Raw genomic sequence first — 71,728 nt, forward strand, 5'->3', positions numbered from 1 at the left:
TAGAGCATTGACTCGTTGTTGCTCATGTGCCCCTAATTAACTTCCCAACAGGTCTTGATGTGTGATGGATAAAGAGGGATAACCATCCATAGTTAGAGATCTTAGACAATTTTACCCGACTCTTGTCTAAGTGGAAATAACGACTATACAAGAGGTACCTTGAAGCAAAATATCAAAAGGTATATCTACTATATTTGATCTATGTTATTTACGGTCTTTTTTATTATCCATCAAGATAGTGTAAAAGGTCATTTTCATTGTGAAATCTTAAAGGATCGATGCATACACAATGTTTCAAAAAAGTAGGATGATTTTATTTTATTAAGTAAAGATGTTTGGAGTGGTAAACTTTTTTTAAAAGTGATGTTCCTTAGATTTTATGATATCCCGGTTAAAGAGGGTATTCAAGTATGAAAGGTTGTACATTGGGTGTGTGAGATTTGAGAGTGGATGTTTTTGTGGAGGAGTAATTTATTTGCATGGGAGGAAGATATTTTGGTGGAGCTTCTTAGACTGCTCACTCCAATCCAATTTTCATCATAGTTAGACTCCCGAGGTATGGATGAAATATATGGTGGTGTGTATTTTGCTAAGTTGGGTTATTATCCATTGTCGGGGTTGATTTCTCCTCTTTGTTATCAAGCTTTAGAGGATTATGGGGCTCTTTCCCAGGTATAGAAGATTCTTTTCCGCAAAGCAAATATATTCTTTTTTATTAAAAAATGTTGATGGAGAAATTTATATATAGGTTGAATTTGTCCATAAAGGGCGTGCTTACTATGCCAGATGACTCAATTTGTGTCCTTTATGTATGTGTTCGAGAATATGAACTTCACTTGTTTGCATTATGCAATATTACTTCTTTTGTATAGTATCAAGTGTTTAAAGGGTGTATGGTTAATATCATTGCCTTGTGGATATTTTTCTCTTTCTCTACATATTTTTCTTCCGGTATAGGGTTAGGAGGAAATAAACGGGTGTCAGTGATCTAAATTGTCTAGTGGTCAATTTTGGAGACTATGAATAATCTTAGTTTTAAGATTAAGATTCATTTTATATGATAAATCGCTTATTACATCAAAGTCATGTCCTTGAGATGGTTCCTAGCAAGGGGTTCTTTGTGTGTACTTTGAATGATATATTGATTGTTTAAGCTGCATTCATGAGTGCTATGTTATGGTTGTCGTAAGAGGGCTTGTTAGTTTTACTCTTTTAATCTCTCCATTGAGACTTTTTTATTCGCTACCTCTTTTGATTTAGATGAGTGATAAAAAGTTATTTTTAATATTTAAGGTCCCTTTCCTCAAAAATATTTAAGGTCCTTAAAATCTTAGCCCTACAACCTTAAATTTAGGCAACCTTTGTTGCCATGTTATCGATTTTCACGAGTAAAAATAAAATAAGCTTTGGATAAAATTGTAAGGGACATTTTACAGTCCCCAGAGTTAAATGAGAAATGATATTTGTACAACTACTTTTGTACAACTTTTATACAACATTCTCTCTTATACTCATATTATCTTCTTATTCTCTCTCTTCCTTTTTCTCTCTCTATTATTATTGACCAATGAAAAAGAGAATATCAAGGTTGTCCCAAATGTTGTACAAAAAGAGTTGTTCAAATAACACTACTCTAACATTAAAACTAATCAACTTCAATTTAAACGAAAGCATAACATTAAGTAGACAAAAAAAAAAAAAAAAGAAGTTATAGAAGTACCTTTCCAAATTTTTCAATAAATCCTTTGCATTTAGTTTGACGGAGCGATAACGATGAATTGGATTGTACTCGCACTCATATACCTGCATTTTTTGTTGTTTAAATACTTGTATATTTTTAGATTGAAAATCTAAATATTCGTAGCAACGTTTGCACATAAATTATTGAGAAAAAATCCAGGGTTTCTTGAATCACTATTTCAAATAAATAAATAAAAAACAGGTAATTTAACATAAAATCGCCTTACATAAATAAAATTGTAAACTTTAGATAAAATATTGATTTCTAAAAAATTATCCGATGTTTCAATCTAAAGAACTAACTCGATCGATTAGATCAAAAACAAAATATAGTTGAAACCCTTTAACCAGATCGACTTTTGATCATCTTTCAAAAAAATTACTCTTGAAACGGGCTAGTCTACAACATATTTGGATTGTGTGCCGTAAAAAAAGCACATAATTTCACACAGTCTTAGATCACAACCATTGATTTCAGATCAGACAGTCCAGATTACGTATTATCAAAAGCAACTATAAACGATCTCAAATGTCAGTTTTAGATCGGACGATTATTACAAATAACTGTGTGAAACTGTGTGCTTTTTTACAGCACACAATCCAAATCCGTCTACAACTATATTTGTATGAAACAAAGATTAACAAGACAATAAATCATAATTTAACTAATTGGGTAAAAAAATCTAAATCAAATTTATGAAAATCCATACAAACTCAAATGATTAATCGAATAAATATGAAATACATGAATACAATGTTTATACCTGTTAGTATGTGATTCTATCATGTGATCGAAAAGCCCTGATTTAAAGCATTGCTCCACGATAATCAAAATGGAGATTGAACTTAGACTATTTTTTGTTTTGCACAAATATAAAACAAACACACAAAATTTATAGGAAGATGGTATAGAAAAAAGTTGAAGGCTTTAAAAAAGTGTTTTTTAAGGAAAATTTAAAAAATGCGTTTTATATAAGACATTGTTTAATTTATTATACTCTTATATTCAACAAAATGCGGTAATACTCTTATATTTTCATTCATTATACCAATCTAGTCAAAACTTCATAAATATATTCTGATGAGTATTTACTTTATTTATTGTAAAGGCAAATGTCACTCCCGTGAAAATAAATAAATATGTTGAATAAATTTTAAATTTAATGATAATTTATAATTTTCTTTGTTGTTTATTGAAGAACTTTAATGGGGTGATGTATATTGTAAAAACTATTTTCAATATATCGACATAATTGTAGTATTTTTTATTCGATATCCCATCAAGATATTTGCATCGTGTTCATTGCAAATTTAATGGGAATTTGCAAAAATACATCCATTAGTTTTTATGTTATGAGTGTTTTAGCAAGTTATAACTAAAAAGTTAACAAATACTCCTTGAGATGTATGTTGTTATAACCCACCTTCTAAAAAATAAGTGGGTGTATGATAGCAACTCCTATAAGCACTTGTTAGAATATACCCACTTATTTTTTAAAGAGAAATGATATTTGTACAATCATTTTGTGACAACTTTCTCTCTCATACTCACATGACATTCTTATCATCTCTCTTCCTTTTTCTCTCTCCATTATTTTTGACCAATAAAAAGAGATAAAAACAAGTTTGTCACCAAAGTTATCATCAATTAGATGTACAAATATCACTACTCTTTTTTAAAAGGAGTATTTTAGCAAGGAGTTGTGTTATATGTACAACCAAAATTGAACGACAAATGCAACACCCTTTGATAATGTGAGAAGCACACAAATTAAAATCATTAAAACATTCTAATATAAAAATTAGTGGGTGTGTTATAACAAATATCAGTTTTATATGCTTGTGTCTATATATATATATATATATATATATATAAAGGAAATTCATGATTTTGGGGTAACTTTTTCACTTGTAGTTTTATCTTCATTTAAATTATTATATTTATAATTTGACCTCTTTCACTTTATTACTTTATGAATATTATTTCAATAATATGTTAAATACTATTGAAATAGGAACACCGCAACAACATGATGAATTTAAATTAATAATTAAAAAAAGTTACAACTCATTAAATTCAAAGCAAAACTACTACTAAAACAACAATATTTGACACTGCTAAGAAAAATTATTATTATCTTATTCGCGAAAAACATTTTATCATCATATATGTTAAAATTGATATCTCTTTCTATATATAATTGAGTATATCAAAAAGCGGATAGACGAACACGTTCGTGCCAGTCTTTCCGCTTGTGAAAATAAAGATTTTTATGTGTCTTATTTATTTTAAACTGCTATACAAATAAATATGATAAAATATTGAAAACACATGAGAATTTAAAAAGTATTAGCATTAATGTACAATTTTTATAAAATATTTTTGTATAAATCCATTAATATGTTCACACTGTGCCATTTATAAAATATTTTTGTATAAATCTATTAATATGTTCACACCTGGCCCATTAAGGATTGATATGCTTATACAGTTGGATTTGCATTTCTATTTCTATGTCGTGTTTATTTGTAGATGATATACAATTGATATGATAAATTTTTGAAAATTTATGGATATTTTTAAAATATCAACATTAATGTAGTATTTTTATCTAATATTTTTTATTTAAATGCGAAAGTCCGTTAAAATATCTATGTTATGTTTGTTGCATATTTTATGTGTTTATATTTGCAGATATAATTTTAGCTTAAATGCAGTTTTTTTCCCATTATGTTTCAAAACGTTGCGATGACCTTTAAAATTTAAGTACGGAGAATTTTGAGTTTTAACATAAAATTGTGGGCAGTTTTGTTAAAGCAATTAAGTTAATAATAGTAGGCTAAAATATGGTTTTAGTCCCTGCAAATATGCCTCATTTTGGTTTTAGTCCCTGTAAAAAAAAAATTGTTTTTGATCCTTGCAAAAATTTTTGTTTTTTACTGCCTTCCCATTTTCTTTTAAAAATTGAACAAAACAAATAAAATTTAAAACATTCCCTCCCATCCCTTTTAAAAATTGAACCAATGTGTAAAATTTAACATAAAATTTATGGGCTGTTTCCAATCCTACCTGTGTTTCTTAGTCTTGTTGTTTTTTTTTCTTTTTTCGATGAAACTTTGTAAACTCTTTCCATGTTTACTTATATGAGAATGATGAGAATGAATGAGAGCCATCAGATTAAAAAGAAAGGGTTGAGATTAAAAAGTGAGTATTTGCTAATTATGTGACTAATTTCACTCAATTACTCTCTGGTCTCTGTCTTTAACGCTTCTTCACTCTAAACTTGATGTTTCTTCTTTCCCCACTGTAACGCCCTCTTTGAATTATTAGATTTATTTCATTATTTAATTGAGTCTAAAATTTATTAAGAAGAGTTTAAAATATATTTATTTGATTATGTGATTTATTAAGTGGCTTATGTTGTTATTTAATAGATTAAGATTTGAAAATAGAAATAAGATTGAGTTGAGAGTTTGTTATGAGATTTTAGAGAGTTTTGGGGGAGAAAGAGAAATAAGATAAAATAGAAAAAGGGTTATAAATAGGAGAAACCTAGTTTAGAAAAAACATAACGTACGATCAATTTTGGAGAAAAGGGAGAAAAAGCCGAGAGGAGGGAGAAGACCTAGGAGTGCTGCGATTTTCATCTATAAGGTAAGGGTGGGACTAATATTCAATAATCTTGAGTCTATGATTCTGAAAATTGTATTTAACATGTCGTAGGTTTTAGTTTTTGAGAATTTGGGAATTAGGGTTAAAAGTGATTAATTGATGATTTTTTAAAATAATGTTTTGGGTCAATTTTTATATGGTTTTGAGTCTTTTTTGATGTATATAATTGTTTAGACAAACTTTGGGATCAAATTTGGGCATAGGGAAGTTAAAATTGGGATTTTGGGGTGAAAAGTGTGTTTTTTCCCGAGTTGCTCTCTGACAGCATGTCCTGTTTCATGTTCTTGCGTCTTTTTCACACGTTTCTGTTTTGAATTAGCCTTTGGTGTAAACATGAAAGTTGTAGATAATTGTGTTAGCTTTACAGTGGCTTTGGTTTGGCGTAAAAATGAGTTTTGGTTTAGGAGTTATGATGAAAATACTCCAAGGAGGTCACAGTGAATTTTTATGAATTTCAGCACAACTTTGTCCGAATTTGAAATGAAAACTGGTATTGATTGGTACAGAATTGGTCTTAGGTGTAAACACGAAAGTTGTAGGTATAAATGTTAGCTTTCTAATGCCGTTAGTTTGACTTCAAAAGGATTTATAGAACTAGAGTTATAGTCAAATTACTGCACGTAGGTCACAGTGAATAATTGAATATGATTGATGAATTAGTATATGAATGTATATATTGTGAATACGATATTGTCCATGATTGATGAAGTGTTATATGTATATATGATGTTTTAAGATGTTGATTATTATTTGATGTTGTTATATTGTTATATAATTGTATATGCATTACTTGAATTATATGTGAATAATTGAGACGTTGTTGTCTTGCATTTGATATTATTATGTCATGCTGTTTTTGTATACTGTTGTGTTGCTGTTGTTATTTAGCTAAGCTGCATGAGTCGGTCTAAGTTGATTAAGATGATGAAGTTCCAAATTATTGGATTATATAAGAGGTTGTCGATTTAAGATATTACGAGGTCGAGTCCATGCATTAGCATTTCATTGTTGGGGGCTTGATGCCCTGGAGCCTTTGCTCAATTAAGTTGAGGGCTTGATGCCCTGGGAGCCTTTTTACGCTCAAATAAAGTTGAGGGCTTGATGCCCTGGAGCCTATTTACGCTCAAAGATTGGTACCACATGCATGATTAGAAGATTAAGTTGCATAGTCAAGATGTTAAGTTGTCAAGTTGTCAAGTTATCAAGTTGTCGAGTTGTTAAGTTGTTAAATCATGAAATTGTTTAAAGCTATGATTCTTTATATGAACTATTAAAGAAGTGAATTATGATATATTATTATCTATGATGAATATTATGATGATTACATGATGTTGTCTATGAGTTGTTAAATATGATTGATGATGCTTATGTTGTTAAATGTAATTGATGAATTATATGCTTAATATTATTATTTGTGAAATCTCACCCCTTCTGTTTGCCCACCATGGGCAACTAACAGGTAACCAAGAATAGTTGATGTCGTGTGAGCTTTCCTTCTCGTGTGTCTTAGGTGCTCTGATACGTAACGGGATGAGAACTTTGTTATTGCTTTTCTATTCCTTACGTATTGTTTTTGAAGATTTATGACTGTGTTTTTAGATTGGATTTTTATGAGACATTTATGAAGAGGCCTTCGTGCCAAAGACTGTTTTAGTTATTAAAATAAATTCCGCTGCGAAGTATTAAAGATCTTGTATTTGAACTTTAAAGGATAAGTAGTTATTTATTCACTTTATGATTTTAAGAAAATTAGAATGTGACATTCCGTTTATGTTGAAAAACTCTGATTATTTATGCGAAATTTTTATGTTGGGAAAACGGGGTGTTACACCCACCATCAGTAAAAAAATTCCAACGACCTTAACCATCCCCGGTGTGAATCCCACTGTCACTGTAACACCCCGTTTTCCCAACATAAAAATTCTTAAAAACATTTATCAGAGTAAGCATCATAAACAACGGGATATCACATAAAACATAATCCAAACAGTTAAATAATAATTTAACCAATATCTTAAACATTGCAGCGGAAAATCATAATCATAATTCATAAAACGTTTTGGCACGTAGGCCCCATCAAAAGTTCATAATCATAATCCATAACATTATAAAAATAACATATTAGTCACGTAAGAGAATGAAGCATGCATAAACCCCATCCCGTTACGTATCAGAGCGACCTAGACGACACAGTGAGGCAAGGCCACTCACAGAAGCAACTGCACACTAAGCACGATCACCTGCAAGTTACCCATACGAAGGGCAACATTTTCAAGCAGAAGGGGTGAGATTTCATAACAAAATAATGCTAATCAAAGTAATTCGAATCATAATTAACATCATAATCATTCCATTATTAACTTTGCATAAATGCTAAACAGTTATCACGTAATCATATATCCAATTCATTATGAACAACGTAACATAATCACTAAACACTTATCACGTAATCACATATTCATTCATCATCAACAAGGCATCTTAATCATGACAATGTGACAATGCTCCTAGACTCCCTATATGCATGTGGTACCAATCGTCATCATAAGTATTAATATACTTTAATCGTGCGGAGGACAAAGCTCCTATAAAACGTGCGGAGGACAAAGCTCCTAATATTCGTGGTGAGGACTAAGCTCAATGATATGCTATGCATGGACACATATGAACAAAACATCGTAATCAACTTATCAACATGCATCCAATAATTTGGAGCTAAACTTCATCATATAATTATGCACTTAGTTAAATAACGGAAGCAGCATAAACAGGTCACATAACAAGATGATATCATTATATCAATAGCACATAAATTGTATCATTATCAACTCTTCATATCTTGCATAAATATACATTACATTAGCTCATGTTCAATCAATATTATCATGACTTAGACTACTCTACAGACTGCATTTAACAACATCACTAGGTCTCATTATCAGTTAGGGGTCCACTCTTGATCAACAAGTGCGACACAGATCGCACAAACACATAAACAAGTTCATCCTGGTTGTACTCGCGAGGCGAGAGTACTTACTCGCCATGGCGAGTACCACTCAACTCCCAAACTAAGGTTGTTCTGGGTCTAATCTTGCCCTACATTCATTCCTAATCATAACTAGGTATGTTCAGGCACACTAAAGCATCCAAGGTCCAACTAAAAAGGTCGAAACACAAAATCTAACATGCACTCTGCCTTAGCTCGCTCGCTATGGCGAGCTGCATTGCACAACTCGCGAGGCGAGGAACAGGGTTCGCGAGGCGAGCGATGAACGTTCATCACTCGCGAGGCGAGATTCATAGCTCGCCGTGGCGAGCGATGAATGTCGCTACGGCCAGACTTCCTAAATTCACAAAAACTCGACGTTTCACAAGGTTCTAAGCTATTTTTTGATTCCAAAGTTCGTCCTAAACATTATCTAAGGTCTAGGAACACTTTTTACATCAATTAAACCAATTCTCACCGTTTGATCATCGATTCTAAGGTTTTGACCTAGTTTTCGTTTTCTCCAAATCACTCCTAATTCTTGTTAACTAATCATCAGAATCACATTCAATTAACAATACTGAGTTATTAGTCTCACCCTTACCTGGTTATGAAGAAATCGCAGCCCTCTATGCTCTTCTCCCTTCTAAGCTTTTCTCCCTTTTTCAAAAGTTTTCACGTACAAAGAGTTTCTAAAATATTAGGTCTTCTCCTATTTATATCTCTTCCTAATTACTTATCTTATCTCACTTTCACCCCCAAAACTATCTAAAATATCAAAACAGCCCTCAACTAAATATTTTATATTATTTTCAAATCTTTATTTTATTTAACAATAAAATAATTCTCATATCATAATCAAATCCTCCAAAACTCATAACTTATCACATCATCAATCAAATCACTAAATTCACCACAAATCATCAAAACATATCAAAATCATGCATAGACTATATAATTATAATATAATTGCCTAAACTCAATTAAATAACGATTAAACGAAAGTGGGCGTTACAACTCTCCCCCACTTAAAAGATTTTCGTCCTCGAAAATTTACCTCAAGCAAACAACTCTGGATAAGACTCCAGCATCTTACTCTCAAGCTCCCACGTCAAGCTCTCACCAGTCGCTCCCGTCCAAACGACTCTCACGAGAGGTATCTCCTTGCCTCTCAACGTCTTCACTTTACGATCATCAATCCTCACCGGTAAAGTTTCTACCGTAAGGTTGTCTCTAACTTGCACATCGTCACTTTGGATTACATGAGATGGATCCGGAACATACTTCCGAAGTTGCGACACATGGAAAACGTTGTGCAAATTCGCAAGATGCGGCGGTAAACCCACTCGGTAAGCCACCATTCCAACTCTTTCCAATATCTGATACGGACCAATGAACTTCGGGGTCAACTTCTTTGACTTCAAAGCACATCCTACACCAGTCATAGGAGTGACTCTCAAAAACACGTGGTCTCCTTCTTGGAACTCAAGATCTTTTCTACGCTTATTGATGACACTAGGTCATATATCACTTTTGTTATAGTTTTTATGTAATTTTGGTTGAGTTCGGGTGATTTTGCATGAGATAGAAGCTTCAAATGACACATTTGATGTTGGCAAACAAAGAAGAAATCGTGCTCCGATTTACAGCATCGTGCTCCGATTTTACAGCAAATTTGAGACATTTTGTCTCGTAAAAAATCGTGCTCCGATGGAACCAAATCGGGCTACGATTTGGCAGACGCTTCAGCCAGGATATGACTTTAATGAAGCCATCGTGCTCCGATTTACAGCATCGGAGTACGATTTTGGCGTATCTGAGAATTTTCCTATAAAAGGGAAGTTGTTTTCTGAGCCAAGGGTTCGAAATTTTGGAGAAAGAAACAGACTTTTGGAGCAAGAGATCTGGAGAGAAGGTGGGAGACCATCAAAACTCATATCCGGTTACCAATTTCATGTAATGAATTCTTCTTTTACATTAGTTATTTGTGCTTTAGCCATGAGTAGCTAGATCTTTTGTGATTAGGTCAAGAGATGATTTTGTTCTAGCTCATGTTTATGTAACCTGTAACTCTTAATCTTTATGAATGCTATTCTAGTTTATTCAGTATAAATTGTTCTTAATGCTTTTATGATTCTGACCCAATATAATTGATTCAAGAGTTTATATGATTGCTGACACCAACGTGTAACTCTGACATATCTATACTGTTCAATCTAACGGACAATCTAGGGATGGAGCGTTGTTAGGTTGTGATACTTAAATTAACGGACTTAAAACCTTTTATGATTATAGGTTCACCTAAGGAATTAGGGAATTATAATCAGAAAAGAGGGCTTAGGATCAAGGGATTGACCTAAGCTATTTTGTTAATTTGTCGTTAACTTTATAGCATTCGTAAACTTAAGAAACAGGTTGCTAATGAGTGATGAACAGATTAATTGATTGACTTAGTCATCTCTCCATACTATTTCTTAAACCAATTTTTCCTTAACCATTTTATTTACATTTGTAACTCAAACCAAATTGCCTTAGTGCACCCCCCATTTTACATACATCCTTAATAATAATGACATTATCGAGTAGAAGTTGAAACAGTCCCTGTGGATACGAATCTTATAAATTTTATTACTTCGATATAAGTTAGTACACTTGCTAATTTTGTATCAAGTTTTTGGCGCCGCTGCCGGGGACTGTTGAATCATTTCAGCTTGGAAATTTCGTTATTGTTTAGGATTTCTGTCATTTAATTTTTTTTGTCTATATTTTAAAAAATTGAAAAAAAAATATTATTTATGCTCTTCATGTTTATCTCATTGTACTTTGCTGCTAAAAAGTTTATCCAAGTTTTGCAGCTATGATAGACAGGTTACGCCTTTATGACACAGAGGAGATTGTTACGTTGGAGTATGAAAATTATCTGCTTTCTTGGAAGATAAAAAAATGGGACAATCGAATCTCAAGATTAAATGCGAGATGTGATCTTCATGAGGCGAATCATCAGGGTACAGATTGTGAAGGGCTGAAAGAGCTTATCAACATTGATTACAATACTCAACTTCAAAATATTTTAGATGATTTCTTGATATTAAATCAAGTTCCATTTGAGAAATTTGAAGTTCAGTGTGGTGATCTTGTTCGGAAAGCGAATGAATGTGAGAAGCAGCTGGTTGAGATGGAGACTGAGTGTCATGTTGTGGTGGAAGAAAATGCACAAGTGAGGAGTGTTGGTCTCTACTTGAAGTCTCAACCAACAGGGTTGAAAGAAACCATTCCTTTGCAAAGGTATATCTATTCTTCTTTATGGTGGGATAGCTCAAATGTCAAAAGTCTAGCAGTTGGATCATGGGAGCATCTGCTACTTTGTATGAAGTTCATGGAATTCCTACCAAAGAAGACGAATAAGAAAGATGACATTTTCTTTCTTTCATATCTGCCACCCTAACAGTGTTTGAGGCGTTAAGCTTAATGACGTAAAAGAAAGCGCTTGATGGGAGGCAACCCATTATATTTTCTAATTTCATTTATTTGGCTGGTATTTCTTTTCAAAAGTAAAATAAAATATGTGTGTGACTGCTGCTAGTGTTATGAATTATGTATTCCCCCATGTTTTGTAATTGCATATGCACTTGTTTATTATTAATGAATTTGCTTTGTCTTGAATTTTACCAGTCAAGTAGCATTTTTTCATCAATGGTGTATCAAAAGTTCAAGGAGGTAGAGCTTGCATGAGGTTCCGTTGGTGAAGTGTACGGCAGTGTAAATGTTTAGGTAACCACAACTTCCATAAACCTCAGCTAGTAAGTTCCAAAGCCAAATCTTTGTTTTACAATTTTCACAAATATGAGTGTTCCATGCTGATACTATTTCTGGGACTTGCAAATTTTCTTTATGTCAGTTGGTTACATTGCTTACACACTAAGGCAAAGTGCTTGTACCTTGAGCTTTTGAAGCCTACCTGTTGCATTGAATATTTCCATTTTTAAGCCAACTTTGAGCCAATAGGTTAGACCCCGTTGTTTTGGTGAAAAACCATATTACAAGCCTAAAGACCTTAAGATTATTAACCCAAGTTTCGTTGGAGTTAGGCATTGTTATGTGTTTGCAAAAGTCTAAGTTTGGGGTTGCTCATGGGATAGCAACATCTTAAGTTTGGGGTGAGGGATATAGAGAACATGAGTAAATAGATCACATTATCTCAATTGAAAAATGAAAAAAAAAAATATATAAAAAAATTTCAATCAAGTTGATACAAAAAAAAAAAAAAAAATCAACTCAAAAAAAATGTGTGTGTATACAGTTATGAAATGAATTGAGACAAAGACTTATTAATTGAGTGATCCATAACTTCTGTTGTGTACTCTAGTTCTCAAATTTGAGCAAATCATTCCAGGTTGTGGTATTCCAGTTGCCGAAGTAAGTAGGAAATGCTTAACTCCAATTTGTTATTTTAAGCCTACTTCCCAAATAATCCCACATGTAACTTTAGCCCCGTTACACCATGAAAGTCCTTAAAAGTGTGTATTGTGATGTAACTTTGATTGATGTTTAGAAGTTTTTCAAGTTTTGGTAATATAGTGATTAGTATGTCGACTTGTGTACCCTTTTATCCATGATATTGCGTGAATTTGTGGAATGGATGTTCTGGCAAGCAAGTTAGCCCACTAACGCTAACAAGAAGATGAACTTTTGATATTACCATTGTTGAGGTAAATGCTATTTTACTGTTAATTTTCATTTTAAAGTAAGTTCCTTGAGGACAAGTAACGATGCAAGTTTGGGGTTGTGATGACACTAGGTCATATATCACTTTTGTTATAGTTTTTATGTAATTTTGGTTGAGTTCGGGTGATTTTGCATGAGATAGAAGCTTCAAATGACACATTTGATGTTGGCAAACAAAGAAGAAATCGTGCTCCGATTTACAGCATCGTGCTCCGATTTTACAGCAAATTTGAGACATTTTGTCTCGTAAAAAATCGTGCTCCGATGGAACCAAATCGGGCTACGATTTGGCAGACGCTTCAGCCAGGATATGACTTTAATGAAGCCATCGTGCTCCGATTTACAGCATCGGAGTACGATTTTGGCGTATCTGAGAATTTTCCTATAAAAGGGAAGTTGTTTTCTGAGCCAAGGGTTCGAAATTTTGGAGAAAGAAACAGACTTTTGGAGCAAGAGATCTGGAGAGAAGGTGGGAGACCATCAAAACTCATATCCGGTTACCAATTTCATGTAATGAATTCTTCTTTTACATTAGTTATTTGTGCTTTAGACATGAGTAGCTAGATCTTTTGTGATTAGGTCAAGAGATGATTTTGTTCTAGCTCATGTTTATGTAACCTGTAACTCTTAATCTTTATGAATGCTATTCTAGTTTATTCAGTATAAATTGTTCTTAATGCTTTTATGATTCTGACCCAATATAATTGATTCAAGAGTTTATATGATTGCTGACACCAACGTGTAACTCTGACATATCTATACTGTTCAATCTAACGGACAATCTAGGGATGGAGCGTTGTTAGGTTGTGATACTTAAATTAACGGACTTAAAACCTTTTATGATTATAGGTTCACCTAAGGAATTAGGGAATTATAATCAGAAAAGAGGGCTTAGGATCAAGGGATTGACCTAAGCTATTTTGTTAATTTGTCGTTAACTTTATAGCATTCGTAAACTTAAGAAACAGGTTGCTAATGAGTGATGAACAGATTAATTGATTGACTTAGTCATCTCTCCATACTATTTCTTAAACCAATTTTTCCTTAACCATTTTATTTACATTTGTAACTCAAACCAAATTGCCTTAGTGCACCCCCCATTTTACATACATCCTTAATAATAATGACATTATCGAGTAGAAGTTGAAACAGTCCCTGTGGATACGAATCTTATAAATTTTATTACTTCGATATAAGTTAGTACACTTGCTAATTTTGTATCACTTATCATGATAACTCTTTTGTCGACTCTGCGACGCCTTCATTTTCTCTTGGATCATCTGAACTTTCTCAGTAGTTTGCTGAACAATCTCTGGTCCTAAGACCACTCTTTCTCCTGATTCAAACCAACACAATGGAGTTCTGCATCTCCGACCATACAAGGCCTCGAACGGTGCCATTCCAATACTAGAATGATAACTATTATTATAAGTGAACTCGATCAACGGAAGATGACTATCCCAAGTTCCTCCTTGCTCAAGAACACAAATTCTCAACAAATCCTCTAGCGACTGAATTGTCCTCTCCGACTGACCATCTATCTGTGGATGATACGCCGAACTCAATCTCAACTTCGAACCCAAGGCCTCTTGCAAACTTTTCCAAAATCTAGAAGTAAATCTTGGATCTCTATCTGACACGATGCTCGAAGGAACACCATGCAACTTCACAATCTCCTTGATATAAATCTCTGCCAACTGGGCAACAGGGAAACTAATATTAATCGGTAGAAAATGAGCCGACTTCGTCAATCTATCAACAATAACCCAAATTGCGTCGTTCCCTCTAGGAGTATTTGGCAAACTCGTCACAAAATCCATGGATATACTATCCCATTTCCATTCTGGCACGTCTAAAGGTACCATCATCCCAGCAGGTTTCTGATGCTCAACTTTCGACTTCTGACAAACTAAACAGGAATACACAAACTGTGCCACATCTCGTTTCAAACCAGACCACCAGAAAATCTTCTTTAAATCATGATACATCTTCGTAGCTCCCGGATGAATACTCAAGCTACTTCTATGACTCTCTTCAAGAATCATCTTCTTAATCTCTTCATTGTTTGGGATACAAATTCTTCCTCGGAATCTCAACACACCTTGATTGTCGATTTTAAAATCACTGTCTTCAGTCTGATCTCTAGCAACCAACAAGTCCACAAACTTTACATCAACTTTCTGTGCTTCCTTGATATTTTTCAGAAATTCACTATCAATCTTCAGCATACCCAATTTCACACTCTGAGGTGTCCATTCACAAACCAAACTCAAATCTCTAAACTGTTCAAGCAATTCGAACTCTCTGACCATCATGGCGGACATATGCAATGTCTTCCTACTCGAGGCATCTACAACAACATTAGCTTTACCTGGATGATAATTCAAACCAAAGTCATAATCTTTCAACAATTCGAGCCATCTTCGCTGTCTCATATTCAATTCCTTCTGATCAAACAAATACTTCAAACTCTTGTGATCACTAAACACCTCAAATCTCGAACCATACAAGTAATGTCTCCATATCTTCAATACAAAGACTACAGCCGCCAACTCGAGATCATGCGTAGGATAATTCTTCTCATGAATTCTCAACTGTCTTGAAGCATAAGCTACCACTTTACCTTCTTGCATAAGTACACCTCCTAAACCCAACTTGGACGCATCACAATAAACCACAAAAGGTTCATCTGATTTCGGCAAAATTAACACTGGAGCAGTCGTCAAACGCTTCTTCAATTCACCGAAACTTTTCTCACAATGGACGTCCCACACAAAAGTTTTACCTTTACAAGTCAACTGCGTTAGCGGAAGAGCTAACTTAGAAAACCCTTCAATAAACCTTCTATAGTAACCAGCTAAACCCAAGAAACTTCTAATCTATGTAACGGACTTAGGAGTCTCCCACTGTGATACCGCTTCAACTTTAGACGGATCCACTGCAATTCCATCACCAGAAATAACATGGCCTAGAAAACTCACTTCTTTCAACCAGAATTCACACTTAGACAATTTAGCATAAAGCTTATTTTCTTTCAACACTTGCAAAACAATCTTCAGATGCTCAGCATGTTCTTCTTCAGTCTTGGAGTAAATCAAGATATCGTCGATGAACACAACTACGAACCGATCCAAAAATGCATGGAAGATGCGATTCATATACTCCATAAACACTCCAGGTGCATTGGTCACACCGAAAGGCATAACTTTATATTCATAGTGACCATAACGCGTTCTGAAAGCTGTCTTCTGCATATCTTCATCTTTTACTTTAATCTGGTGATAACCTGATCTCAAATCAATCTTGCTGAAAACACGTGCACCCACTAGCTGATCCATCAAATCATCAATTCTCGGAAGTGGATACCTATTCTTGATAGTTACCTTGTTCAACTGCCGATAATCAATACACAACCGCATACTACCATCTTTCTTCTTTACTAACAAAACCGGCGCTCCCCAAGGTGAAACACTCGGTCTAACAAACTTCTTCTCAAGCAAGTCTTCCAACTGTTTCTTCAACTCAGATAACTCAGAAGCAGACATACGATAAGGTGCCATCGAGACCGGCTTCGCTCCAGGAACAAGATCAATAGAAAACTCAACTTCTCTCTCTGGAGGCACATCAGGAATCTCATCTGGAAAAACTTCAGGAAATTCACACACCACCGGTAACCTATCAATCACTGCTTGATTCTCAATAGATAAAGTAGCCATTAACGAAAACATCAAGATACCGTCGCGTTCCAGTTGCTTCAGCTGCTTAGTAGATAAAAACTCTGCACCACTTTCCTCTTCGACGGAAGAGAAATGTACTGACTTGCTAAAACAATTAATAAGAACGTGGTTGTACTCTAACCAGTTCATACCTAGAATCACATCCATACCGCTCAAAGGTAGACAAACTAAATCCATTTCGAAATCACGACCAAACATAGACAAAGGACATTTCAAACATACGAGAGAAGTAGTCACCGAACCCTTAGCTGGAGTTTCGACAACCATCTCTCCATTCATATCAGACAAATCAAGACCCAAAGCAGAAACACAATCGAAAGCAATAAAACAATGCGTAGCACCAGTATCAATAATAGCAACTAAAGGAGTATTATTAATATAGCAAGTACCTCTGATCAAACGATCCTCATTCTCTGTCTGAGTCCCAGTCAAAGCAAAGACCCTACCAGTAGTCGGCGCCCTCTTAGGCTGAGTACACTGTGAACTAATGTGACCCTCTCCATTGCAATTAAAGCACACAATGTCTGTACGATTGCAATCAGCTACAACATGACCTTTCTTGCCACACCGGACACACTTCTTGATTTCCTCAGGGCAGACGTTGCTCTTGTGGCCTTTCTCGCCACAACTGAAGCACACAATCTCTGCAGCATCCTTCTTCTTAGGCCGCCTAACATCGACCATCTTCTGTTTCCCTTTATCAGCGGGGGCACTGTACGGCTTAGGACGACTCTGCTGTCCCTTGCCCTTCCTCTCGTTCACTACCTTGCAGTGAGCCTTCGTATCTTCTTCATAGATCCTGCAGCTATTAACCAAATCCTGAAAAACTCTCAGCTGTTGGTATCCAATCGCCCTCTTAATGTCGGGCCTCAAACCGTTCTCGAACTTGATGCATCTCGAGAACTCAACATTCTCAGCAGTATAATGTGGGTAGAACTTAGACAGCTCCACGAACTTGGCAGCATACTCTGTCACAGACATGTTTCCTTGCTTCAATTCAAGGAACTCGATCTCCTTCTTCCCGCGAACATCTTCCGGAAAGTATCTTCTCAGGAACTCTCTCCTGAAAACAGCCCAAGTCACAACAGCTCCCTCCTGCCCAAGGGTAGGCAGAAGAGCAACCCACCAGTCATCAGCTTCCTCGGCCAGCTGATGAGTACCAAATCGCACTTTCTGATCCTCCGTGCACTGCATAACCTGGAAAATCCTCTCAATCTCCTTAAGCCACGTCTAGGCTCCATCAGGGTCATAACGTCCTTTGAAAGTCGGAGGGTTCTTCTTCATGAACGTCTCCAACATCCTAGCTTCCGCGTTCGCACCAGCATTCACGTTAGGTTGTTGTCCCACGGCTTGGGCAACAGCTTGTAGAGCAGCAGCTAACGCAGCATCGTTTCTTCCAGCCATTTCCGAGATTCTACAAAAGTAGCAACAACAACATAAGATAGTAATATAAATATTACTAAGACTCGACACGACTCTTCTAATTGACCGGACGGACCGACCTGCTCTGATACCAATTGTAACACCCCGTTTTCCCAACATAAAAATTCTTAAAAACATTTATCAGAGTAAGCATCATAAACAACGGGATATCACATAAAACATAATCCAAACAGTTAAATAATAATTTAACCAATATCTTAAACATTGCAGCGGAAAATCATAATCATAATTCATAAAACGTTTTGGCACGTAGGCCCCATCAAAAGTTCATAATCATAATCCATAACATTATAAAAATAACATATTAGTCACGTAAGAGAATGAAGCATGCATAAACCCCATCCCGTTACGTATCAGAGCGACCTAGACGACACAGTGAGGCAAGGCCACTCACAGAAGCAACTGCACACTAAGCACGATCACCTGCAAGTTACCCATACGAAGGGCAACATTTTCAAGCAGAAGGGGTGAGATTTCATAACAAAATAATGCTAATCAAAGTAATTCGAATCATAATTAACATCATAATCATTCCATTATTAACTTTGCATAAATGCTAACAGTTATCACGTAATCATATATCCAATTCATTATGAACAACGTAACATAATCACTAAACACTTATCACGTAATCACATATTCATTCATCATCAACAAGACATCTTAATCATGACAATGTGACAATGCTCCTAGACTCCTTATATGCATGTGGTACCAATCGTCATCATAAGTATTAATATACTTTAATCGTGCGGAGGACAAAGCTCCTATAAAACGTGCGGAGGACAAAGCTCCTAATATTCGTGGTGAGGACTAAGCTCAATGATATGCTATGCATGGACACATATGAACAAAACATCGTAATCAACTTATCAACATGCATCCAATAATTTGGAGCTAAACTTCATCATATAATTATGCACTTAGTTAAATAACGGAAGCAGCATAAACAGGTCACATAACAAGATGATATCATTATATCAATAGCACATAAATTGTATCATTATCAACTCTTCATATCTTGCATAAATATACATTACATTAGCTCATGTTCAATCAATATTATCATGACTTAGACTACTCTACAGACTGCATTTAACAACATCACTAGGTCTCATTACCAGTTAGGGGTCCACTCTTGATCAACAAGTGCGACACAGATCGCACAAACACATAAACAAGTTCATCCTGGTTGTACTCGCGAGGCGAGAGTACTTACTCGCCATGGCGAGTACCACTCAACTCCCAAACTAAGGTTGTTCTGGGTCTAATCTTGCCCTACATTCATTCCTAATCATAACTAGGTATGTTCAGGCACACTAAAGCATCCAAGGTCCAACTAAAAAGGTCGAAACACAAAATCTAACATGCACTCTGCCTTAGCTCGCTATGGCGAGTAAGGTCGCTCGCTATGGCGAGCTGCATTGCACAACTCGCGAGGCGAGGAACAGGGTTCGCGAGGCGAGATTCATAGCTCGCTGTGGCGAGCGATGAATGTCGCTACGGCCAGACTTCCTAAATTCACAAAAACTCGACGTTTCACAAGGTTCTAAGCTTGTTTTTGATTCCAAATTCGTCCTAAACATTATCTAAGGTCTAGGAACACTTTTTACATCAATTAAACCAATTCTCACCGTTTAATCATCGATTCTAAGGTTTTGACCTAGTTTTCGTTTTCTCCAAATCACTCCTAATTCTTGTTAACTAATCATCAGAATCACATTCAATTAACAATACTGAGTTATTAGTCTCACCCTTACCTGGTTATGAAGAAATCACAGCCCTCTATGCTCTTCTCCCTTCTAAGCTTTTCTCCCTTTTTCAAAAGTTTTCACGTACAAAGAGTTTCTAAAATATTAGGTCTTCTCCTATTTATATCTCTTCCTAATTACTTATCTTATCTCACTTTCACCCCCAAAACTATCTAAAATATCAAAACAGCCCTCAACTAAATATTTTATATTATTTTCAAATCTTTATTTTATTTAACAATAAAATAATTCTCATATCATAATCAAATCCTCCAAAACTCATAACTTATCACATCATCAATCAAATCACTAAATTCACCACAAATCATCAAAACATATCAAAATCATGCATATATTATATAATTATAATATAATTGCCTAAACTCAATTAAATAACGATTAAACGAAAGTGGGCGTTACAGTCACCACCTTCCACCATCAGTTCGTAGTTGGAAACCTATCGTTCCCACCTTCTTGCACAAGTTCGTGATCGGAAATCCCAAACAATTTCAGATCCAATTTCAACTGTTTATGTGTTTTTTTATTCTATGTTCATCACGATCGATCGTTCTCAACTGATTTCCGTAATATTAACATTTCATTACCGAATCTAATTTCACCTGAAAATATAACTCACTAGATCTGTATTTCCTATGAACCAAATTATTTACAATGAAAAAGATGAAGAAAAATAAGCATTATTTCAGGTTAATTATTTACAATTAAAATCATTTGGATCTTGTTGTCTATGTTAATTAATGGTGGTGAAGAGTAATTGACAGAAAGTGTTGTTGTCGACGGCAATTGGGAGAATGAACAAATGAATTAGTTTATGAGAATGGATAGAATAGGGTGAGACACATATGAAGATTTTAATGTAGGATCATTTATTTTTGATCATATGGTTGATAAGCATTCTCATCATTCTCATATAATTAACCCATTCTTCACAAGATATGTCCTATATGTGTGTGTGTGTGTGTGTTAATAGGATATACTTGTTTGGTTGTGGTAACGATGTAACGTATTTCGTTTTATCTTTTAAAAAAGAAAAAACAAATTTGAAAAGATAAAAAGATAATAATATGTTTTTTAGGCAACAATATGTTAAACTTTAAGGGTAATAGTTATTTTAGTCCTTGAATGTGTAACGAGTGGTCACAATAGTCTTTGAATGTGTCAAAATTTTAAAATAGTCCATGATTATTAATTTTATCAATTCAAATAATCCCTGCGTTAAAATCTTCTATTAATATTGTCATTTCAGTCTCTCAATATACTTACCTATTGTTATATTAATGATTATAAAGTACTTTCGTATTGTCATATCATTCATTATAAAAAAGAATTGTTGTAAACATCGAAGGACTACTATAACGTTAAAGACTATTTTGACAACAAATTTCACAATTAGGGAATATTTTGAAATTTCAATAGGACTATTATAATTACTTGTTACACATTTGAAAACTAAAATGACTATTTCTCACTAAACTTTAATATGTTTTCCATTGGATCAGATCCTTCTATATATGAGATATCTCAAACTTCTCTTAAACTTTCACATTTTTTAACGATGATATTTTACAAAGAGATTAATGGTGGTGGATTGACAGTCAAAGTAACTTTGCACACACAATCAATCAAAATATTGAATCGCAACATCGTTAACTCACTATTATTTCACCTATTTACATATAAAAGAGTTTTTTTCTTTCTTTCTTTTTGGTTGAAAAAATAGTGTAGGAATACTAGAAAGAGAAAGAATAGAGAACATAGCTAAGCCTTAATGAAGGAAGCCTTATCTATTCTATTGTTTGTACAACAGCAACGCAACGCTAAATGGAGCTTACTGCATTACCCACAACCTTCAAAGCCATTTCTAATTTCACCTTGAATCAATTTCAATGTCGATGTTCTCTTTCTCTTCTTCGTCACTGCGATTATGGATTTCGTCGCAATCGCAATTCAAAACCGTTTCTACACATCACAATGTGCACGGAGGACAAACTTCCGTCGTCCAACGGTTACAGCTGCGGAATTGATATTGGAGAAGAAGCGAAATCCGATTTGGTTGAAGTCATTGCAATTGGCGGTAGAAAGGACGCAGTTATTGATTTCTGCTTGAATTCTCCATTTCAGCTGTCTTCTCTGCGCTTTTGGTAATTATTTATACACAATTTCATGTAATCGCTACTTTAGGATCATGAATTGAAAGTAATTTGAAAAAGTAATTTACAGAAAAAATTAGTAAGATTAGATTATAATTGTTGATGTTTTCTTTTTACCAGGAATATCATTGTGAAAGATTCACAAGAACCGCAATTACAACAAAGGTCTACTAAACAAGGTTTGCATCTCATTTCTGTGATTCTTCTTCATTTTTCCATGCATTTCACTACTAAAAATGAAGCTTAAACCTGAGAATTCAGTCCAAATATTCATACATAGGTCACATTCTGTTGTTTAAAGGTACTGATATTTGACGTTATCTCTGCAGAACCCTGCCAAGGAATTGTCAAAGCCCCAGTATTTATGAAGTCGTGCTCAAAGACCATTGTCCTTGTTTGTACATTCCTTTCCTTAAAACTCTCGCAATAAAATATTTGTTTCAATATTGGTGATCTTCATCCATAAAGTTACCTCAAGTGTAGTTTGCTTTATCATGTTAAACTGATGTTTGAAGTACACAAGTCAACTGAACTACTTAAATTTGTTATTCATCACCGTGAAAAGATATTTTATTTTGTTCAACTGAAATTCTAAGGCTTGACTTTTTGGATTGTTAGATACGGTAAAGCTGACTGCCATGAATTAGGATGTATGGCCTTAGGTTGTATTTTTCCAGCCATGATTCGTGAAAGTGGTCCAAATATGACCTTTGGTTATCCCCCATTTTTCTTCCTAGGTGGCTAGTGCAGGATATGGATCAGACCACACTGTCGCTTTTGATATTTTTGAAACTGTAAGGTCCACAAATGGACTCACAATTGCCATAGTTTTGAAGCCTTTTAGCTTTGAAGGGTTAAGACGAAAAGATGAGGTATGCATGACGCTTTGTTTGATTTACTTTGTTACTGTAATGGCATCAGAAATCATAACCTCAAACCAATCTGTATGATAGTTTTTGAAACATATCTCCGTGCAATATGATGAATAATTCAGTGAGCTCAACATCTTATCAATTGTGATTTCTTGCAAAAATGCTACTAGATGTTATTAACCATCTTAATATTTTTCACTTAAGGATTGATTTAGTTTCCTTGATTAAACTATTATGTTTTGCAATTCAAGCATTTTTGTTCGCATGATATAATTATTTGTGTCACGAATTCTCAGGTAAAAGCTTTGATGGGGAAACTTAAGGAGAATACTAATTTACTTATTGGTGAGCTATGTGCCATATTTTTACAACTTTTTCTTTTTCTCAAAGAAGATTTAGTTGTGTTGATGATTAAAAACTTCATTAAAGGCTGTCATATCATGTTTGGCTGTGCTAAGTCTGAAGGTGAAGCTTGCTGATTCGCCCATTGCGACATACGTCACAAGTTTGCTCAATGTCTTTTTTTGTTTGGTAACACAATATGTGAAGGCCTATTAATTCAGTAGTAAGGAGGGTAGATCAAATGGAGGGGAGTCAAATCACTAGAAGTAGATGAAGACCTAGAAAAACAATAAGAGAAACTATCAAGAAGGATAGAGATTAATGCGTTGGATAAAAATATGGTTTATGATAAAACACTATGGCGTTGTTTGATTCATGTAACCGACCCCATTTAGTGGAATAAGGCTTGGTTGTTGTTGTAACACATTCTGTGAAAGCGAATCAGTTATAAAATCAATACTTGTCAATCTGATATTTGGTAGGTGTCAGTTGGGCTTGTTAGTCTCATGGTCATGGGTCTGGATTCTGCACTATGGAGTGACTTTATGTAGTAGTGAAGAACAGAGGGAATTATATATTTTTATTTACTTCATATAACATAAATACCCTTGTAAATTTCATGGCTACTTTCACTTTTGCAAGATTTTCCTTGCTTACCAGCTTGAAATCATAGAAAGTATGAGAATTGGGCACATGAGACTGATTTTGAAGACCTTCCTACAAGTATGAAGCAACCAATTATTAGATAAAAATCAACTTTTTGTACATATTTTAGGAATGCTTTTGGAATTATATTTCCTGCATGCCACACATACAAAAGAACTCCGATCCATATTGCCTGAAAATACTCAAACTTGGGCACAAACATCAATAATTTTTTTTAAAAAAAAAATATAACTTATTTCCTGCATTCTTAAAAATAAATAAATTATCAGCACATTTACTTCAACCAACCGCGCTGTTGTAATGCAAAAAAAAAAGGCATTCTTAAGAGTTTCTCAAGTTTAACATGCATAGGGTGACAATAATTGGAAAGATATAGTAATTAGATGGATTTCTATCATTGGGATTAAGGGTGGATGCTGTAAGTGGTTTAAAGTTCCTGTGAATTAAACTGATAAAAGTTGAATAGGAGAAGAAAGAAAAATATAATTTATTTTTAATAGGATCATCAAAATGCCTACAGAAAGTTTGAAATTTTGCTCACTTTTGTTGTTTATGAGACAGAAATTGATATCGACGCACTTCTCAAAAAAGACTTGTTGACTCTAGATGAGGCTATGAAGACTGCAAATGATGCTGTTTTGCTAGCTATTAAGGCCATATCTGTTCTAAAATCTGTAAGTTTCATTTCCAAGTATTTCTTTTGCTCTTTGTTTGTGTAAAAATATTGTATGGTTAACGACTTATAGGTGGAACATTTTACAGGAAATGCACAGAAAATTTATAGATAGATTGCATAATAGCATGAAAGAAACCTGCAATTCAGAAATTACTAAAGTAAGTTCTAAGATTCTCAGCAACAGCGCAACAGCTCAGACATTTCCCCCATACATGTTGCTTTCTAGCCCTGTTTGTTTATATCTTTCTTGAAACAGGACAAAACTTGATTATCAACACGCACTCACGTTTTCTAAAACCTGTCTTACTATTTACAGATATTGGAGTGTTATAAAGAAGCCAGAATTGGATTTGGGGCTGCTTATAATATCAAAACTTCAATTTTGCAGTCTATATTTGATTGTCCTTTCCTGGGTGTTTCTTTGAAGGTATCACCTAGCTTAAATTGTCACACATATTAGTTATTTTTGCTTTGTTTGCGGATCACACAAATGCATTCTTTTTTCTTTTGCATAAAATCACCATATTGCTAGTAGACCGTTTTCAGAATGTTTTCCTCTGCCATTTGTTTTAGATAACTTTTTAAGAGTATTTGATCTTAAGCTTTTCACTCTTCTGATTCTCATTCCTTCTCTTCCATTGTATAAAATTATAATTACCATGTCTTTTCAGGATCCAAATAGTGTAGTCATATGCATTATTGCGTGTTCTGAGCCTATCAATGATAGTGATGTAGCAGTTTTTCTGCGTACTTTCCGTCAAGCAACAGAATACACGAGAGATATTATAATATCAACAGTACTTGAGCCTGATGTCGAGCCCAACCTACTGATCACGACTGTCCTTACACTTGGGTAAGTATCTTTGTTTTGTTGCAAAGAGAAGGAGACTTTTATAATCATCTATCTCACTTGAAGTTATGAATGCTTGTAAGTAAAATCTTTTTTCATGACTGAATTTGATAGCAGCACTAGTTCTTACTGTTAATGTTGTCGTGCGATTGCACTAAGCATGATTTATCTACATGTGACGCGACTCAAAGGTTAAATGCGTGGATGTTGTCTAATTTTCTGTATTCTCTGCATCAGTATAAGAGTTCAAAAAACTTTTTGCTGGTAAAATGCTAGTTTTGATATATTGTGCATGCCTTATTGTCAAATATGAGCTTTCCAAAAAAAAAAATATGAGCTTCAAGTTTCTTCCTCATGTTGTATATGGTCCTTGATGGAGTTTTTCTTTTCTTCTGATTTTACGCTTGTGGTTTGCATCAATGGGACGGGGGTTCATTTGAAGTCGAAAATTGATGTATAATCTGATTTTAAATCGATAAAACTGGCACCGAGGTACTAGATTTTGGAAAACAGGTACCTGAAAATCCTGCAGAACTAAAGGCAGTGAAATTGCTGGTAATAATAAGTGATTGACAATATACAAGGATCTCATCATTGGTTTAATGTAAGAGTGTTTAGATAGGATTAACAGAAGAATTTCAAGTGTCTGTTGGTTTAACGTAAGAGTGTTTAGATAGGATTACCAAAAGAACTTCAAGTGTCTGTTAAGTGGCTGTGAACAGGTCTTAAAAAGAAAGAATTTGTGTGATGATTAAGAGGAAATTTACACGCTCTTATAACATTTTGTTGTTGACTCCTTTGAAAATAATTGTCATTCAGTAGACTATTGCTTCTTGGTCATTGGATAGTGTGGCATGTGTAATTTTGATGGTAATGATTAATCAGATCAGATCTAAGCAATGAGACAAGGTTTTTCTTTATTTGTTAAGTATTAGGGGTCCATATGTCCAAGAATGTTTGACAGGTTTCCCTCTTCGTATGATTATTGCAGCTTAACCGTACAACAGCCTTCCCAGAGTGGCGGTATACTATCCAAACTTGCCCTGCATTTTCCTCTTGTTTTTGGCTTTTGGGGAAAACATAGTCAGCAACAAATTGTCTCTGTGAAAGAGGATGCAGTATCTTCTCATGAAACAATGAGATCTTATAACATTGATAAGGGGGAAAATAGGATTGCTCCCAGTATTATAGATGACAGATTTGACAAACACTGTGCAGAGTTGCAGCCAGACACGATCAATAACAGCTCAAAGTTGTCTGCTTCGAGGTTTCCTCTCTATCTTACTTACATTATCTTACATGCAGGTTCTCTTTCTTTTTTATTTCCTTTTTTAAACAAATTTTATCCTGTCTTACATGACAGGGATTCTGAAAAAAATGAAGATTTATTTGACACCTTAGCTAATGATCCTGTCCCTTATGAACCCGTTAATGAAGAAGGTAATTTTGAGAGATGGATACTTATTTTTCTGTATTGGTGCACTTGACAATTGTGAATAATTTCTATTTCTGCGGTTTAATTGTTCATATTCAAATCAACTTGCACTAGGTGACTCTGCTTTTCCTAGGGAGCAGCTTGGAAACTGGAATCTGGGCCCTGGATTTGAAGTGGCAAAAGAGTGGGCCCAAGAAAGGGAAGCTGACGATACACCAATGATGGATAACCTAAGCATATTCCACCTTCCTGTTGGTGTGAGGCCTTCCGAAGAGTCGAAAGACTGTTTAGAAATCTCTTTTATGTCAAAAAAGCATGAGCCGGAGGCAGGTGTGGAAGCAGTGATGGAATTTACATCTTCATTTTTGAAGGCAAAACACGCTAATAGTAACAAACCAAAGAAGCACGGTGTTCTTTCTGTTCGTGCAGCATCTATGCTGGTAAGAGTGACTTGAATTTTTTTATGATTGCTCATGCATATATCACTGAAAGAGAGAACATTAGCAATGTTCTATCAGTATTATTAATGATATTGGTGGGAAAAAGTGTTGTCCTAGAAACACATGAATTCTGTAGCTGACAATGCAAACGACACAGTTCGTTATTCTTTGAAGAATAAATGAAGTGAGGATGCTGATCCATTGAGATTTGTTAAATTTTAATTGTAAAGTAGTAGGCTGAACTATGTAACTATCATTACTTCATTTGTTTTAAACTTTCATTTTTGTGTTGTAAATTTTGAAAATATATTGCAATCCCAGGTGGTAAGGATTTTTTAGGTTTGACTTTATATTTACAGGAGGCAGAACGTGATTTGTCAACAAAGTGGAGTCCTGTTGTGGAAATACAATATAGGGGAGGAAGATACAAGGGACGATGCCAAGGTGGTCTGCCTGAAGGGAAGGTAAATTCTTACAAATTTATAATAGCAAGCAGAGCTTATTCCAGTTAGACTCCGGAATTCTTTTTTCTCTTTTTTTGGCCAACAAGCTGAAGAGAATAATTATGTTAAATGAAAATCTACAACCAGGGGCGTCTTGTTCTTGGAGATGGAAATATCTATGATGGTTTATGGCACAGCGGCAAGAGATCAGGTCCAGGAACATTCTATTTCAAGAATGGAGATATGTTTCAAGGATCATGGAGGGATGATGTCATGCACGGCAAGGTTTGTACCGTTTTAAATTTAACTCTGGTGATACCGTCAAAGCTCAAAATGAACAATAAGTAATTATATTGTAATATCATTTTATCGTTGATATGTTATATCCATACTCAAATTACTGCTGTATGCAAGTTTTCTAGCAACTGTTATTTTATGGGCCATTGAAGGTTTTCTTTGCTAAAATGTCTAATTTTTGTGCGTGTGAGAGCACATGTCTGTATAACCAATGAAAATTTTAGTAATAATTAGTATACCATCATACAGCTTCTGAAAGAAATTTTGGTTAAACTCATGTCTCCAATTTATGTGCATGTGAGAGCACTGACTATTGCTTTGGTAAAACACTAGAAGAAGGTAAATGATGCGTATCAATTATGTAGGGTTGGTTTTATTTTCACACTGGTGATCGGTGGTTTGCAAACTTCTGGAAGGGAAAGGCAAATGGAGAGGGGCGATTTTACACAAAGTCTGGTGATGCCTTCTTTGGCAATTTCAAAGATGGATGGCGGCATGGCCAGTTTTTTTGTGTGAATGCAAATGGAGAGAGGTAAAAGCTCAGTTAGTTTAATTAGTTGAGTTGTTCACATGTGTTTTATGAGGGGAGCCTTGGCGCAACGGTAAAGTTGTTGTCACGTGACTGAAAGGTCACGGAATCATGTCCTGGAAACAGCTTCTTGTGTAAAAAAACAGGGTAAGGTTGCGTACAATACACCAAAATGGTGGACCCCTTCCCGCGCCCTGCGTATGCGGGAGCTTTAATGCACTGGGCTGCCCTTTTTGTTCACATGTGTTTATTTTTCAGTATGCTAATTATATTTCTTCGCCAAACAACTTATATTAGCCACCGTTTAAGTCTTCTTTCTGTTAGACATGACATTGACATTTGAGAGGAAAAAGAAGTGTTGTTGAAGGACCTCAAGTCCTCAACTTTAATTTGACCACCAATCCAGGACATTTAACTTTAGTGTGATAATCATTGTGGCGTCATTTATTCATATAAGTTGGTAGGAAAAAAAAGTCTTGGTTGAATATGTGCAAAGAAGACTTGTAAACGCATCAGTAGTAAAGATTGATGATATTGAGGATGGTCCAATACCTAGAGATAGAAGAAGGCCAAAATAAAAAACATCAGACCGAATCAATGAGAGAGATGTCGAGATAAATGGCAAGACTTTATAGCAATCAATTGATCCATGTGGTTGACCTTATCCAGGGGGAAAAGTCTTGGTTATAGTTGTCTGTAATTGAGGTGATCTTACTATTTTGGTCCAAGCAGTGACTGCCATCAAGACGACAAAAATAAAATTAGGCACAAGATAAAAAAAACTCTTCTACAAGAATCTAAGCTTAAACCAAACTTGTCAAAGCCATCTGGTACTTCATTAGATTCACGTGGAATATGAACAGAAGGGCAGATATCAATTCTGGACAAGAACTCTGAATTTCCTCCGCGAAGTTAAAACTTGGATAAAGATAGTAGCCTCCTTTGTCGATTAATTGATGTTTGGGAGTTAGATTCAACTATGACCCTCTCTCCTACCAACTTCAAACCATGATAAACCATGATAGAAGTTCAATCCCATAATTAATTATACTTCACTTATTTTTAAGAGACAAAACACTTGTCAAGCATCCCCCTGTTTACAAACTTGTGTTTAACTTCTTTCACTACCAATTTGAAATGTCAAAATGTTAATCTTGAAACTTTTGAAACTTACAATTGGAGTATATAGCATACACTTCATGCGGATGAAAATGATAACTTAGATCTATTGACTATTAACCATTATTTTTTGGGTTAAATGTCGGACATCTGTTGTGAAATAACTGAAGAATATTGTACTTACCGTTTAGTATGATTGCCTGTCCTGGAATTGACTTTCTGTGTACTGTCATATAAATAGGTACACTGAAATTTGGGATCACGGTGTTCTTTTAGACAGCAAGCGTTCAGACGGATGACTGAGCTGGATAAATGTGGTTATTACTGTGAATCTTAGTCTTTTTTCCTTCATAGTTCTCTTTGTATGTTGTATAATAGCAGTATTTTTGCATACGATGAAGGCAAGGAAATTTGAACCTAGGATGTTATGTATACTACCTCAGCCTCTAACCTCTAGACCGATCCTAACGGCTTTGTATAATAGGTGTTTATTGCGGGCACATGTATTATTCTACTTTATTTTTAAGGCAAAACCAATTTTATTCTATTTTATTTTTACCTTGAGCCTTACAGTCTTTGTTTCGGCTTTTTATTTTGTATAATTGCTGTTTATGCACTTTTATGTGTTTGTGTAAAAACACTTATTGATGCTAATTGCTAACTGTATATAAGTTTTGTTCATATTCTCAATCTTTTTATTAAAAAATAAATTCCAGAGGCATTTAAGGCATTGGAGTCTCACCAATTCAATTCTCGATTTTACTGACTGAAACTTGCAACAATCCCAATTGCTACGACTTAGCAATAACCTCTACTATCGATTAATAAGAGAAAAATGATAAAAAGGATTACGGCTGCCATGCACCCTGGCTAGAATCCAAACTTATAGTTGGTCTTGTCAATGTGTTGGAGCTGATATCACATCTCAACTTTGAATCGGTTAAATTAAAATTACCAGATGTTGAAGCTTTATAGCGAAATTAACAATTTGGCAAGAAATTGAGTTGGAAGAATGATGAATAATTGAGATTTTTTTTTGTTGATTGGAGGCACTCATGCCGTTTTGCAGACGTGCTTCGAGGTTTATTTTTAATAAAAAATGATATTAAAGGTTAAAAATGGAAGAAAATATGAAAAGCTATAAGCTTAAAAGCTAATTAAAATAGCATCTAAAAAAACTATAAGCTAGTGAGAGAAGTTTGTTATCAAAAACATTTTATTTTTTTTAAAGAAACTTGTAAGCTAGTCTAATAAGCTATAAGCTAGCTTATTTGCTTTGCCAAACATAAACTTAATTTTGGAGTTGTCAAGAAGAATGTTGTAGGGTGAAGGAAACATTTAAGATCTCTAACCTTCAAACAAACAAATAAGAAAGATCTTGAACGATAAACTATCAAATAGTTGTTCCAACATGACTATAAGTTGTTCACTAAAAGAAGTTTGTTCTATCACACTATCACTGCATGGTCGCTAGCATTCATAAGTTTGTTGGAGCATCTGTTAGGATCTCTGTTTATCACTCCTTTTGGCAATCCTCTGTTGACGCTTCCCAAATTTGGCGTGCTATTTTTTGAGCTTGGTCGAATGTTGAGCGAAAGTTATCTTTGGCAATTCGAAATGGGAAAGAAAGATACTCGGATTTGGAGGAATTGTTGGATTACTGGTGGTGGTAGTATTAAAGACAATTTCTTTGATGTAATTCCTTTTGGGCAAGATGAATTCCCAGTTTCCGTTGATGCTGAAAATAGCAGTTGGAACATGGACAAGTTGCAGACTATTCTTCCTCATGATCTTTGTATGAGGATCGAAAGTAATCGGCCCTCACGTGAAGAGAAAGAGAACGATTTTCCAAATTGGACCCCTTATGTAGACGACCAATTCTCACTAAAAACAACTTATAAAGTTTTGGATAAAAATTCTCAAAATGTTGTTGAAGATCCAAATCCGATTCTCAAAATGTACTTTTCTTTGCCACATTTTCAGTGAAGCCAATCGTTGTGTTGATTTCCTATCCAAAGAAGGTTTGAATGCTTCCTTGCATGACATTTCGCCTTTATTAGCTATTTTACTTCAAAACTAGTATATAATCCAAGGATCAAACTCACATGTTAAACTTAATACATAAAGAAAAGAACCTTACTACCATTAGGAGTTGACTCAATTGTAGGAGTTGTCAAGAGAATGTAGCAGGGTTAAGGTAATTAATACTAACATCCCTAACCTTCAAACAAAGCAAACGGAAAAGGACGATCTTTTTTTTGAACTAAACATGACTATCAGTTGTTCATCGATAAAAAAAGTTTGTTCAACCACCACATCTTCACCAACACTCATAGGATCTTCTCACCAGTTTTTCAAAGTTACCCTTGAAGTTTGGATTATATAATCCAAAATGTGTTTATATATAAGGAAGAATCATGATTTCTCTTATTTCAGTAGTTGTGAATTTTGTTTTTAAAAACAATAAAACAAACAAAGTAGAAAATTACAAAAATCTGTCATATATATATATATATAGACACACGCACCACGATAAAATTCTAAAAATCAAATAAAACTAATGCAATATTTTTATTTTCTAATATGAAAAATAAAAAATTGGTCTAAATGATAGAATTATATTTTGAGGGACGAAGTCCATTGTAGTCTCTTATATGAGAGCCTTGTTCCTTGATTTTTTTTATGATTGTTTGGACAAGTTTCAGAACAATCTGATCAAATAGTCTGAAAATCAGATTTTCGACTAGTACTCGACGGAAACATGTTTGAACCATATCGGGGACTTGTCATTACAAGAAAAATCAATTAATTGAACAGCACGCACGCTTAATTACACATAGCTAAAAACATCCTCTCACTACACCTCAAATCACTGTTCATGCTGCGCACAACTACTCTCCCCTTTTTTGAATATTTAGAGTCCTTGTCTACCATTAAAACTTTCAAAATAGTTTTCCTTAAGAAGAGCTCTGGTTTCCCTTTAGGATTTGAGTTTTAGATTCCAGTTTTCAGAATTGCGCAAGATATGTGTTGAGGGGGTTCAAAATGTCCGTGAAGCAGTTTTTAATCATTTTTCTTCACATTACAAAGCATCAAATTTTGAGCGGCCAAGGGTGGAGGATTTACAGTTCCGTAGGTTGTCAGTGGCGGAGTCGGGTAGTCTTATTCGACCTTTTACAGTGGAAGAGGTGAAGCAAGCGATATGAGATTGCGACAGTTTCAAAAGTCCAGGTCCAGATGGTGTTAGTTTTGGTTTCATTAAGCAATTTTGGCCGGAATAGAAGGAAGACTTCATGTGGTTTATGATAGAATTTCATCGTAATGGAAGGTTGACAAAGGGAGTGAATGCAACATTTATCGCTCTCATTCCAAAGGTCGATAGCCCGCAAAGATTGAATGACTTCCGACCTATATCTTTGGTGGGGTGTATGTATAAGGTACTTGCTAACAGACTACGTGCGGTTATAGGAAGTGTGGTCTCAGATGCTCAATCCGCTTTTGTTAAGGGTAAACAGATTTTGGACGGAATTCTGGTGGCAAACGAAGCAGTGGACGAAGCGCGTCGCCTTCATAAAGAAATGTCGCTTTTTAAGGTTGGTTTTGAAAAAGCGTACGATTCTGTCGATTTAAAGTATTTGGACACGGTCATGCTTAAAATGAATTTTCCTACTTTGTGGCGGATGTGGATATCTGAATGTGTTGGAACGGCCACTGCTTCAGTTTTGGTGAATGGGTGTCCTACGGATGAATTTCCTATGGAGAGAGGTCTTCGTCAAGGGGATCCTTTGTCTCCGTTTCTGTTTCTACTTGTTGCCGAAGGCTTTAATATTCTCATGCAGACGTTATTAGAGATTCTGTGGTTATATGGTGGGGCGTGATAAGACTTTGAGTCTTTCGCACCTTCAATTTGCAGACGACACGTTGATCATTGGTGAAAAATGTTGGTCCAACGTGCGGTCTATTATGGTTGTGCTCCTAATATTCGAACATGTGTCAGGATTAAAGGTGAATTTCAGTAAAAGTCTTATGACGGGTGTAAATGTCTCAAATTCTTGGTTACATGAGGCTTCTTTGGTGTTGAACTGTTGGGTGGGAGCTTTTCCCTTTGTGTATTTGGGCTTGCCTATCGGAGGGGATCCTCGGAGGTTGGACTTTTGGAATCCGATTTTGAACACTATTACCTCTAGATTGTCGAGCTAGAAAAGTAAATTTCTCTCGTTTGATGGTCATCTGGTACTCTTGAAATTTGTCATGTCTTCGCTTCCGGTTTACTTTCTTTCCTTCTTCAAGGCCCCCGCAGGTATAATTTCTTCCATCGAATCTTTATTTAATTTTTTTTTGGGGGTTGTGAGGATTTTTAAATTGCTTGGGTGGATTGAGACTCTGTTTGTCTATCTAGGGAGGAAGGTGGTTTAGGCGTTAGAAAATTGAGGGAATTTAATGTGGCGTTATTGGGGAAGTGGTGTTGGCGTATGTTAGTTGACAAGGAGGGTCTGTGGTATCGAGTTTTAAAGGCAAGGTACGGGGAGGTAGGGGCGGCTGAAGGAGGGTGGGAGGGACAGTTTTACATGGTGGCGGATGGTTTCTAGCATCCGTCACGGTGTGGGATTGTCGGAGGGGAGTTGGTTTGAAGATAATTTGCGTAGGGTAGTTGGTGATGGTTGTAGTTTTTTTTTTTTTTTTGGTCCGATAATTGGGTAGGGGGCGCGCCTTTAAGGGTGCAATTCCCTCGCCTTTTTGATTTAGCGGAAAACAAATGGGTAACAGTGCGGGATATGGAGAGGAGTGGCTGGGGAGGTTTTGGCTTGGGAGGAAGAGACGGTGTCCGAGTGTTTATCTTTATTGCATAATGTTGTTTTGCAGGATAATACTATTGACAGGTGGAGGTGGAGTCTGGATCCTATTCATGGCTATTATGTGAAGGGAGTTTACACTTATCTGTCAACAGCAACTGTCCTTAAGACCATGGCGTGTCAGTGTTTGAAGGTGTGTGGCAGAAACAAGTGTCCCTTAAGGTGTCAGTGTTTGCTTGGCGATTGCTCCGTAATCGATTACCAACTAAAGACAATCTCATCCGAAGAAGAATCATTCAGCATGATAATGTTCTCTGCACAGGTGGGTGCGGTTCAGGTAAAACCGCATATCACCTTCTTTTTTAGTGTGATTATTTTGGCATGGTGTGGCATCATATTTATCAGTGGTTAGGCATTTCTTTCACGGCTCCAGCGTCCGTTACAACCCATTTTCATCAATTTGGCCACTTAGCAGGGTTACCGAGAGTGACATATTCCTATTTGACAATAATCTGGCATGCTAGTGTCTGGACTATCTGGAAGGAAAGAAATAATAGGATCTTTAACCAGAGGAGCGGCGAATTGGATCAGTTAGCAGACAACATCAAACTTTTATCTTTTTCTTGACTAAAGGTCAAAATGCCTACTATCGCTTTCAGTTATAATGACTGGTGACGGCATGCGTTGATTTGTATGGGTGTTATTGTGTAGTTCTTTTTCCGTACGCTCTTCCGTTCTGTTGTTTTGTGGAAACAGACTTATAACTGTGTATTTTGGTGGGTGTTTCTCCTTTGCACACCTTGTGCGTGGTGAATCACCTCTTGTTATTTAATATATTTCATTTTGACTTGTTCAAAAAAAAAAATTATGTTACATAGTCAATATCACCTTCAATAATTCATTTCCACCTTGTTATCTTGAATTTCTATCCAGTTAGAGATTGATTGAGCTCCTTTGTTTCTGTATTCTATTGTTATAGGAGGAGGAGGACAAGGTGGTTGTTGAGGATTAGAAAATTGTCAAAATAAAATACAACAAAATGCTGCACAAAATCGTTGAAAGCACAAAAAAATTAATTTAGGAAACGGTTAAAAATCAATGAATTGAACAGCACGCTACATCTTTCACACTGCCTAAGTGGAATTTAGTGGGGAAGGATTTTTCCTTCAGATGCTGGTTTATCAAAATTAATTTTCCAATTCAATGTTATATTGAACCTTTCATCCTAGAGCATCGGTGAACTTGGACATTTAAATGTGACACAGGCAACCAAAATATTAACCTTGAACACTTTGCTCTGGTGAACCATGGTGCCTGAGAGAATCAAGGCTGAGGAAAAAGTTCACCCCAGCAAGAGGTAATTAAAGCAATGAACAATAATAAAGTATAGTAATAAAAAACAAGGTTAAATTATGAATAGAAAGGCTTAGGTATATGGCCAACCTGCATTTTTGAGGAACCCTCCAGGAAACAACGGACAGTTTCTTTAAATTTGGAGGCAAGGACAAATAATGTTTCCAATCCTGAAGCATAATTCTGAGGTCGTGAAGCTTGCTATCCATACCAAAGCAACAATTTGCATGCATCGTACAAACTTGGTTTAAATCCCTACTTGGCTCACAAAGCCCGCCAAAATTTGTTGTATCCAAAAATCTCATCTTCAGTCCAATATCAGCAATGAAAGGGTGAACTTTGATGAAGTTAAGGACATCTTGGTCATGGTATCCAGGATAGGTTTCTCGAGAAGAGTACCAGAATTTGTAAAATTCTATTGACCTATTATTGGACTTCACAAAGTTGAACCCTCCATTGGGCCTGTTCATTACATCATCAAAGCCACCTGTGAAATGATCACATGCTATCTGGAAATCTGCATCAAGGTGAAACCGCGGAAATGGGTCCCTAAACCACATAATATCGGCATCCTGAAAGAGGAACACCGTAGTAAGTTTATAAACAAGAGAGCTTAGAAATCTATACAGCTTCTAATAAAGTCCGTTGTAGGAAGATATAATAATAACAGCAACAGTAAAGTGCATAACCATAAACTAAGCTGAATAAGACCATGAACCGGTATGGATGATCATCATGATCTTACCAGTTGAGTCAGTAATTTGGTAAATGTAATGAGTAATGACACATGCACAAGCTAGTTATTATTGTTACAATAGTTCAACTGCAACTTTATGAAAGATCTTTGAGTTCAGCATACATTCAATTTTTACTGTGTCTCCACTATAACGTCTCGAAATGAGAAAAAAAGGTAGAAGATGAAGAGGAAAGAACGATCTGTTTAATTATCAATGATAAATAAGGAATGATAATTCCCAAGATAAGTAAAAAAGCTTCCACTTTATTCATAACTTCCACTATCAAATTTTACATTTCCTTATCGAAATTTTAAAAAATTGTACCATGCTCCATAACTTAGCTAAAAAGATAAAATCAACAATATGCACTTACATTTCTATAATCAATATATTATTTACATATAAAATGCTGACAAATTATATCATACTAGTGTGTTAACCCATACACCGCACGGGGAGAAATTTCTCAAAATAATAAACTATATAATATACTGTAGTTACAATTTATTATTTATTGTGTTCAATTATTAACAATTGATTTCATAACAGAATAGAAATATTCTATCTGCAAAATAAAAATATGGAAAATAGAAAGATACACACGACAAATAAACGCATAGTTTCTTGTCCCCTGCCATATTTTTTCTTCATTGTTTATCAAAACAATATTTTCTTTGAATTCATCTGCTTATATTAAACACCTGTCCCATCAATAAGATCCTTGGTCGCCAACTGAATCAATATTTAATTTTAATCAAATTTAAATCGGCCAAGTTTATAAGTTTCTCAAATACATCCAAATAGGCCAAGTTTAAACAGGCCATTTTATGTGTGTATATATGCAACTTTCCCTCAACAAAAAAAAAAAATGTGTATATATGCAACTTAAACACTTGTGCCGTCAATAAGATCCTTGGTCATCAATTGAACCAATATTTAATTTTAATCAAATTTAAGTATGACAAGTTTCTCAAACACATTCAAGTACACCGTTTGAACTTATAAAAAAATTGCATGTCTAATGTCCTGGTTAAGATATAAAACTAATCATATAGTAAAGTTATGTGCTTCTGTAGTTGCAAAATACTCATAAGCCATAAAATCAATGTAATGCCCTTTATGTGAGAATGAATCTAAATAATTATTTTTTTTAGTCGACTCATATACACAAGCAACTCATTCACTCATTCGTTTAACAGACAAATTTCCCCCATTAAGCATTATCTAGGAATATCCATCACAATAATAAACTTATGAATTTTTTTTTATAACTGATAAAATTAAAAACAACCTTAAGCCTTACATAACTATGTCTTTGTGAACTTGAAGAGAAGAAAACAAACATACCGTAAACACGAAATTGTATCCCTTCTCAAGAACAGAACGCAGGAAATCAATCCTTCTCCACATCATCATCAAGTAGCTAGGAGTCATAAAGTATGCTTCTTCATGAAAGTCAGCTTCTTCATTAGCAAGAGAAAAGCAATGGGTATGTATAACTTGACAGCGTGCAAATGCCTTTTGATCCAATGCAATGATTACCAAATGGTTTAAAAGCCTACTGGTATGATCTCCTATCCTGAAGCTTTGAAGGAAAAGATCAATGACAGAATTTGGAGCTGCCCATGCTTCATTTAATGTGGTCAAGATAACAGTTTTGTCTTCCATGGCAGCATCGTTCAAAATTCTTTCAAGTGGATATTCATTGGTAGTCTGCAGAAGAGTGGATTAAATTTACCTTTTTCATGGACAAATGCACAGATAAACCGCGACAGTAAAATAAGTAATCCCTCCATTGGGGCGGCAGATCAGCGTCAAGATACTCTCCTGGTAAAATGGTAATAATAATAATACTTTCATGCAAGTTATGGTTATGCTGATGCTTATTATGAAATTAAATAAAGCAATAATAGATTCAGAATTTAATGTTTGTAAACATTCATGGCTGGATTCACTTAATTAACAAGACCAAAGAACGACTTTTAAATACGAAACCATTAAGGCTAGAAGGGAGCAGTTTATCCATATTTTGCAAATGACCCACAATTCATATCAACAGTGGAGAAATCACTTATGGTTAGAATAAATGTTTCTACCTTTCCATTATTTGGGTTAATAATGATAATAATAATAATAAATAAATCCATCGTCTCATCCTCAATTTTAAGGAATCTTACTATCTCAAGTCCTCGCACACAATGCCAATGGAACCTATTAACATTTGAGATTGAATGTGTATAGTCTCTCGAATTTACATGCGTTTCTTATTCTAGAAGCAAAAAACTCAACAACTGTACAACATTCTACTGGGGCAATTAAGGAATCCAAAGGTGAGGGACAGAGTTCCTCCCTCATTGTTAATTGTTTGAAAGGAAAAAAAAAAAAAAAAGGAAATCACAATTTAAGACTATGACTAAATCTCTAGTTTGACAACGAGCTCTAACATTTTAGATTGAATGTGTGTTCGATGTCGGACACAAGTTGGAGTCCGAAACTGACACGGCACTGACACTACACATGTAGTTAAAATAAATTGTTTCTATTTTCCCAAATTATTACCGGTATAGATGTGTAGGTGTATGCTAGTTATTAAACTTATCATCAACTAAGTAGTGTAAATAACACAGATTTCTTAGTCTAGTGATGAAACTTATCCAGCTTCTCTCGAATTTAAGCATAAAACACATTTTTCAAAACACAATGCCAAGAATCTCAAAAGAAATTATAGCTTAAATTAAATTTCAAACGATAAGATAACACAATGAGCATGCATGACACACACGTTCGAGGTAGAAATACAACTACATTACAGCATTCAAGAGAAAATGGAGTTTCAAATTGCATTTCAATAGATGAAATAATGCATATGAAAACACCGATTTAGAAAGTACTAGTATAAATCAATTTGCCACAAACAGGAGAACAAAAGCAACGGAACTCACCACAGAAGGATCAACAGTCACCAGCGGAAAGAAGGTAGGAAAACGAGGAAGAGCATAAGAGGAAGAGAAACCAGAAAAGAATCTGTAAGAATCAACGTCTCTGAAGAGGATTAAGCAAGAGAGAGAAACGGTAGCGAAGAATAGCGCCGCAGCGAGGGCGCACCGGAGATGGAGGGTTTTGGACTCCTGTAACATTTCGTCGACGGAATCACCAGCGGTAAGGCGGCGCGTGAGAAATCTTCGTCGGTGCGGTCATACTAAATGCATGAATGAAAATAGAAATGGAAGTGAAGAAAGAGTTTGATTTAGAAGAATCGAGATTAGTGGGAAATCTGTTACCAACGCGGAACGCATTCATCATCAGTTTGCAAGTAGGTGCCGTGCTGCTACTACCATTTTTAACTGTCTGCCTACGTGGAATTTCATCTTTACAGATTTTCATTTAATCTAAGATGTGTCCACTTGTATGATTCGGAACTTCCAAACAATCAAATCTATATACTCAACTTTTCTTTGATAGTAACTTGGTTTGTCCCACCTAATTATAATATAGGATTGGTGTAGATCACTAAATAAGTATTTATAAAGTCCTTTTTCAAAAGAAAAAAAAAAAACTTAAACCTTAACGTGTGTTTTTAGGGTGCATGTTTGTTAATATGATATTTTTTAAATATGAGTCATGATAATTATATGAATTCTTTATTTTTAAAGGAAACAATGTAAAGGCAACTCTAATTGTTTTCTTGATAGGTTAGAGAAGTCTCTTTAAAACAATAAGATGTGATATGGTTTTTAAAATCTTGTGCTCAATAGAATAAGAACGATGATCTTAATACAACTTTTTTTTTTTAAAGTTAAATTAGTCCATCCAAACTGACAACAAAGATAATCAATCTTGATACTTTGAGGAGAAACACGCTCCTAAATTGCAATTCAATACCATCAAGCCAACCAAGTGGGTTACGATTGTAAATAAATTGGTTTACTATGATTATTTGTCTTATTTTTAGGGTAGTAAGATTGAGTTTGTCACTTAATTATACCAATTTCTCTTAACAATGTTACCTACAAGATACTTATATAGATTACGATGAATAGATTGAAAATGATAATTCGTAAAGGTGTTTCTCCTTTTCAAACTGTGTTTGGCTCCAGGGCGGGATATCACATAAAATATGGAAATGTTGCATACCATGATGAAAATGAGAAGTAAAATTGTAACGATTTAGTTTGATTGTGGTCAAAGACCGGAGAGTTCAAAATTTGGCATATTAATCAAAATTAATTTATGAGAAGACAAATAGATTGGAAACAACTTGATACTTTTTGACATAATAGTTAACATTCCTAATGATGTTAACATATTGGAATTGCAAGATGTGGTTAATGAAATAGATGAATGGAATACGAGTCTCGTGCCAAAAAAAATTATTAATAAATTGCATGTTATAGTCCCTCATAATCACGAGATTGTTTTGATACTCAACTCCGACTGATGATAGGTTAGATAATTTTTCAGTCAACAACGTTTACTTTTTTTTTTTTTTGTCAAATAGCTTAGTGGCTATAGCTCACACAATTTAATTGTGAAGGAGTGGAGTGTCCGGGGTTCGAACCCCAGCTCCTGCATATAATATGCAATATCCCTACCAACTGAACTAAGTTCATGGAATATATTTTTTTTCTTCTTCTTTCTAATAGGGTTTGAATTGATTGGATAAGAGTCGATGTGGCATTGAATTTGGAGCATTAAGTATACGAAACGAGTTTGTGTCTTCATGCGGCAAGTTACTCATGGAAGGTTACTAACAAATTCCATAATGGCCAAATGGAACTTCAGCCAATCGAATCGTGTGCATCATGGTCAGTTTGAAGAAACAATTTTGCATGTCCTTGGAGATTGTCCATTGGCCTCCTATAATTAATTAAAAGAGAAATGATATTTAAATATTAATTTCTTGATAATTTTTGTGACAATTTTCTCTCTCATACTCATATTATTTTTTACTTTATCTCTCTATTGCTTTGGTTTTCATGTCAATACCTACTTTTTCTTTGTAAATTATGGTTGTATCATAAGTTGTCCACCAAATGGTTGTTCAAATAACACTCCTCTAATTAAAATCATATGTTAGAAGTTAAATATAGAGGCACAATTTTTCTAGTATATTGAGTGATTGGATTGACTTAATCTTCATGAACATATTGGTTAGAGTAAAGCATTCTAATGGGATGCCACGAGGAAAATATTCCTTTATTAAAATTACTTGCGTTAAATGTGGGGTGAATAAATGTGCGGACATTTATTTGTCAAAAAAAAAAAAAGTGTGGACATTCTTGCCAATATGTTATTAAAATTTTTTCAATAAAGTTATTTTTTCAATGAAATTCAAGTCAAACTATTTCTATAAATTATTTTTTCTACGTATAAATATAAAGCAATAAAGTATAATTATTTAATATATTCATAATTGTTTTCTGTAATAATTTCAAATGGATTTTATTTAGAAATATAAAACCTTCACAAAAAAAAACCTTCGCAATTTTTTATTTTATTTTTCCTTCTGTAATTTTTTTTTTGCATTATTTTATTTGGTTTTGTGTTAATACTTTCCCAACATTTTGTTTATTCAAATTTCAAGCTCCAAATCCTGCTTAAAATGATACTACTGTATGTCCTCTAAAAAAATATACTATTGTCCGTATTTATTTTTTCTAAAATTGGGCTCAATTGCAAATTTAGTACTACCTCCGTTTTTTTTTAATTGTCACTTTTTGACATTTTTCACAAACCAAGACAATCAACATTGCTACTACTTTTGATGCAATAAGTTATACTTTTACTATAATGACCTTATTCATTTAACATCTCATTTCATATATTTCTCTCTCCGTAATAAATAACTAAGGATAATATTGGTAAAACAACATTTAATATTGCATTAAACTTTGAAAGTGACAGTTAAGTAAGAACAAAAAATTTCTTCAAAAGAGACACTTAAAAAGGAACGGAGGGAGTATTATTTTATAATTTAACATTTTTATATCATTGCTAATTGAATACAATATATACATGTTTAAACAATTGACATAATTCCAAGTAATTTTTTTTTTGACATATTTATTAATATTTTACAATAATTTATATGGTTATCAAGAAATAAAATGAAGATGCATTTAATCATATAAAACTCGTATAATGATTTGATTTTAAAAAGTACATACGAAATAATAGAATATAAAAAAACTAAGTAATACATATATTTTAATACCAAGTGTTAGCCAATATTTTTAAAAGGCTATCATTTAATGCGGTCAAAGAAGGTTGACCTAGCAGTAGGGGCTTGATCTTGTATCTCTATCGAAATTGTGTTCTTCGAAGGTGATCGAAGGAGCGTATCTTCATTCGATGGGTAGAAGGATTCCGAAAAACAGTTATCTTCTGGATAAGGTCAAGCGCCAACGGATGTGATTCGATACACGTTTGAAATTCAAAATGCAAGGCTAATATTAGTTAGTTTTCTGCAGTTATAGTTTTAAATTTAAACTAGGCAGTTATTCTCTATTTGTATAAATAATAATTTTTCTTAGGAAAAAAGGGTTACAATTCAATCATACAAAAACTTACACTCAAATTATCCGTTTGGAAGCGAGAAACGAGTCACAGGTTGCAATCTATGAATCTGTGCACTAACTTACATTCAATCAATGCAATTTAAGTTCATTTCTTTAAATGTCTTTGCAATTTACTTGTTTCTTTTAAGTAATTCATTTACTTCTATTTGCATCATACCTCGATTGGATTCAACTGGGTTGAATTCGATTGCCTTTTATTTATTTTTATTTGTATCAAATTCTTCAAGAACAAACATCACAATTTTCGGAAGATAAACAAAGCACAATGTGCTCTTAAGATTTATTGGTTGATCTTGCAAGTAAATATTTTGAAATCAGCGATTGTTTACCAAATTTCAGTGTAAACATCAAGTTAGCTCCTTAATAAGAATTTTGATTTGACCCAGTGTATTATAAAATATATTTTCAATAACATAGTTTGTCCAAATAATTGATTTGTCAATTACATTTATTACTTTTACATATAATTTTCTTTTTTAATAATTAGGAGATGTAAAATTAATTTTCCTTTGACAGAATACAATTGTACTTAGAAGGCAAAGGCATATGAAAGAGAGAGTGTGAAAGATACTATAAAAAAATAATTTAGTGGTTGAGAGAGTATGATAAAAATATGTTTCTCATTTAATCTAATGGACATGATCAACTTTCCCATGGTGGGAAAAACTCTCCTTTCTCAAATTAAATGGCACCCTAGTTTTTGAAAGAGAAACTTAATTTTGTTTTTTTTTTTTTTTTTTTCGAAAGGGAGAATCTTAAAATATTTAAAAATTAAAGAACCGAAAACATTGAAGAGAAAAACATAAAGATAAAAATTTTAGGATGCAGACATTGGTCGAAAATCAGAAATTGATGTCATCATAGCATAAATAAATAAAACGTAAACAAATGAATGAATGAATATTTACCACTACTCTTACTCTATTCTAAAACCCCTTATTCTCAATCTCACATCAATTTCCGATCTAACATCTTTTTCTTCTCTCAATCAACCAATTTCACTGCCATCCATCGATCGATCGATCTATCTCATTTCAGGTTTTTCCAATTTCCTTTCTCTTTTTCTCAATTCTCTCTTTGATCATCATGTTATTATTATTTTCATCGATCCTTTTTCAATTTACTCATTGATCTTTGATTTCGTTTTTCTTTTTGTAGATTTGGATCGTGTTTTTCATTAAGCATTACTTTGATTTCGTATTCTCTTGAATTGAAGCAGAATCAGGTTCATTAGAGGTTAATTTGATTAAGTTTTTGATTAATCATGGCTGCTCCTGTGCCTCCAGGGGCACCTAGACCCGGTAGTCAACCACCTCCACCTAACTATGTACCTAATTACAGACCTAATTCTGATGGATTAGCTGATAATTTCAACAATTTGAACCTTAATCGTCCTCCAATGACCTCTAATCCTGTTGCTAGACCTCCCCCTTTTGGCCAACAACCGCCTTTTCCGTCATCCGGTCCGGGGATCCATGCTTCCCAGCCACCCTTTTCACGTCCCGGTCCACCTCCAGGTGCATTGGTGAGGCCGGGTGGGGGTCCTCCTTCTGGAGGACCACCAAATGCTGGTCCTCCTGGAAGGCCTACTGGACCACCTCCTGGTCAACCTTCACCATTTGGGTCAAGACCTACTGGACCTCCTGGTTCTTTTGCAGCACCGGTTTCTGGTGTTGGTGTTCCTCCACCTGGTGGTTCTCCACCTCTTCGTCCATCTGGGCCTCCTCCGCAGAATTTTGGTGCGCGTCCGAGTCAAAGTCCTTTTAATGCACCACCGAGTCAAAGTCCTTTTAATGCGCCACCGAATCAAAGTCCTTTTAATGCGCCACCATCGAGTGCTCCACCTGGCATGCCACCTACTAACGTGCCACCCAGTAACTTGTTGAGTAATGGGCCACCGGCATTTTCTGGTGGGGCTATGCCAGGTCCTCCACGCTTTCCGGGTGGTGGTGTGCAACAACCGCCACTTGGACCTCCAACAATGAGAACTCCAGCTCCACCTGCTCAGTCTCCATTTAACATGGCACCACCTGCTCAGTCTCCGTTTAACATGGCACCACCTGCTCAGTCTCCGTTTAACATGGCACCACCTCAGGGAATAATGCAGCCTCCTAGTTCACCTTTTGGAGCACCTTCTTGGCAGACTCAACAACAACAACAGGTACCTATTATCTATATTTGAACTTATTGCATTTGGATGTATTTTTTTAATCTAAATTTTTGCTCTCACATTCTGTTGAATGAGTTGGCAAAAGTAATACAACCTACTCTGTTACATACCAGTATGCATGATTAGACTTTTTTCAGCATGTTTTAAAGAAAAAATATTTGGTGGCTGTAATATCTTAGCATAACTATAGGTATGTTTGGTTAGACGAATAAAAGATTGAGCTGTATTTGTTACTCTTATACGAAAAGCAGAAGATTAGTTTATGCATTTATATACAAGGGTGCCATGTGTACGTGTCAGCATTACTCAGCAAGGCTGTAGCCTTGTAGGTACTAAAGCAATGATGATGCCTATTAATTTGATTGCAAGAGGCTACAGTCATAATACGGTATGTTTCCCTTGCGGCTGTGTGATGTGATGATGTAGCATTTTAATTTATGCTTCAGGTTGGGGTTTGGTATAAAAAAACAGTCTGTAAAATGTAAGCCTTAGCCTGAAAAATACGAGAAGCTATGGTTAAGCTGTTATCTAAATTTTCAAAACTCATCTGTTCCCCGTCTACTGTGTGTATCACGAGTGCACCAACCAATTAGCATATCATTACTTAATTAACAGACTATCATAGAGTGAGAGTTTGTGTGTTGTTAGCATGTCTATGTTTATACAAATACAAATAAATGGGTATTTGGCAACAGTAAAAATTCACATGCTTAGTTGTGGGTATTAGTATTTATTTGTGTGTTGTACCCACATGCATTTATTCATCTTCTGAAAACCAGTCAATGAACATTTGTAATCCTGCAGGTAGGTCCACCTCCTACAGTTCCTGGTTCTGCACAGCCTCCCAGGATGTTTGGAATGCCACCACCACTGCCAAATCAATCTATGACTACAACAATATCACCTGCTGTTGGTCAAACTGGAGCCCCCATGGCAGGGCCTTCCAAAATTGATCCCAATCAAATTCCAAGGCCCACTCCAGGGACCTCAGTGATCTTGCACGAGACTCGTCAAGGCAATCAAGCAACCATCCCTCCGGTATTCACCTGAAAATTCTGGATAAATGATTTTCTCTTTTTAAATATTAAACAGATAGAGAAATGGCTTTATGTTGAAACTGGGGCTTGCTAAGCGTGTTTGCATATTCTTGGTCTTTTGTATTATTTATTAGTTATACATTTCCTTCTCTATTATTACATTTTTCCCTTTATTTTATTTCAAAAAACTTTTTCAATATGTAGTTTCATAGACGGTGCAATGTCAATGTTTTGGGGAAAGTCCTATATACCACTACTGCTGTTTGATCCTATGATTTTTATTTTTTGTCCAGCCTGCTACAAGTGATTACATTGTTAGAGATACTGGCAATTGCAGTCCACGTTACATGAAGTGCACAGTCAATCAGGTAATGTTTAATATCTTCAATATATTTTTAGCTATGAATAAGGTCATGAGAAATGCCAAGGTTTCTTGCCCGTGTCACTTATGTAGAGTTCTATTTGTGGCTTCTATGTTGTGGTTACTTAAAGGTTGCTTTTGTGTGTTTGTGATCACATATACAGAGGGGTTGAAGGGTTTTATTCTTTTGATATATTTTTTGTGCTTTGGATTCTGAAGAGGTTTTTCATTTTTATCATTTTTGCTTAAGAAGAAGCCTTATTCTCTTGCCCTGTATTTTTTTTCTTTCTAAAGATTAAATTCTGTTGTTCTAAGTGAATTTTGGTGTTGCATTAATTTTCTGAGATTAGTTATTTCCATATTGAAAATTTTGATATTTCTGTCATTTCATATTGATTTTTTTTTTCATTGCTTTGTTCCTTTTGTTGATCGAACAGATTCCTTTCACTGCCGAACTTTTGACAACATCAGGAATGCAGTTGGCTATGTTAGTCCAACCTTTGGCACTTCCACACCCATCTGAGGAGCCAATTCAAGTAACAATGATTATTCCTTTGAAGTTTCTGCATCTGTTTTTTATCCTTACAAAAATTAATTGATGTGTTAGTTGTAGAAGTTTCTATACAACAACCAAGCCTTACCCCACTAAGTGGGGTCGGCTACATGGATACTGTTCTATCACAAACCATAGCTGTAGAAGTTTCTATAGCCGTGTTTAATTTTTGTTGAAGTGCTATTGTTCGCTATTTTTTTGAAGTTATGGAGGATTCATTTAGTAGGGTGACTTGCGTACATTTCACTTTCACGTGCTATTAACTTGGTTACGCAGATGAAAAATTCAGATTTTTCTTTATCTTCGTCAAATGTTTGATGACATGCTAGCTATTTGCAGCATTACTGCTTTTGGAAATCAAACATACATGCCATTTTAAGAATTCATGAAATGACATCCTTTGGGATTCTTTGTTTATGTTATAACTTGCTGTGGCTTTCTTATATTTGCTTGTATTTCCTCAAAGAATGCTAAAAATATACATCTTTCAAGTTTTGTTGTCTGTTTATGCTTGAACTAATAAGATCGGTGGTTGGTGTTGAGCCCATAAATAATGTATTCAAATAATTTCTTGTATAGCTTTAGTAGCAGATATAAATTATTGTATGAAGTTTGTGAATTTCCTGCTCTGCTATTTCTAACATGTTTGTATAGGTTGTCGTAATAACTTCTAAATATATCTTTTGTCCGAATATCCAATGTTTATGTAGGTTGTTGATTTTGGAGAGAGTGGTCCTGTCCGTTGCTCACGCTGCAAAGCTTATGTAAATCCTTTTATGAAATTTATTGATCAGGGAAGACGCTTTATCTGCAATTTGTGTGGTAAGTATTATTACAATTGCACATCCTACTATTGTTTGTTGGTACTTGGTATATGCTATGGTAGGCTGTTTGGAAATGAATTTTACATTAACATTTCCCTAAAATGAAGAGAGAAGAAATAGAAAGCTTTATTTTGTCATTTACTGGCAAAGTCAATCAATAGTTGTTAGTTGAAGACCATCAATCATATTACAAGTTTCTGCGTATCTTGCAACTTATTCATTGCTCACTTTTAAATGTGATTATTGCTGCTAATGTTACTTTTTTTCTTTCTATTTTGAGGAAAGAAATTCATTAAGACAGAAGAATGCACAAGAGATTGGAGGATAAGGGGTTCTCTTTATGGTGTAAACGAAAAATAAAGCAACAAAGATAAATAGAAAATATTCATTAGATGGGTAGGTGTGACAGGATGACAGACATATGTCATTGCAGGGAGTCTTAACCAGTATCAATGTGATAATAAGTGGCAAGGATAATTCCATAGAATTCTCTCTCCTCCTATCTCTGAGGCTATGTTTTGTTGTGTGAAAAAAACTACTAGAGAGTGTGTGGAAGAGGCAAAGGAGCGAGAGATTGAGTGGATTTGATTTATTGTTTGGTATATAAGAGAAAAAGGAGAGAAATATAAGAGGATGGGTCTATTCAATATTTTGCCTTTTGCGACATCGGTAACTATTTAACTGTGGATGTACATCTGTTTTACAGGATTTAGTGACGAAACTCCACGAGACTACCACTGCAATTTGGGTCCAGATGGTCGACGTAGAGATGCTGATGAGAAGCCTGAGCTATGTAGAGGAACGGTTGAGTTTGTTGCTACTAAAGAATTCATGGTTAGTTTATTTATATAAAATACTTGGTAGACTAAAATTATGAATTTATTAGTTAGCTCTTTCCAAACCTAATAATTCTTGGGTAAATTTGTTTTCGTAATATACACTAAATCAAGTGTTGAGGCAATTTTCCTTCAAGCCTATTCATCTTGATGTAATTGACGGCTGTTATAAATGGCTGTTTGTTCATAGAGTCATGTTTATTTGGTCTTTTTGTATACTGGGTTGATAAAGTATAGTTAATTATACCATGGCCTAAATTTATGTTACGGTTCTAAGATGATATGCAAAGTAAGCTGTTTAGGCTTTTGTATGGAATACATAGTTTACTTTCCTTTTGTTTTGTTTTTTTTTTAATTTTATTTCTCTCATCCTTAAGTATCCAATGATGAATGGTGTCCAATTCACTGTTTTGTGTAGGTCCGTGAGCCAATGCCTGCTGTGTACTTCTTTCTAATTGATGTATCAATGAATGCTGTTCAAACTGGTGCAACAGCTGCAGCTTGTAGTGCCATAAGTCAAGTTATTACAGACCTTCCTGTGAGTTCTAACTGTCGACAACTTACGAACCATTTATTCATGATAATCTTTGTGAAGCTTAATGTTTTTCAATTTTTCTTTTGTTTGATTGTTTGAAACTTATTCCATTTATATTGGTGCTTTACTATCACAAGACAAAACCTTTAAGATTCTTCCTCCTCTCTGCTCCTGCATCCAAAACAAAAACAAAATGAACTGAACAAATTGTTTAAATTGAACAGGGTGATATGAAAAATCAGATTCCCACCAAGTTGGTCCCTTACACACTATAATAGCTTGACTATCATTTTTGTAATTTATTGACTATGCATTGTCTTGTGTGAGGTTTTTGGTCTTTTGGTCCTATATTACGTTAATTTGTGAGGAACATCTTTGATTAAGATGTCACAAAACACACAATGCTAAGCTTGTGTGACCATTTACCAATCTGTTTAAAATTCTAGTCAGTTTAACTCCAAAGAGCACAATTGACCATATTTTCCACAATGAATTATAACAACTTTCTTGCCTCCATTCAATGGATTGAGGATTCCAATGTTTGATATGAGTAGGACATGAGAACGGCGTGATTCAATATTTATAGTTACAATCACATTCATCATATGCTAAACATTTTCCACAATGATGTAGACTATAGATATTAAAATTAAGTTCTTATTGTTTGGGCCAAACTCAGTGAAATTGTGGGGAGACTAGAAAAGGGAGAAGTGTATGCACATACATGAAATTACCCATTGGATGAAAACAGCAATGGCTTATAAGCCTGACCAATTACCCCAAAGGAAAGCCAAGTTACCTGCTATCATAGAATTTGGAGAGCCAAAACATTGAAACTTAAGTAATTTTTTTATATTCGACGGAATATTTATAGCCTGTTATTGCTATTTTTTCACTCCATTTTCCAGTCCTCTGTTTATTTTTTGTGGTGAACTCAATTTCTACCAGAACTGTCTTATTTATTTGAAATTTGAGTGGTGCGACCATAGATTCTGACATATATCTTATTTTGTTTGACATTGAGTTCATGACTTGGTTTTTTCTTCTTATTACTACAGGAAGGCCCTAATACAAAGGTGGGAGTTGCAACGTTTGACTCGACAATTCATTTCTACAACTTGAAACGTGCATTGCAGCAGGTAGCACATAAGTACCCAACTAAACATACTGAGTTTACCAATTTTTGTTTGTTTGTTATTGCATATTTACTGTTAAACCCATATTTTAATTCAGTTTAAATTAGCTCCAAAATTTTAAGGATATATAATATTTAGGTGAATTTGAAGGTGGAAAAATATTAGCTACAAGGGGCGAATATTGCTGCAGGCATTAGTTTCAATGTTTCTGCTTGTAAAGGGTGAATGAAATTTAGGATTTGTATACTATATATTTAATTGGTGTCCAGCAAACTGACCGGTCATATTGCCATCGTTTGAGTCTGTTTTTTCTGTCTCAGCAGTGAAAACAGCGATTTTCTGTTATTATTTGTTTTCTTTGCTGTTTTTAACTTGAGACTGTATTGTGAAATTTAGAACACAATATTCCTTTGCGACTTGTCAAACACGGTGCCAATTAACTAATAGTTTAGATAATTAGCACTTTGCAGTTTACAGTTTTAGGTAAACAAGCCTCATGCTAATTTTGAAATTTAAAATTTGTAGCCACTGATGCTCATTGTTCCTGATGTCCAAGATGTTTATACTCCTTTGCAAACTGATGTAATTGTTGGACTATCCGAGGTTAGTTTCAAATATTGTCGTGCTTGCAGAAGGTTGCTAGATAAATTGATTACTTCGTTTTCTTTTCTTATTTTCGGTTTAGCCATATGGTTAATTGGTTTGCTTCTTTTATGCTTAGTGCCGTCAACATTTAGAATTACTTCTTGAAAGCATTCCTACTATGTTCCAAAGTAATAGAACTTCTGAATCGGCCTTTGGTGCAGCAATCAAGGTATTGCGTTTTGCTTTAATGTTATAATAATTGTCTGAGTTTGCAATGTTTTTTATGTTGTTTGCTGAGATGGAATCAAATTATTTTTTTATCAACGTTCATATAGTTTCTCACTATAACTCCACTCTATAATTTCTTCATTTTCTTCTTTGCCTCCTTTCTGCATTTCTGAGATTTATTTCTGACGCAAGATTTTACTTTTTGCATGTAGAGTGTCTCTATGATGTGTACTTCTTACGTTTCATAGGGTGTCTTTTTAGTGTGTGCAGTTTTTTTTTTTTTTTTTTTTAAATTTAAATGATTTATGTTTTGGGTCAATGTGGATGCCTCATTGTTAGGAACCTACATTAGAAACAGCGGGAAAAAATAAATAAAAAATGATTTTATTGTTGGACAGTAAATAAATATATTAGGGAAACAGAAATTTCCCAGGATTTTTCCGTCCGGAAAAGGTTTCCCATTTTACAATTGAACACTTGCTTGGTTCTCTCAAAAGACATTGCCCAAATGATCTCCCTGCATACTTCCCTCTATCCAATAGGTTAGAGAGAAAAATGTTGATACTTTCTCCTCCCACAACTCATTAACCAACTAACTGCCTCCCTCTACCTTATCTGCCACTATTTGTGACAGTCTAACTGAGCTGTTGTAACAGCTTACATAGAAACATGGACTGGCCCGCTTAATTTCTTGGTCCCATCCTTATTTCTCCTGTCATAAACCTTCCAATTGACCCTTACTCACACTCCACTCATTGCTTTGGTTCTTTATTCCTCTACTAGTATTTATAATTCTTTCTGTAAACATATCCTGTAGTAACACTGGGATTTCTATCTCGCAATTTTTGGCATTTGTTGTTACTTACCGTCTTCTCACTGAGGTTGACAAAAAAAGTATACATTTTGCCATATAATAGATATAGTTTTTGACACCCATTCTTCTAACCAGCAACAATGCTCATACCTTTGTTTTCTTCTTTTAGGCGGCTTTCCTTGCAATGAAAGACACTGGGGGGAAGCTGTTGGTTTTCCAGTCAGGTGTGGTTCTCAACTCCTATATTTTGTAATTAAATGTTATTTATATTACACAAATGTAGCTATCAGCATCCCAACTGGGACATCATGAATGGAACATAAAAATCATGTTATGCATGCATCTGCACATTTGGTACTTAACCAATTCTTTTCTAGATTTATCTGACTTGAGTAAAAGTGAGCATCTAAATATAATGAAAGTTGCTAGTATTCAGGAAGCCACACATTTATACTATAGTGCAATACTGCAATTTAAGATAAAATAAATTAAAAATACATTTTCTTAATGATAAAAATGAATAATATTCATTGTTGATACTAGACAAAATAAGTATACAATAAACACTATTGACTTCATCCAAAAGCTTGTGTTGTCTTAAAAGCCCGTTCTCATCTTTCAAAAGTAATAACTCCTGACAATAATTGTTCATGCAACTCAATTTGTTAACAAACAGTAATATTATATAGTTTCGTTGGCATTATTTGTGTTTGGACTTGGTCGCTGGATCAATGTTTTATGTTTGGTTGGTCTTTACTTTAATTCTTGTTCAACTTCTTGTCATCATTTTGCTTTTACCTTAGCCGATTTCTTTCTCAGTTTTTTTTCCTGCAATTTTCTCGTTGGTGTTTCTCATTTTTTTCGGATGTCTTCAGTCTTGCCATCTATTGGCATCGGTGCCCTTTCTGCACGCGAAGCCGAAGGTAGAACAAACATCTCTGCAGGGGAAAAGGTATTCATCTCAAGTCGGTTGTTTACATCGTCGAACTCTTTTATTTTTTATGTTTTAAAATTCTATCATGGCATTTCCTTGTCATATTATAAACTTGAGAATGTAAGATGGTGACATAGTATTAGTTCCATGCATTTGTAAATCCTGTTGTAATTGGCTGTAGAGTTGAAACAGAGATCAGATTTAATAATATAATATTAGACATTTGATTTACACTATCAAAACATCCATCTGCATAATACATAAATTTATACATGATTCAATTGATACTTCGCATTTTTATCTGTTCTACCTCTTAAATAGTCCCGTGAAGATTGATTTTTTATACTCGATTATCTGTTCTACCTCCTAAATAGTCCAGTGAATATTGTTTTTGCATACTCTTCAACAAAATTTCGTTATTGAATTTCAGGAAGCACATAAATTACTTCAACCTGCAGATAAAACATTGAAAGAACTTGCAGTTGAACTTGCTGAGTATCAGGTCTATCTTGCGTTCTTTTGGTTTTGATTTAGGCTTTACTTTTCTGTCCAATTGAAGTTGTGAGTTGATTTTTTTTTTGCGAGCTTGATGAACAGCCTATTATGGACGGGTTAAGTATAATAGTTTTGTAATGCTGCAGGTTTGTGTTGATCTATTTGTGACTACTCAGACTTATGCTGACATTGCTTCCATATCGACCATCCCACGAACTACAGGTGGACAGGTATACATCAATGCTTAACGTGTCTGTTATTTAAGTAAACAGTAAATTTGTTGGCTTTCATTGCATTTTATGCTTGAAGGGTGAAGATCGGATTGCTATTTTCTTTTTAGTGTTTACCGGACCTTAACAGTATTGATGAAAAAATAAATGTTTCTTATCTTTTCTACTTACGCCAATCAGTCTTTCTGAAAATGCTGGACATGCTCGATCACATGCTTGATCACATGCTTGAAAGTTTTAATGGAAAGGAAACAGAGGAAAGAGAAATGTTAGCAATACACTATTTATCGTCCAGTGAAATTCATATAGGTCTGGTCAAATAGGGAGTGGGTCTCACCAATAAACAAAGGGCCTAGATGATTTGGTCTGACTGATATGTGTTTCACCCAATGATAGTGTCTTAGAAAAGAGTGTTTTGCTAGTATTCTTCATGAAGAGAGTGAACTAATTGAATAGCATATCATAAACTTGCAAAGACTGGTAGTTATTGTATCTGAAGAACTAGGCAACAATGGTTTCAGAAACTTCTATGATTTTTCATCAGCCAAAAGTTGATACCAGAACGAAATATGTATGATTTCTTGTTAAAGTAAAAATATTTATTTCTGAATTTAAAACGTGTCTTTTAATCTGTCACAGCTATTACATTTGTACTATTATTCTCACATGTAGTATTATACATTAAAAAAGGTAGCTATATGCTATGCAAATGAGTATATGTGTTGCATACATCGGAAAATATATGTTAAACTTCTCATTTTTTGTCAGGTTTATTATTATTTCCCATTCTCAGCTCTTTCTGATCCTGCAAAGCTTTACAACGATCTTAGATGGAATGTCACTAGGCCACAAGGTTTTGAGGCTGTAATGCGTGTGAGGTGCAGTCAGGTAGTCTGCTTGATTCACTTTCTCTCATACCTTACCATGCAACATATCAACTCTACAACTTTATTTTTATTTTTTTGTCAGGGCATCCAAGTACAAGAATATTATGGCAACTTTTGTAAAAGCATCCCAACAGATGTTGACTTACCTGGGGTCAGTGTTATTTTCTAGATGTTGGATATGGTTATGTTCATGTCTATATATGCATTCTTAAACATGTGTTTATCTCTGAGTAAATACATGAGCAGAGCATATTGATGGTTGGGTGATTTTGACTTGAGGATTGGCAGTCTAGAGTGTACCTTGAAAGTTAATTTATGATGATAAACCGTATTTGTGATATAAAGTGCTATTTAAACTTGTAAGCGTTGTTTACTTGGATGATCATCAACTAAAAATATCCAGCTAATCTCTCTCTCCACTTGTTCACTTACACTCACAATTCTCTACCATTGCAATTTGCCTACTGCTATTGATAACTGGAATCGGCTTCTTTCATTGCTACCTCCCTAAGTAACTGCACGAAACATTCCCAGATTCATCGCTATTCCTAATAATTACTCCTATCACCCATTTTCTCTGTTATAACGTGCAAGATTGTACAAAATTGAGGGAAAGTTAAGAGAGCTAACTTGATAATTAATTTGAAAAGTTTTTTTTTTGAACGGAAAATGTTAGTATTTTTCTCCTTGTCAGGACTTGAACTCCTTAAATTCCTTAGCTAAAAACCAGTTGAGCTACCCAACCCCCTAATCAATTTGAAAAGTTGTTAATATGTAAAATTATTGTCATTAATGAATCTGTTTTAGCTCAATGTGTCTGTTTGAGCTAATCACACGCTTTGTATAATTAGTCACGTGTAAAATATGCCTTAGGTATTAGTTGCTAATGGGACTGGATTTAGCAACCACGTTAACTTGTATTTATTGTAAATACAGCTTTTTGTAGGTTCATTATATATTCATGTATCAATTCCGTAAACATGGTATGGTATGTTCAACCTCTGGGCTAATTTTTATCCTTTTGCAGATTGACTGTGACAAAACTTTTATGGTAACTTTGAAACATGACGATAAGTTGCAGGATGGATCAGAATGTGCTTTTCAGGTATTAGAGAAGTTTGCTACTCTCCTTTATCCTGAGTAATTTATGATCTTCAGATCACTGATGTTACTCTTATAAACTTTTTAGTCACTGTGGATATCATTTTGTTTCTAATTATATGTTCTTTTTTGATTTAGTGCGCTCTTCTATACACAACTGTGTATGGGCAAAGAAGAATACGTGTCATAACCTTATCTCTGCCTGTTACGAGTATGCTTAGTAATCTGTTCCGTGCTGCTGACTTGGATACTCAATTTTGCTGTTTCTTGAAGCAAGGTATCTCATTTATAGTTATTGTGCATTGCTTCTGTGATTATGCTGTTTTTGATTGTCGTTGCTTGCGGCCATATATTGAATGTTAACAACTCTATTTCCCTTTTTGTTCTCCTTATAAATTATACCTGTTTCCATGGTATAGTCATCCTGTTCATATTTTAGAGCATATGTCTGTAAGTATAATAATTTTGGATAAAAAAGAATTCTAACAGTTTCTTTTTTTCCTTTTCTGTAGCTGCTAATGAGATTCCTTCAAAGCCGCTTCCTCTTGTTCGGGAACAAGTGACAACCCTTTGCATCAATGCACTATTTTCATATCGTAAATTTTGTGCTACCGTATCTTCATCATCCGGACAACTTATTCTTCCAGAGGCCCTAAAGCTTTTGCCTCTGTACACACTTGGTATGCTGTGATTTATAATGTTGTGTAAATAAAGGTTTTATTTGTTTTAGTTTATTTATGGGTTACATTCTTCCTTGCATCCAAACATATTGTCTTCAATCAATTTTATTTGTTTGTTTTTACTTCATAATTTTTGCATTTATATGCTAGTAACATGTGATCGAAATTCACCTTTTGAGTGTTGATGATATTTTCCGACATTTTATTGGGGTTATACCGGGGATATGTTTTTTTAAAATATTCATTGACTTTGGATTAGTTCCTTATTCCAGCTCTTCTGTTTTGAAGCAAAGTCTTGTTTTAGCGTGATTTGGGACGACTGACAAAGCTGATATACATTTGCCTATTTTGTCAATGATCAATTGATATATTGTTGAAATTCAGCATGTTTCAATGTGTGGGGGCAATGGTCTTCTTCAGAAGGCCAGTTACAAGTCAAGTGGGTTCTAATTATACTTTTAATTTCTTTTTCAGCGTTGACCAAGAGTACAGGGTTAAGAACAGAGGGAAAGATCGATGAACGGTCATTTTGGATAAACTATGTAACTTCTCTCTCTGCTCCATTGGCAATACCGCTTGTGTATCCTAGGATGGTGGCTATCCATGATCTTGACTCAAAGGTGTATATTAATCAATCAATGCTTAAAGATATATGTATAATTAGGAATAATTCCGATGTTCCATACGTTATGATATTTAATTTAATTGCATTTTAACAAGTGCTTATTCAGATATCAGAACTTGATGATGTATATTTGAAGATGATAACGAGTTTTTATTTTTTAATATATGGTTGATTTTTTGTGACAAGATCGCATGTTTCACGCTAGTTTCTATTAAACCTAATCTGATATTTATAATACTTCTCGAGACACTAATATCATTTTGTAAATTGCAGGAAGATGAAGAATCTGTTATTCCTTCCTTCCTACCTCTTTCTAGTGAACATATTAGTGATGAAGGAATCTATCTTCTTGAGAATGGTCATGATTGTTTAATATATGTTGGAGACTCAGTGAGTCCGGATATTGTGCGGAAAATATTCGGTGTTTCTACAGTTGATGAAATTCCTCATCTGGTAATTTCTATGTTAATTTCTCTTTCCCTCTCTCCAACCCTCTGCTGCCTTGCCACTATCTGAAGATGCAAAATCTGTCAAACTTCACTATTTGCTGTGGTTGTTCTGAAGGGAATTTCTATCATTTTTAAATCATAAGCCTGATATGTTTTAGATTACTTCACATCGATTTTTTCTTCAGAACTGGCAATGCAAAGTTGACGATTATGGCTGGGTTTGGATTAATTTGAAGTCATAGGAAATTTTCCCTTTTAATCAGTTCATGTTTCTGTTCTTACGAAAAAGTAGTTGTAAGCGTAGAAGTGATAAAATGTTATTAAAAGAGCTTTTTGAAAAAATTGAGATGTGGAAGCTAATTTTGAGTTAATACAAGATGATATTGTTTTTTAAAAAAAAAAACAGTTATTGCAAGATTCTTCTAATATTATTTTTCATTGGTGCTTTTTGAAAAGTTTATCTAAAGCGTCTCTGTTGTTTGACCAGTTTGTATTGCAACAACATGACAATCCACTTTCGAAGAAGTTAATTGAAGTGGTGAATGAAATTCGGCGGCAAAGATTTTGCTACCTCAGGTAAGCTAATTTTGACAATTAAAGCATATCTTGAACCCTGTTGAATATCTTCCATGTCATTTGCTAATTATACAAAGTGTAAATTTTTTATAATATCTGGCAGGTTTAAGCTCTGCAGGAAAGGTGATCCATCAGGTCAGTGCATTAGAATGAATCCTTATAATACAGGAGGATTTTTTTTTTATCAGCGTAGACATTAAAATTAATTTAGATCATGGAACCGCATGACAGTATTCCCCAATCCTATCGGCAAAGTTGTGGTTTAGCTTTAAACCCCATATTCTGAAATAGTTGAATTTTTTTAGGCTCCGTTTATGTTTGCTTTTTCTTTGATAGTATTTGCTTCTTGAACTAGTGCTCTATGTTTTCTGAAAAGGATTCTTCTTAGTACTTAGCTTGTGTTTGACATGTGGTTATTCTTTTCTGTTCTGTTTGATTCCACTATTATATGAAACCAAAATCACTTTTCTTATCATCTGTCGCTTTATGCTTTTAATATGCTTCAATCATTTTCTTTTTTACAATTGGAAATTTTTGGCTACCAGTTCAAGAACAATATGGTTAACGCATCAATCATGTTTTGACTTTTTTTACTCATGTTTCGAAATAAACTACCTCATGTTTTGCTTCTTGTCTGTTGAATGATTTGCTAGACTTGTTTAGAATACAAAGGTTTTAATCAATGAAAGAAATCTGTAGATAATTGTTATGTCTACCTTGTTCTGTTATTTTCAACTTAACCTATCTTACTTGCCATCCACCAGGAATGTCATTCTTCTCGTATATGGTAGAAGACAAGAGCGCAGGTGGCTTCTCCTATGTAGAGTTTCTTGTCCATGTTCATAGGCAAATCCAGAATAAAATGGCATCGTAATGAGTATATATGCCAGCTTCATTTTTGCAAGCTTTTAGACCTAAATGATAGAGCAAACCCCAAGTACCCAATGATGGGTGAGAAATTCTGCATATTAATCCACATTCTTCGTTTGCTTGAGTTTGTCCGAAAAATGAGACAACTTAAGATTTTGTTAATTATTGTACATGTATAAGTTAATTGTTGTTGGTGATAGTTGGATCTTACTATTTCTTTTACGTTGACTATTTTAACATTATGAGCAATTGTGTTTTTATGCGGAATATTATAATAATATCTGTCATTTTAATAACTTTTATGAAAAAAAATAGAGGCAAAATGAAAGCAACCGTTTATACTTTTTTGTATAAAATATTTGATTGATATGCATTTCAATCACCCACTCGTCAGAGTGTAGATTTATGGAGTTCTCAGCATATTTATGTAGAGCATACACCAAAACACACTAATGTCAGTGGAGGACTGATTTTAACGAGCGTAAAAACATTCCAACTCCATTATATTTAGGCACTAAAGATTACATAAACAATGATGTTTTCCACTACTAAAACAAATTATTAGGGTTGTCATGATATTAGTTAGACATTGGATGTTTTTGATTTTACTAGCTGTAATCCTTTGAAGAATAGACCTCTTTGTTTTTTATTTTTATTTTTGAAAAGGGAGGGTCCTGAACTCAAAAGAAGGAACTACAAAATACGAGAATGTCTTGGCAAGAGAAGTCAGACACGGCTCATAAATTCTCAATTTAGCTTCTTGAGAACATCTTAGTTCAATTAAAATATTCAATCACACATTAGCTTCCTGAAAATATTGTTCACTGTAACTCTATGACAAACTTACCCTTGAGTTAATTATTGACCACACTTCTATTTGTCAAACAATCATGATCAACACATTCTCTACAATTCCAATAACAAAAACGCTACAAAATTCTAGCTTTATGAACAACAAAAAACACAAATCTAGTGACTCTGCAATCCCAAATTAAGCCACTGCACCCAGTTATCCTTTGGCTTCTCCCATCCATCAGATTAGAGCTATTCTTGCTTATTGATGAGTCTAAAAATATTTAGGTTAGAGCCTTCTAAGGTCTCATAGGTCTAGTAAAAGAAGCATCATGCAGCTTCTTATTTCTGGATTTCCAAAGAGCAGCTGCCCAAATGGCATCCTAACCTCGAGGGAATGAAATTATCCTTTGTTTTCATCCGCAATATCTTAGAAAAAAGTGACCTTCGGGCTAATTTGTGTTGCACATGAAAATGTTATTCTTAACAATATTGTGGACTGTGGACATCGAGTGGAATGAAATTATCTTTTTCACCATTCGTATTGCCCAAGAGACCTCTTTATTTTCATCAGCAGTATCTCAGAAAAAAGTTATCTCTAGATTAATTTGTGCAAGGCATTGAAAATGTTTCCTTTGCAAATGTGAGGTGTGGACATTAAGTGAGTATTGTTCAAGCATTTCACAATCTTTGAGAGGGCATAAAATTGCTTAGCTGACTACCGATATCATTGTGACGCTAAGAAAATTAGATGGTCATTCAAATAAACCAGTCAGGATTATTATGAACCTAGTACAAATCTTTTTAGAGGACTGCAACATAAATGTAATGATCATTCTAAACAAAAACTCAACCATTCACTATTCTAACTATTAAAAATAATATATTTTCATATCATGTATCCCAACAAAACAATGCATGGTTAACAATGTCTAATGTTCATCAACAATATTCTCTGAAAGACTACGGAGAAAACGAGTGAGGGCCTTCTTAGCCCTAATCTCTGCCTTTTCTATTTTTTTCTCCTCATCTTCATCCGTAGCCTTCGTTTCTTGAGCAAAGTGCACTTTACGTACCAGCTTTCTCAACTCCTGCAAAAGATGAAGACATTTTATGTCAATAAACGTGAACAACAATCGGAGCAGCGAACTTGATCGTGGTTCTGCCTCTAAATATATATGATTTTTTATACAGAGTAAGAATAGAAAATGTATGTCAAGAAATACTAACAATGCACATTTTTTCGTACAATCTAGAAACATTCTTCATTAGAGAAAGAAATTTATGCGAATCTCACTGAAAACATAGGCTTATTCTAAATTTGATAGGAATCATATAAAATTCACCAGGTAATATAAACTTGGTATAAGATTCGTACAATCTGGAAATATTCTTCATTATGAGAAATATATTTATGTGAAACTCACTAAAAACGTAGGCTTACTCTGTACTTTATAGGAATCACATAAAACTCACCAAGTAATATAAACTAGGTTGAAAATATTAGATTACATTGTATGGTTCACCAGTAACTAATCTTGTTCAGAAAGTGCAAGCAGGTGCAAATATGCAGTTACTCGATCACGCATAATGCAAAACATTACCTGGCGATCATACTCAACACCTTGAACTGAATAAACTTCATTGGTGATTTGAATGTCCTTGTTGATCAAACCATCAAACCACCTTGTTACTTGACTATCATCATAAGGCTTAGATTCCTGATAAAATGCTCAAAAGATGAGATACATCATAAGGACAAAATACATTGTAACTAAGTCATATCAAAGAAAGCAAAAAGAAAAAGAAAATTACACCCCCTAATATGACAAATAGGAGATAAAGGTATTATATGCGGGCTCATGTCTAGTCAATAGGAAATTTAGTACATATTTGGATTCACTTTTGAAAGAGACAAAAGTGATTCTGAAAAATTGAAGTTGATTTTGGTATGATCGGAGTTCATGACTAAAATTGATTTAGCCTCTATAACTGATTCTAAGTTGAAGATCAGATTTTGTAGTTTTTGCCTCCAAATGTAATTTTTATACTTAAATTTATTGTTCAACTCATTTTAACGTGAACGTATCCAACCATAATTCATTTTACCTTCAACCCCCTTTAACTAAAATCAATTCAATCAAAATCAATTTTTACCACTATAGACACTACTAGAAAAAGCAAAATTAGGGAGGGAAATTTGTGACGGAAAACATAAAATTCCTCACAAATTCCTTGGTCGCAAAATTTAGTGACGGAATTAGAGAGGGATTTCATGTTTTCCCTCACTAAATTTTCCACACTAATTTTTGTTTTTTTAGTAGTGAGAATCAAACACACGTTTAGACATGAACTCATATGTTAGGAACCTTTCTTTTGGTATAAGAAAGAGTTCTCAAAACTGTGCAGAATTGAATAAACAAATGAACAATTTTATCGAAAGATTGGGAAAGGATAAAAGAGAGTAATAGGAGAGAAACTCTCCTCAAGGGTTTCCCCTTCACAACAGAGTGTACTCTATTCACAATTACAATATCCAAAGCTACTTTCTAACATTTGTGTTTTCTTATTTATACACATACTCTCTAACCTCAGAAGCACCTGTACTCCAATTTGCAAAACGTGCCCGTACCGGGTACTTTGCGGGTACTGGTACTCGTACGGTACGTGTACAGTACGCACCCATGACGCACCAATTTTATTTTTTTGTTTTTTTAATGTTGGTATGGTTACGGTACGGCGGTGGTACTTTCAGGGTACTCATATAACCGTTTTTTTCTTGAGAAAATGAGGCTTTTCATGAGAATCAATAGCAATTATAGTTTTTTTTGTTTTTTTATAAACTCAAACGGTTAAGAGCCACAACAACATTTACTAGACTCTGGAATTGCTTTAATGTCCACCTTTTCTTGTCCGCCAACAGTTGCAGAAGTAGAAAAGTCTAGCACTCAAGCCTTGTTAAACCATTTATTTTACTGTGCAATGTATCTTCTTATCTTCCTTTTTCGTATTGTATAAAATCCAATCCTTGTTAAGCTTTTGTTCTCACTTCCCACTTGATTATACTATATTTGCAATATAATTTCCTCATGCTATGTTATTTAAAATTAATTTTTTTTTTTATCCTTTGTTTTTTGAGAAATGCCGTATCCCGTACCCGCACCCCGGGTACCGTAACTGCACCCGTGCAACGTAGTCTCTAACTAATCCAAATAACTAACTTTCCTAACAACTCATAACAACAACCCAAATAACAAACTAACTACTTTTACTCTAATATTTATTATTGGGTTAAATATGTTTTTGGTCCTTATAGATATACTAACTTTTCATTTTAGTCTCTCTAAAATTTTATTTCGACTTTTAGTCCCTATAAAATTTTTAATCATCACTTTTGGTCCCTATTTTTAAGTCAATTCATGTGTAACATTTGTATTTTATAATGAAATTGTGTAGAATATTGTAAAAATTTCTCCCAAAAAAATTTAGGAGAGTAGATCAGATGGAGGATAATCATATCACTAGAGGCAGAGGAAGACTTGGAAATATCAGAGAAACTATTTGGAAAGATTTGGAAATTAACGAGTTGAACCAAAATATAGTTTATGATAGAACATTATGGCATAATTTGATCTATGTAGCCGACACCACTTAGTGGGAAAATGCTTGGTTGTTGTTGTTGAATCCTAACATCATACCTCATCATCCTTCTCGTCTTCAGTTTCTACCAAGTTCTCACTATCATCCTCAGGATCATCAGGCCCCAAGCCAGTTAAAGCTTGCAGCTCCTTATGGTCAGAATCCTTTGTTGCTTTTATTAATCGGTCCATTAATTCCGGTTCCACATTCCGTAGCAACTTTCCTGAGACAACAATTTATGTATGAAGAACATGATTCTGTATTGCACTGCTGAATTTACATAATACCACAGTAATTCTAATCAACTTGCCACATATATTGGATGACTATTGACAAGAATAGTACTATAAGCTAAGGTATACAAACCAACTCATAATTAATGCAACACAAATTGGAAAGATAATTACATGAATGAATGTTTAAAGCAGTATCGTCAATTGCAGAAAATAGTTGTTTGTTTAAATTTCACTATGCTTTAGTACTAGAACATTGCATTGCTATAGCTTCTATTTGATTACAGTATGTACTAAATATATCGTCTTGTGAAGCAACAACAAATTGCTGAAATTATGCTACGCTATGCTATAGCCGCTATTTGACAACAATGGTTTAAATCTAATCGTAAAGTTGAACTAATCCTCATGTATGCATGTTGTATCACTGCTCAATCTTTTCAACTCCGCTTTACTGATTTAAATGTGTTGTTTGTATTGTGTAACATGTTCAAATCGATTAAAAAATTCTAACAAATTATTGATTATTTACCTATATAATTGAACTGACGTCGCCTTCCTTCACGAACATCCGGTCCCATTCTCTGTGGCAAAACAACAAACACCTTCTCTTCATAAAACTTGCACTAGTAAAAAAACATAATTTCCACAAGCACAAATAGAACAATTAAAATTTGAAGATGACAAAGAAAAGGCAAGAACCTTAACCAACATAAGAGCTTCAAAGACAATTTGGTCCAAAGAAACCACCCTGCAACCCAAAAACAAAATTTAGCAAAGATGGGCATTTAGAAATGCATAATGAATGAAGAAAAAACAACCTAAGGATGCGTTTGATTTGGGGAGGAGAGAAGGAAGACAAATCCATTCCCCATTTAACAGCACGTTTTGCTTCACGCTTCAATTGGTTGCGGCTTTTAATGGCAGCATCTTCTTCTTCTTCCTCGGGAGCGGTGGGTAGTGGAGAATCAGCTCTTCGAAGTTTTCCGCGAGATGCAGATAAAGAGAAACTACGTATCTTTATGGATTCTTGTGGTGATGATGTTGGAAGAAGAAGATGATGATATAGTGCAGAAAATTTAGTAGAAGAAGTAGGATGGTGGTGGTGGTGAAAGTGCAACAGCCATGGCCAATGTCTTAGAGGCCGGAATACTACTTGTGTCAAGCTCATATGTGAATGAATGAATGAAACACTCTATCTCTGTCTCTTGTTACATTTCACTTGTTAATTTTTTTTTATTTTTTTTTTATAAATACATGCGGATACGGAAGTAAATACGTTGTGGGAGAACAACCCTATTGGTTTGTCTATAGTAAAATTCTATATTAGCAATAAACAATTGTCTGTAGAAATTCATGATAAGAACAAATGTATTAATGTCTCGACTTCTTTCACAAAGGTAATCAACAACCTCTTAGAGTCAAGAAAGAAATTCATGTTATCTAGTTGAAGGTCAGCCACCTAGCTTAGAGCATTATAGAGTCCCTACGCTTACCCACCTATAGAGAACAAATTGGAGAAAATTAGATTGTCTTCGCAAGAACAAAACATCCTTTTTCATCACAAATGCACATGTCAATCCCCACCTTTTTGAGGGAGAAAGAGAACGACGCATTAATGTTACACTTGAGCCATCAACATTTTATAGGTTTTTTTTTTTTGAAAATTAATCTTTTTTTAGGTGAATATTTTTCTAAAGGTAAAAAAGATAATATATTAAAACATACAATGAAAGCACAAGGAATGTTAAGATCAAAATGTTGTAAAAGACAAATATTACAAAAACAAAACACCAAAACTAACGGTTCCACTCAAACAGAAATAAAATTATGATCAATTTCCATGTAAAATCACCCTTAAACATTCAAGTAGTTTTTTTTTATGTTTTTAAAGAATTTAAGTAGTTGAATGCTCCATTAATAGTGATCATAAATAAAAAATTTAATTTCGAATTTGATCCATGACCATATCTATTCTTAATATTATTCACCATAGACCCACGGTTAAGTTGAGTTGTCTTTTTTTTTTGTGTCCAGGGATCAAACTCCGAACCTTACATATATTATGCATTGTCATTACCAACTGAGTTAAGCTCACGAGAACGAACTAAGTTGAGATGTCTAGAAGAAAGGTGAAGAAAATAACATTTGTCTTTCAACAGAAGCACCTAAATTGGTTTTGCTATTGTAACAGGTAGAGTCAAGAACCGAGATTTTAACTTCGTTGCGGACAAGCTGAATGCTAGATTAGTTTCTTGGAAGAATAAACCCCTTAATAAGTTTGGTAGGTTTTCATTGGCCTGGTTATTGTTAAATTAACGGGCTTCCTTTAAGGATTTGTTCTCAAATTGATACGATGACCAGAAAGTTTATTTCGCAAGGTTAGTTCTAACAAACCTTGGTTGTTGGCCATTAAATTACTCAAGCTAAAAAAGAGAGTTGCTAGAGAAGCCAACGCTGCAATGCTTGGAAATTTGGTGTGGGACATTCAATAAAATTGAAATAAATCGTTGGTTCACGTGATCGGAGACAAATAGTATCTTAAAAACATTTCCTTGCTAATAAGGAATATCTAAATACAATTTTACCATAAAAGCCTACTTTAAGATTTAACTATTGTGGTGGACAGTTCATCAGATCACAGATTGATCAAAAACAATTTAAAAGAAGTTCAAAAAACATGTTCCATGTCAATAACAGGATGCAATCAAAACAAAATTTAAAAGCAGGTAATTAACCCAAATACTCTTAACAATATTCACAGGTTCATTTTGGCTCTTTCAGAGTGTTCTGAGTTAAGTCGGCAAAGTTTGAAGTGTAAAGGTCACCACCCCGTACGTAATAAAGTAAGCCTCAAGAATCCATTTTGATCACACAAGATGATTAGGACGATATCTGCATGAAGCCATTTAAACAATTAGGACATATAAGTATAACCACACAGCAGATAAACCCTTCACTAGAATCCAGCGTTAAATAGAGGGGGAAATTTTGGAACTAGAAGCATAATGTGCTTAAGGCATAAATAACCGCAGCAGAAGACCTTGCAGAAAAAATCAAAGCCTTGAGAAAAGTACCTTGCGTTGAAGAAGACCAGGTAATGTAGCTCGCAAGAGATCATCTCCCACAACTGACCTCAAATTTTTCAAAAAATCATCACGAGTCATCTTTTTTGCCTGGTGATTAACATAAAACAATGACAATTTGTATTAGAGATATAAATTAATACCGAGAGGGACATCCAGCAAAGCTAGTTTACATTACATACCCTGAAGTGCAGATGGTACATATGTATAAGTTTCATATCCTCTGCAGGAACCTTGTTTATGATAGCAGCAAAAAGCGTAGAAAAAGGAAACCGGGGGGATGTTGAAGCTTCAGGCGAACCAGTTGGTATTCCCTGAGGTATCCCACAATTCAAAAACTGATTGGACATTTTTCTTTGTCGACAAAAAATCCTAACAATAGAATATTTCAAACCAAAACTCCAAAAGCAAATCTTTGTCAACAAAAAACTTAACAATAGAATATTTCAAACCAAAAGCAAATTCAAGATCTAAAAGAACCTAAAGGAGTTGTGCATTTAGCATTAACATGCTAATACACACACACACACACTTGGACTGTGGACTGCTCTTTGATCTGACTGCATCCTAGAATATTTGGATAGAATAAATTGAAAATTCAAAACCTTGATGAATTAAAAATCTATAAGAAATACTTTTCAAAATTTTAAAAAAATCCAAATCCATTGTAAATTTTGATGCAGTACGTAATATGATTTCAGACAGGACTTTCACCAGAACATGCCATGTGATCATATCTATCACATCATTATCACCACCATTTCTTTTACCAATGAAATTATTCCAAAATTAAATTAACTTTTTATCTCATCTAAATAATTTTTTTCTTTCCAAAATCCTAATTTATGCCTGCAGCTCTAAAACTGATCTGAGCTCGAAAACTATTTTTTGCAGCAACTTTTCTTAGCACTGTAAGCAACATGCTTTCAGGTTCACCTGATCTGAGCTCAAAAGCTATTTTTTTAAACAAATTCTCTTAGCACTGTAAGCAACATGCTTTCACCCTTAATCAATATTCTATAACTAGCAGACAAGGAAAACCTTCATTGAATTCTCAATTTCTCTACATTCTGGCTTTAATTCCTCTAAAGATAGGCAGTCCATTTTTCAGAACCAGACATAATTTCTTACACAAACAAAAGCATCAAATGCAAGCTATAACTGATCCATTTTTCAGAACCAAACATAATTTCTTCCACAAACAAAAGCATCAACTGCAAGCTATAACTGATTTTCTTCTTTTATAAAAGAGGCTATCTTAATATCACGAGATAATTAAAACAAAGTAAAAAAAAATGAAAAAAGTAAAAATATAGTTAGATATAGAAATACACTGCCTTCACAAAGGAAATTTGGTATTGGAAGTAATGCTCAAAATACCAAAGAACTTACAGTGCTTACTCTTGAAGACTCTGAACGTGGCAAGATTTTAGGACCATAGCTAGCTGAATTAACCCCAAAAATATTATTCTTACGCTCACATCCCAAAAGAAGGCCTGTAAAAAAACGCATGATATATTAGTGATCAAGAAAGAAACAAGTTTCCAAAAGGAACGGCACTCACACAGCTTAGCATCAGAAACAGAAGGCTATGTCATTGAGCAGACATGCAGTGATAGCTCAAGTGCCCAACCAGAAGATGAAACCATCCATCCAAACGGAGTGAACCGAATCATATATCAACATTAAGTACCATATACCAATATTATTATAATAAGAAAAAAATGGATAGGATCCTTTTTTTGTTAAGAAAATGTAAAGAAATAGAAAACATAAAAGAACTAAAAGAACGATGTTTCACCTTCAGCATCAGAAGAGACCTTGAAACTAACGACAAATTCTGGATAGATGTGGGTGTTCATATTCATATTCCATACTATAAAGTTTCTTGGATTGTGGATGTCATCCACCCCACTATCATAGTCACTACTACTGGGACGGTACTGTCTAGTGCCAGGATGGAGAAGCTCCATATTCCCCATTATTACACGGCAAAAGACGATGTGTCGAACTCCATTTTCGTCAACATCGCAATAACTAGCACTGTAAATACGGCAAACTTGAATCCTTTTCTACCCATTACAACAGAATAATCTAGAATAAAAGCACATAAATGATAAAATAATAAAGTACTGAAGTAGAATGTAAAGAAGACAACGATGTATAAATAAATAAGGGGAAAAAGGTTCTGGTCATGCAACATAAATATCAAAATTTTAATATTATAGAACATTTCAAGGAAAAAATATATTGACAATTGACAGTAATAATAGTGATTTAAAAAACAATACCATGCAGGGAGATATATTAGTAGAACTCCATTCTTAAGTAAAATAATTGGTCTAGAAATCAAAGGAAGGAAACTTCTACATTTCTATTCATCTTGCTTTAACACGGCAAATTCAAGCCTAGGATAACTTCAACAATATTATTAGCATATAAAAAAAGATTTTATTGTTCAAATTTGATGATTAGAAATTCAACCTGGCAAAAGGACAGGTAGCAGCTGCAAGATGAACACCAATGCCATGCATGCATTTAGGTGCAGATGGTACACAATGACCAAGCCCACACTTCATCATAGTAGGTAATTCTCCTTTGGAAGAAGCAAGCCAAGCATATCGAACATTAGCATCCCCCCGACAATTTTTCGCAATTTCAGCTTGCTTCTCAAACAACTCCAATCGTGACTGCACCAATGTACTTGAGAAGGGGTAAATCTCAACTATGTAAGCACTACCAAAACTACCAGTTCCCTTAAGAAACATCTTTTGTACAGTATCCAAATCCAACTTTCCATATACAATTTCATTATATGCATTAAAACCTATACTTTTATTTTGCTCAACGGCTTCGCCAACACTTCCATTTCCCATGTTATTACTGCTATCTTCAATTTCTAAATTATTATGATTGCAGGCTTGTTTAGCATCAATTTGAACATGCTTAAAGGTGACATTGGACTCCCCAATGCACTCCCCCAACTTGGATGCACCTACTCCATTTATTTCAATTCCTAAGTGTAATTTAATTTCATTAGGACCTTGGAACAAAGATTCTTGACCTTTTCTGCTGTCCTGATTGCAGAGATCATAAGGCACTTCATCGGAAGCAGCATAAATTTCAGGAAAAAAGCAGCACCCTGTCTCATCAATCCAAGCAATAGGTTGTTGCAAACCAGATTTCAAATTCATCTGATACATGTGCAAAAAGTCCAGCACAAGATGATGGCCATTTAACTCTACCTCCACAGCTGCTTTCTTTACATCAAAATCTTTCCTAACCAAATCAACAACATCCTGTGGAAAGTCCTTCCATCCACCATTTTGATAGAACATCAAACGTTCTGGGCTTCCGCTCTTCTTATAATTCATATAATACCTAACCAACGATCGTCCAATATGATTCTCTGATTTCATTGGCTTGCTTTTGTACCCTTTCAATCTCATATGTTTGACAACCTTGTTTCTTGGTGTTACTAGTGATGTACACTGAGGTAACACTGGTCGCAGAGCTCCATTTGAACATGTAGCATGTCGAGAAGCACGCTTCCGCTTCAGATTAAGCACATTCCTGTTAGATGCCTTTCCGTTGTTTGCTTCCATGTTTATCTACTGGAACACTATCAAATATAAAAGCTTAGAATGCAGCAACCAAACAGAATTCTGGTCCTTTGGAAGTTTCAAATAAACTGTCCCAGTGAGAGTGCGGACCATGACATCAAGAATGTTTGGAACATCCTGAATATATAAAAAAATTGAGAATAGGTAACTAATATATAGGATCATGTATACATCATTATAAAGTTAACATGATAAATAATAAGTTAATCAATAGAAGTAATCCATGTGTGATAAAACAATCAATCTAAAAACGTTTGGCTTTCGGGTGAAATTTGCAAAAGTACTATCTCCAAGAAGATAAGAAAAATATTTATGCCAGAAAAACACTTCAAAAACACTTCAGCTTTCAGGTGAAACATGCTACATAAGTAATATTTTTAAATAAAAACAGAACAGACAATGTATACTCACTTATGCCAGGTTTTTAAATGCAGCAGTATTTTTCAAGAAATAATGCTTCTAGAAATTAAACATTTGCTGAACATAGACTTTTCTTCTGTCCAATAAGCTACATTGGCAATTCAATTATGCCAAGCTTTTAAATACAACGGTATTTTTCAGCTCGATAACCAGTATATCACTTCTCAATACTCCAAAAAAATGGGAAAAAACTGAATATGCAACATAATGTACAAGCAATCCTATAGACAGATAATTATATGTTTATTTGAAGTTACATTAATGGCGATTGACAAACATTTTATCTGATGAAGGGTAAAAATAGTAACATAACAACTGATTCCCAACATTAGCAATTTAAAGAAAAAAGAGTAAAGCATAACAACCAAACTAAAAAACAAGAAATGCATATATCAATCAAAATTAAGAAATAAAATGTCACAAAATCAACTAAAAGCATAATAAAAAATAAAATAAAAATATGCATACCAAACACTTCTGTTAGCGTCCATATTGTACATTCTCTTCTCTGAAACACCTATAATCATGATCATAGAATCAAAAACAAAAATACCAATCAGAAAAAACTAAAACAGAAGTTGCAAATCACATTACCAAACCCTAATATATCAACAGATCAATACAGTCAAAAAAATTGAGGTAAAATCGAAAAA

At 34.4% G+C, this 71,728-nt stretch overlaps 5 protein-coding genes across 7 annotated transcripts in view; 2 read left to right on the plus strand and 3 right to left on the minus strand.

Moving 5' to 3' along the window:
- The first annotated feature begins 21,783 nt into the window (after positions 1–21,783).
- LOC25485592 (protein ACCUMULATION AND REPLICATION OF CHLOROPLASTS 3) lies at positions 21,784–30,459 on the plus strand. Of its 2 annotated transcripts, XM_013614839.2 has the most exons (16): positions 21,786–22,217; positions 22,347–22,405; positions 22,556–22,620; positions 22,964–23,098; positions 23,395–23,443; positions 24,668–24,780; positions 24,869–24,940; positions 25,099–25,209; positions 25,454–25,635; positions 26,624–26,899; positions 26,996–27,072; positions 27,182–27,507; positions 27,867–27,971; positions 28,098–28,235; positions 28,613–28,779; positions 30,137–30,459. In XM_013614839.2, exons 1-16 carry the CDS (start codon positions 21,898–21,900, stop codon positions 30,192–30,194), a joined length of 2,253 nt encoding a protein of 750 aa, XP_013470293.1. In that variant the 5' UTR covers positions 21,786–21,897; the 3' UTR covers positions 30,195–30,459. The 2 variants fall into 2 exon arrangements, with proteins under 2 accessions (XP_024627907.1, XP_013470293.1); XM_024772139.2 differs by lacking the exon at positions 28,613–28,779 and having other exon boundaries at positions 21,784–22,217.
- Positions 30,460–35,731: 5,272 nt separating this feature from the next.
- On the minus strand, positions 35,732–40,151 carry LOC25485593 (uncharacterized protein At4g15970). Its single transcript, XM_013614841.3, has 4 exons — positions 39,721–40,151; positions 38,126–38,491; positions 36,132–36,613; positions 35,732–36,017 (listed from the first exon to the last, which is right to left on the minus strand). The coding sequence occupies exons 1-4, from the start codon at positions 39,913–39,915 to the stop codon at positions 35,966–35,968; spliced, it is 1,095 nt and encodes a 364-aa protein (XP_013470295.1). The 5' UTR covers positions 39,916–40,151; the 3' UTR covers positions 35,732–35,965.
- A 4,083-nt stretch (positions 40,152–44,234) lies between these two features.
- LOC25485594 (protein transport protein Sec24-like At4g32640) lies at positions 44,235–59,560 on the plus strand. Its single transcript, XM_013614842.3, has 25 exons — positions 44,235–44,394; positions 44,515–45,517; positions 46,331–46,564; positions 46,857–46,931; positions 47,362–47,460; positions 48,188–48,299; positions 49,008–49,135; positions 49,556–49,675; positions 50,731–50,811; positions 51,334–51,411; positions 51,530–51,622; positions 52,605–52,659; positions 53,311–53,387; positions 53,800–53,871; positions 54,011–54,094; positions 54,863–54,982; positions 55,064–55,132; positions 56,009–56,086; positions 56,221–56,359; positions 56,595–56,762; positions 57,237–57,382; positions 57,661–57,840; positions 58,324–58,412; positions 58,516–58,547; positions 59,177–59,560. The coding sequence occupies exons 2-25, from the start codon at positions 44,621–44,623 to the stop codon at positions 59,284–59,286; spliced, it is 3,336 nt and encodes a 1,111-aa protein (XP_013470296.1). The 5' UTR covers positions 44,235–44,394; positions 44,515–44,620; the 3' UTR covers positions 59,287–59,560.
- A 1,247-nt stretch (positions 59,561–60,807) lies between these two features.
- Positions 60,808–65,157, minus strand: LOC25485595 (UPF0307 protein PMI3641). The gene is made up of 6 exons (XM_013614844.3): positions 64,768–65,157; positions 64,649–64,697; positions 64,479–64,530; positions 63,773–63,936; positions 61,679–61,795; positions 60,808–61,165 (listed from the first exon to the last, which is right to left on the minus strand). Exons 1-6 carry the CDS (start codon positions 65,115–65,117, stop codon positions 61,007–61,009), a joined length of 891 nt encoding a protein of 296 aa, XP_013470298.1. The 5' UTR covers positions 65,118–65,157; the 3' UTR covers positions 60,808–61,006.
- Positions 65,158–66,443: 1,286 nt separating this feature from the next.
- The window catches only part of LOC25485596 (inactive poly [ADP-ribose] polymerase RCD1), a 5,477-nt gene continuing 192 nt past the window's right edge, over positions 66,444–71,728 (minus strand). The window contains exons 2-8 of one of the 2 annotated variants that reach the window (XM_013614845.3): positions 71,544–71,592; positions 69,517–70,772; positions 68,834–69,075; positions 68,434–68,528; positions 67,215–67,346; positions 67,024–67,122; positions 66,444–66,841 (exon numbers count right to left, since the gene is read on the minus strand). In XM_013614845.3, coding sequence (XP_013470299.1) covers positions 66,830–66,841; positions 67,024–67,122; positions 67,215–67,346; positions 68,434–68,528; positions 68,834–69,075; positions 69,517–70,637 — 1,701 coding nt within the window. In that variant the 5' untranslated portion in view covers positions 70,638–70,772; positions 71,544–71,592 and the 3' untranslated portion in view covers positions 66,444–66,829. Of the gene's footprint in view, positions 66,842–67,023; positions 67,123–67,214; positions 67,347–68,424; positions 68,529–68,833; positions 69,076–69,516; positions 70,773–71,543; positions 71,593–71,728 lie in introns of both variants that reach the window. The other variant, XM_024772156.2, reaches the window with a different exon arrangement.

This window comes from Medicago truncatula, chromosome 1 (assembly GCF_003473485.1).
Source record: "Medicago truncatula cultivar Jemalong A17 chromosome 1, MtrunA17r5.0-ANR, whole genome shotgun sequence".
Taxonomy (NCBI): domain Eukaryota; kingdom Viridiplantae; phylum Streptophyta; class Magnoliopsida; order Fabales; family Fabaceae; genus Medicago; species Medicago truncatula.

Excerpts from the sequence above, each read along its gene's own strand:
- LOC25485595 (XM_013614844.3), bottom strand. The coding sequence starts at position 65,117 with ATGAGCTTGACACAAGTAGTATTCCGGCCTCTAAGACATTGGCCATGG. Across the intron at positions 63,937-64,478 it reads ACGTCAGTTCAATTATATAG|GAAAGTTGCTACGGAATGTG; the intron begins GTAAATAATCAA and ends TTGTTGTCTCAG. Across the intron at positions 61,796-63,772 it reads AAGACGAGAAGGATGATGAG|GAATCTAAGCCTTATGATGA; the intron begins GTATGATGTTAG and ends GCATTTTATCAG.
- LOC25485593 (XM_013614841.3), bottom strand. The coding sequence starts at position 39,915 with ATGTTACAGGAGTCCAAAACCCTCCATCTCCGGTGCGCCCTCGCTGCG. Across the intron at positions 36,614-38,125 it reads GATACAATTTCGTGTTTACG|GATGCCGATATTATGTGGTT; the intron begins GTATGTTTGTTT and ends TTCCTCTTTCAG. Across the intron at positions 36,018-36,131 it reads AGGGTTCCTCAAAAATGCAG|CCTTGATTCTCTCAGGCACC; the intron begins GTTGGCCATATA and ends CTTTTTCCTCAG.
- LOC25485594 (XM_013614842.3), top strand. The coding sequence starts at position 44,621 with ATGGCTGCTCCTGTGCCTCCAGGGGCACCTAGACCCGGTAGTCAACCA. Across the intron at positions 48,300-49,007 it reads CTTTATCTGCAATTTGTGTG|GATTTAGTGACGAAACTCCA; the intron begins GTAAGTATTATT and ends TCTGTTTTACAG. Across the intron at positions 56,763-57,236 it reads TTTGCCTCTGTACACACTTG|CGTTGACCAAGAGTACAGGG; the intron begins GTATGCTGTGAT and ends TTTCTTTTTCAG.
- LOC25485592 (XM_013614839.2), top strand. The coding sequence starts at position 21,898 with ATGGAGCTTACTGCATTACCCACAACCTTCAAAGCCATTTCTAATTTC. Across the intron at positions 26,900-26,995 it reads TCAAAGTTGTCTGCTTCGAG|GGATTCTGAAAAAAATGAAG; the intron begins GTTTCCTCTCTA and ends CTTACATGACAG. Across the intron at positions 27,508-27,866 it reads TTCGTGCAGCATCTATGCTG|GAGGCAGAACGTGATTTGTC; the intron begins GTAAGAGTGACT and ends TTATATTTACAG.